This window comes from Bidens hawaiensis, unplaced genomic scaffold, assembly GCF_021521415.1.
Source record: "Bidens hawaiensis isolate Kalapana, Puna unplaced genomic scaffold, B.hawaiensis_p1.1 tig00009014_1, whole genome shotgun sequence".
Classification (NCBI taxonomy): Eukaryota; Viridiplantae; Streptophyta; class Magnoliopsida; order Asterales; family Asteraceae; genus Bidens; species Bidens hawaiensis.
Window position 1 is genome coordinate 320795 of NW_027491657.1, and position 72089 is coordinate 392883.

At 36.7% G+C, this 72089-nt stretch overlaps 3 protein-coding genes across 3 annotated transcripts; 2 read left to right on the forward strand and 1 right to left on the reverse strand.

The window, feature by feature from the left end:
• Window positions 1-40174: 40174 nt before the first annotated feature.
• On the forward strand, window positions 40175-43283 carry LOC143530733 (BTB/POZ domain-containing protein At1g63850-like). The gene is made up of 2 exons (XM_077026192.1): window positions 40175-41598; window positions 42894-43283. Exons 1-2 carry the CDS (start codon window positions 40378-40380, stop codon window positions 43176-43178), a joined length of 1506 nt encoding a protein of 501 aa, XP_076882307.1. The 5' UTR covers window positions 40175-40377; the 3' UTR covers window positions 43179-43283.
• A 1402-nt stretch (window positions 43284-44685) lies between these two features.
• On the reverse strand, window positions 44686-46500 carry LOC143530737 (proline-rich receptor-like protein kinase PERK4). The gene is made up of 7 exons (XM_077026196.1): window positions 46017-46500; window positions 45829-45915; window positions 45673-45743; window positions 45485-45561; window positions 45269-45410; window positions 45014-45175; window positions 44686-44874 (listed from the first exon to the last, which is right to left on the reverse strand). Exons 1-7 carry the CDS (start codon window positions 46498-46500, stop codon window positions 44686-44688), a joined length of 1212 nt encoding a protein of 403 aa, XP_076882311.1.
• Window positions 46501-49822: 3322 nt separating this feature from the next.
• LOC143530734 (ras-related protein Rab7-like) lies at window positions 49823-52143 on the forward strand. The gene is made up of 7 exons (XM_077026193.1): window positions 49823-49924; window positions 50559-50585; window positions 50964-51063; window positions 51231-51377; window positions 51508-51588; window positions 51671-51813; window positions 51897-52143. The coding sequence occupies exons 1-7, from the start codon at window positions 49872-49874 to the stop codon at window positions 51961-51963; spliced, it is 618 nt and encodes a 205-aa protein (XP_076882308.1). The 5' UTR covers window positions 49823-49871; the 3' UTR covers window positions 51964-52143.
• Window positions 52144-72089: the final 19946 nt, after the last annotated feature.

A 72089-nucleotide genomic window follows, 5' to 3' on the forward strand; every position in this document is an offset into this window, starting at 1 on the left:
TTTGAAGCCATTATCAGTCAGATGGTCGGCGAGCGTGCCATACCAAGCTCTTGGGGCTTGACGGAGACCATACAGGGCCTTGTTTAATCGGTAAACTCGGTCCGATAATCAGGATCTTCAAAACAAGGAGGCTATAAAACAAACACTTCCTCGTGTAGTTCACCATTGAGAAAAGCACTTTTAACATCCATTTGATAGACCATGATATTCTTATAAGCAGCATACGCCAGAAAGATTCGAATCGACTCTAATCTTGCAACAGGTGCATACACTTCAGTATAATCAACACCCTCTTGCTGATGAAAACCTTTCACCAATAATCGGGCCTTATTTCTTATGACCACACCTCGATCGTCTTTCTTGCACTTAAATACCCACTTAGTCAGAATAGCTTTCTTGACTCTAGCATGTTTGTCGATTAAATCCCAAACACCCAATCGTGCAAATTGCTGTAATTCTTCTTGCATAGCTTCTACCCAAGATGGATCTTCAAGTGCCTTACGAGCTATTGTCGGTTCTACTTGAGATAGAAAGCAAGTAAATTTTGCAAGATTTACAATTCCCGATGAATGTAAATTAGCATATGCACACATACATTATGCTCACTTGACGAAGCAACTTGATGACGTGTTTGTACTCCCACATCAAGTTCTCCAATGATGTTTTCCTGTGGATGGTATCCATGAATCCGAAGAGTGGGATTCTCAGGAACAACAACATTATCAAATAAGTTAGTGTAATGTTCACCAAGTTCAGGAGATGAAACATTATCACTGTCAAGTTCAATAACTGGTTCATCAGCGTGATTGTCATCGGATGAAGAAGTAGATACATTATCAACCTGATTATCATCACACTGATCTTAAGTTGGAGCAGAAATTGGAGCTTCAACATCATTAGAACTTGAAAATCTTGGAATAGCCAAATGATCTTCAAAATATGCTTGAACCAGATCTTCATCGATGTGCTCAGTTGAAGGAGTAAATGAATTAAATAAGCCATCGTAGTCAAACATCCAGTCGGGACCTTTCCCTTGAGGAGGAGTGGTGTACTTTTAACAGTCCACATGATACCATTCCTCAATACAACCAGAAGTGAAATTAAAAACTCGTTTCTTTGGAGACGCATATCCCAAGAAATAACCTTCAATAGCTTTTTCTTCAAATTTACTTGCATCCTTCTTCAGCATTGTACAAGGACACCCAAAAGGTTCCAAATACTTTAAGTTAGGCTTTCGATTGTTCAAAAGCTCATAGCTTGTCTGCTTGAGTCGTTTAACAGTTAAAACCCGATTAAGCGTATAGCAAGCTGTATTCACAGCCTCATTCCAGAATTGGACGGGAAGCTTAGAATTAGCAAGCATAGTTCTTGCAGCTTCAATCAAAGTTCTATTCTTACGTTCAGCAACATTGTTTTGTTGTGGTACATAAGGTGCACTGTATTCTCGATGAATTCGCTTCTGAATACAAAAGAAATCCAAGACAGTGTTTTTGAATTAAGTACCATTATCACCTCGAATTCTCCTCACCTTGTATTTGTATAGTGATTCGATCATAGTGATAAGGTTTTGAACCAAAACGGGCGTTTGATCTTTCGATCTCATAAATAAGACCCATGAGTATCTTGAATAATCATCAGTGACAACCAGACAATACCAATCCCCAGAAATACTTGCACGATTCACCGGACCAAACAAATCCATATGAAGTCGTTCAAGAGGAGTATTAATGGAATTCAATAACTTAGAAGGATGAGACTTTTTCTTCTACTTGCCAGTTTTGCATGCAATGCAGTGATCAGATAACTTAAAATTCTTCAACGAGACACCCTCAACTAAGTCATTAGCCATTAGATAATTCATCTTACGAACATGTATGTGACCTATTCTATGATGCCATAGATGGAATCCTTCTCAGTTGATTTGGAGACAAAACATGTTTCGATAGACGTTGATACTTTAGAACTCATGTTTAAGACATAAATATCATTTGATCGTGGAGATCGCATGACAACCATGTCCTCGAGTATCACATATCCCGGTTTTAAAATAAGACACTCTTTATCAGTAAATACAGTGGTGTACTTCTTATCGCAGATTTGCGACACACTCAATAAGTTATGATCCACCTTGTCACAGTAATTGACCTTTTCAAAAGTAATGTGACCATTTGTAACTTCACCTTCTTGTGTGATCATGCCCCCAGAATTCCCAGCAAACGCTACATAACCCCCTTGAATATTTCTTACGTTGGTCAATAGGTTGAGATTTCCAGTGATATGACGATAACATCCACTATCCATTATCCAGTTTTCACCAGACGCAGTCTTGGATGTACCCTACACACAAAGTAAAAGTGATTAGTTCAAAAAGGAAGCCCATGCCTCAGTCTTGGGCACCTTTTGAGTTTCTCTTTGATTATTAACTTGAACAGATTTCAACTGTTGTTCAGCAACTTGAGAATATGTTGCCGGCTTCCTAGACTTTCGTCTTAGATAAGCAGCTTGAACAATGTTTGAATTTGTGTTCTTACATATGGGCGCAGTTGGAACAATTTTGGTGTCACTTGGCCATGAGTTTCACTCACATGAATTACCTTTCGAGAATTCACATTTGAAAACATAATGTGTGTATCATCCTCACATGACACAGGTCGCTTCAAGATCTTCTTTATCACAAGAACCGGTTTTGAATGGTCCTTGACAAAAGGATGGAGATTTTGAGTTTTCTGTTGACCACAGTTTCTCACTACATGACCTTGTTGACCACACAAAAAGCAACTTCGCATGTCAACATGACCATGTTGTGGTCTGGCAGAAACATATGCAACCGAAGGTTGACAACTTTCATTTTCAGTGAATAGTTTGGCCAAATCATCAGAAGTGACAGACTTCTTTTTCATATAAAAATCAAGGTTAGAACAATTGGAAAAACTTTTCAATGTATCTGTTCCCGTTGATTTAACAAACTGAACCTTTTTAGCTTGTTTTAACAGTTGTTTTGCTTTAAATACTGGGTCTGATGAATGTGATGTTTTGGCACAAACATATTGACGTTCCAACTCTTTCAACTTGTCAGTTTCATTGTAAAAGACACTCTCAATTAGTTCCAGTTTAATGATACTAATCGGAATATCTTTTTCAGTGAACATTGTGTCCATACCCTTCAACTTAAAAACTCTAGTAGATAATGGCTTAGAACTAGGAGGATTAATGAAACGCATCAAGTCCTCATCAGAAATTTTTGTTTTTCTGACTTCTTTGCCCTTACAGGTTTAACTTGCACTTGTGCTGTCTTTGTCACATGCGGCTTGTGTGAACCATACACAGCTTCCTCAAATTCATGAGGCTCGCAAAGAATATGATTAGAACTCGGAATGTTCTTGTTCTTGTGTATAACCTCTGGTTTAAACACATCCTCAATAATTACTTTGTCAACATTCTCAACAAAGACTTTTTTGCTTTCAACATAAGGTTTTTGAGGAGCAAATTGGGTTTTAACAGTTTCAGTTTTAACAGGTTTAGCATTTTCAGAAATCACAGGTGCTTTCACAATTACCTCTACTTCTCGTTTAGCAAAAGGATTAATTTTATAGTCATTGTGAAAAGGTGGTGGAATTTCAACAAAATCGATCCCTTTCTTTGAATCTTTTTGTTTTCCAGACAACTTAATAATTTCATTCAACAGAAAAGACGAGTTTCGAAATTTACTCAATTTTTTCTTCAACTCAAGAACCTCATTCTCAAGCTCGGTTATCTTTGAACGATGTTTCAAGATTTCTTGAAACTTTTGGTTATTAATAGTCATTTTCACAGATAACTCAGCCTTGAGATCATGGTTACTTGTCGACAATGCTTCAATGTTCTCACAAGATCTCATTTGAGATTCAAGATATTGTCGATAAGTATCCTCTAGTGAAGCAATTTCTCGCACTAAATTATCATTATGATTCTTTAAAGATTCTAACTTTGGTTTGTTAGATTCACATTCAACACAAGTTACTTTAACAGATGAAGTAGCAGAGATAGAATAACTAACCTCATTGATCTTAGCCATGCAAGCAAACACAGTTGTAGGCTTGTTATAAGAGTCATCAGAATTGGGTCCAAAATCATTGTTAGAGGACAGCTCACTTCCACTAGCATCTTGAAAGTCTTTAGTCAGCCCAAACAAAGCCAAATTAGCTTGATTGTCATTACACAGTAGTCGTTGTGACCAATTATTTCCATCAGCTAACATTGCTTGTGAAGAATTTTGATTTTGACCACGAGGACCTGTATACTCCTTTTTTGGCTTGTCACATTCTTTTGCAAAATGCCCGAACTCTTGACAATTGTAACATTTAACTTTTAATTTGTCAAACAAACCCCAATTTCTTATTCAAAGCAGGAAGATCTTTGCCAGTCCTTTACATGAATCTTTTAACCTTACGAACAATCATAGCCATGTTCCACTTTAAATCCATAATCTCTAAATCATCTGGATCAATCTGATCATAATCCTCATCAGTTAGATCACTTGTGGCTATCTTACTACTCACCAAGTTTTCATATGAAGACATGAAAGCTGTTAGAAAAGCAAAATTCTGTTCAGCTTCTTTCATATTGACACTAGGTGGTGAAGCAAATGGATTAATAGTAGATGTATTTCCAGATCCAACAGAAACACCAGGTGATCCGGAATTACCAGCTGTGTAAAAGCATGCTCTAGGATCATTATAAACTATTGTTTCATTTTCACCTGCATGCTGTGTGAGAAAAGTAGTGATAGGGGAAATGGTAGAACTTAGAGGCATACTACCACCATAGAAAGCAGGATCTTGACTATCCTTGGAGGATTTCTGACACTTAAGGTCATATTCCCTTGCTTCAATCTTTTGCAAGAATTCAGTGGCAGTCAAGTCTTCATTCGCAAAATAGTTATTCTCTTTTAAAACCATTAAAAATGTTGAATAAGAACTTGGTAGTGCACTCTTAATCGTGTCAATCTTGTCAACCTCAGAAGTTTTCAATCCCATTTTATCCATCTCAACAATCAAGTGATTGAACCTAGTAGTCATCTCTTCTACTGTTTCTCCTTTTAACAAATTAAAGTTTCAAAATTAAAACTTAAGCATTACCTTCTTACTCTCAGTTGTATTTCCCATACTCCTCATACAAATATGTTGAAATAAGAAAGCACGGATCTTTATGCTACCCACTTGATGAAAGATGTGTTCGGGTAAAGCCATAGTAAGAGTAGAATAAGCTTTTGTTTCTCATTGGAACAATATATACCTTATCTAGGCAATATGAGCAGTCAGGATGAACAGAACCCAAATGGGCACGAAAACGGGGTTCCCATTTAACAAAATCGCTAAATTCCATCAACCTTGGACATTTTGAATGTGAACCTATTTCGGTATCCAGTTGCAACATTTGTTGCATTAACATGTTCTATGAAGCTAGTGCATACATACCAGCCATGGTTGATAAATGATAAATTTCAAACTCTATGGATTAGAATTTTCAATTAAAATTAACGAATGGTGAACAGTAAGGTTAACGAACTGTGAACAGCTGTAGCGAACTGTGAACAGTAATTAACGAATCATAACTTAACGAGGTAAAGAGTGATCAGGTAACGAATCAGAATTGAACCTAGCGAGTTGAACAACGAATCAGATGGTCAAACTAATGAATTAGCTAAACGAATCAGAAATGGTTTAAACGAATCCGATGATTAACGAATTAGACGGTCAACGAACCAGTCAATCAACGAATTAGCTTTAAGAATCACTTAAGATAAGCTTAGAGAATAAGAAAATTATCTTTAACGAATCACTAAGAAAATCTTAGTGAATTAGAGAACGAATTGCTACAGTTGATTAACGAATCAACTTATAACGAATGAAGTTGTTACAACAGTTTGTAACAAACTCTGACTACTATTTCCACGTGGCAAGAAGTTGTTAGACTAACATTTAACAAAGTGACACGTGTATCACGAATTAAAGTGCACGAATTAGAAATGTAACCAACTATGTAACGAACCAAGTAACGAATTGGCGAATACTGATAACGAATTAGTTTGAAGTTTAACGAATCTTCAAATATATATGAAGATCTTCAAATCTTCAACCTTCTTTTCCAGAAATGTGGAAAAGTATGAACACCAAAACCAACACTCAAATCTGTAATACACACTCGTCAATACACCAAATCGTTCAAGTTACCAATCAAATTACTCGGAAACAGATCTCGAAACCAATACAATCCATCTCGTAATCGATTAACATTAACTCATTTCCAGTTTGACCAAAAACATTCCCCTGTTTCAGCCAAATCCAAATCCAAACCTCAATCCACACAAACACAATCCAATACCAATTCCAAATCACAATAACTTTCCAATACCTTAACACTCACAAATTCAGTCCAATCAGGCCATAAATCTTCCAATTACACCTCAATTTGATCCAAAATCAAATTAAACAGAAATTTAACACAAAACTATTATTAATTCAATAATATCAATTAACAGCCAAATCAAGCGTAAACGAGCACCGAAAGCTCTGATACCACTTGTTTGAACTCGGGATCAATACTTAACAATAAACAGATCTCAGATCTGATATATACGATTAATCCTAAATACGGATCTAGCTCATTATCACGTTTGATTGTATGTTATATATATATATATATAAATTAGTTGTATGTATGTATGTATGTGATTAATAATATTATTATGAGGATGAAGCTTGAGAGAGAATTGGACAGCAGTTCGTTAAAGTTAAACTCAAAACTTAAATTATCAGTGACAGAGGTCATTATATATAGAAGATGGACCTATTTCGTTAACATTCCATAACTAACTAGGGTCCACTTCGTTACATACATTAATAAAGAAATAACTTAACGAATCACCCCATGATTCGTTAAACATCCTTAACGAAACAGGAGGGAAATAACTTAGATCTAGTTCGCTAAACATCCTTAGCGAACTAGACTATTACATTAACGAACTACAAGCTAAATTAATTTTTTATTTCATTAAACAAAAGACAAATACGTTAATGATAAATACAAAGACTCGAGACGCAAAACCGTGCACTAACAGAGTGTCCTATTTCTTCTCTCTGCAACACCATTCTGTTCAGGAGTTCTAGGAGCTGAGAATTGTTGAAGTATTCCTTTTTGTGCACAAAATTCTTCAATTACTGCATTCTTGAACTCAATACCATTGTCACTTCTCATCACTTTAACCCTTTTATCCAGTTGATTCTCAATCCTGGTTACACAGCCTTTGATCAACTCTGCAGTCTCATCTTTTGTACTTAGGAAATAAACCCAAGTATATCTTGAATAATCATCAATGATCACTAGACAATATCTTTTCTTTCCTATGCTTGGGACACTCACAGGACCAGAAAGATCCATGTGAAGCAATTCAAGCACTTGATCAATTGAGTTGATGAGCTTTGTCTTATGAGAAGACTTGTGCTACTTGCCTTTTTGGCATGAAATACAATTATCATACAATCTGAACTCTCTTGTAGATATGCCAATTACATGCTCTCCCTTCACAAGTTTGTTCATGTTCTTCAAATTCACATGACACAATTTCCTATGCCACAATTTTGACTCATTTTCAGTGGCTTTGGAAACAAAACATGTACCACCTCTTGAAACAGCTTCTTTCATGTTGAGCTCATATAAGTTGCCATTTCTTGGTGCCATCATCATGATCATATCAGGTGGGATCACAAATTTAGGTCTTAAGATGAAACAATGTGAGTCATCAAAACCAACTTTATAACCCTTATCACACATCTGTGATATGCTCAACAGGTTATATTGTAGTCCCTTAACATAGAACACATTGTCAAATGAGACTTTCCCATAAATTAAAATTCCCTTACCAACTATCTTTCCTCCATTCTCATCACTGCCAAATGCCACTGGACCTTCAAACTTCTCTTCATAATTGACAAGTGACCTCTTGTCACAAGTCATGTGCCTAGAACATCCACTATCCATGTACCATACTTCATTCAGTGGAGTCGACTGTTCCTGCACAAATTAAAGAAGTTGATTAGTTGAGTGATGAAGTGCAAGCTATCTCAACTTGAAAATCATCAGATTCATTTTTAGTAGCAGCATTGGGTGTGAATGTTATTGGTTCAGGATCTTCATGAGTCAACTCAAGATTATCTGAATTGTCTATTTCATATCCACACTCTCTTGGAGTTTTCACAAATGAAGTTGGACATGGGCAATCATCCAATACAGTAACACATTCTTGGACAGCATAATCAGTTGGTCTTGAACAAACTTTCACTTCGGAATTCTTCTCCTCCTTAACTTCAACCTTAGGTTTTCAAAGGAATCCTTGAGGTTCATAACCATGCTTTAACATAAACTTTTCATCACCTGTCAGTTCAGTTGGTTTCTTTCTTGAAAAGGCGCCTTTGTTTCTTGTCTTTTCACTGCTTGGTGATCCTTTGAATCATTAGACTTGTCTGATTTTTGTGTCTTGTGTGGGGTTAATTTTTAAAGGTTGAAAATTCTTCTTGACTGCCTTTTCAGATTTCATAGGAGATTTGCTTCTTTTGACTGATTCAGGCACATGTTTCACATCAGCTTTCTTTTCCTTCTTAGTCTCTACTGCAGCTTTCAAAATATCTTCACTCATGGTCTCCTTTCCACACACCTTTCCTTTTCCCAAGTACTCATCATATTTCTGTTTATAAAGCACAAATTCTTGTCCAAACTTTGTCTCATGGGAACATGAAAAGGCTTGAAGTTGAATCTTTCATTACAAGAATTTGTGTGGTGACCATATTCATCACATTTCTTGCACCAAACTTTTCCCTTATATCTTTCATGATCACTTCCTTTTTTGAACCTTTCTCTTGGTCTTGGTGTTTTTACACCAAGTGTCTTCTGAGTCTTTAGACCATCAAAGTCAATTGAGAAAGGAACAAACTCCTCAATCTTGATATCTTGTCTTTCAACTTTCCTTTTAACAAAGATAATTTTCTTCATAATCAAAGGTTCTTCATCTAGGCTTTGCTTATGCCTTGACTGCCTCTTTTCATATTCTTCTATAGTCTCAACTTCCCCAATATCAAACACTTCATGACTGGAGAAAACCGGGTAAACAGGGATAAAGTTTTCAAGATCAATTGTTTCAGCCACTCTTTTCTTGTTGTTGTAGCTTATCCTATCCAATACAGCCTTGCTTGGTGGCCTTACTGCATTGTAGCTCACCTTTTCTTCTCACATATGTCAAAAGACACATGTTTTCTCTTCATTCTTACATTTTGTTTCTTCATTTTTGGTGTTATTGGTGGGTACAATGGAAGCTTGTCTATGGATTCTGGTTTCTTCACTCTTCTGCCTCTTTTAGCAGCTCTAATTTCTTCATATGTGATCTGATCACTTAAGTCACTTAACTCATCTGCATTCAGATCATCAGAATCAAAATCATCTTCAGAGACTTTTATTCCTATTAATTTGTCCTCTCTTACTTCTTCCTTGACTATAAATTCTCCTTCTTCACTCACCTCAACATTTTTGTAAAGATCAACAAATTCCTTTTTGTCTTGGAAGACATTTCTGAATAGTTGTAGATATGCATCCCTCTTTTCTTTGTCAACTTTGGGCATAAACTTATTGTTGAATGGTGGTGGAACAGCTTTGTACTTGTCTTCCTCTTTAACTTGATTCAAGATACCACATATGTTTCCTTTGGAAACCAAGTTCTTCAGAAATTCATTTTTAATTTGCAGTTTTGTGTTCTGAACTTTCTCCTCAACAATCATCTTCTTCAATCCATCTATCTCAGTGATATATCTCTTTTGAGCTCTAAAACTAATCATACAATCATCTTCCAAACTCTTAATTTTCTCTTCGTTTATCAAATCACTTGCCTCATACCCATTAATGATACTTTGTTTCCTGAAACACTTACCCTCCAGCTTGCCTACTTTTATGGTTAAAGCATTGATAGTTTTATTTAAATCAACTGTAGGAGTAGAGTGTACCTGAGATGATGTTCCAACCTCATTTTCAGCAACAGCCATCAATGCAACATTTTCTCTTGAGATGTCCTCTTCATGGTTGCTCCAATCAAAATCACCATCGTGCTGTGCAGCCAAAGCTACATTTCCTTGATTTCTTGGTTGATTTTTATTGGTTCTGTTTGAATTGGTTGGAGCAGTTTGAAGGTTCTGGTTGTTGTTTCTTTGAAAATTAAGATTTTGGGGCACAACTTGTTGATTGTTCATTTGAGGTTGTTGAAAGTTGTTGAAGTTGGGATTATAGTTGTTGAAGTTGTTTGGATTGTTGTTGTTGAATCTTGGTTGATTTGGCTGGTATTGCTGCTGGTTTCTTGGCTGTTGATTCTGGTACTGGTTCATCTGAAAGTTTCTTGTCAGATTGCATTCTCTTGCAAAATTTCTAGGCTGTTGCCAATTGTAGCAAATTGCTTTTGACTTGTCAAACCCAATCCTTTCATTAGGACCAGAGACCAGAGACCTACCAGTTTTATTGTACAACCTTTTGCTTCTTAAGCCAACATGGCAGCTTGCCATTTCAAATCCATATCATCCAAATCATCTGCATCAATCTTCTCTAAGTCAACTTGGATGACACTGGTATGGATCAAGTTCTTTGCCACAAATGCATTGTATGATTCTGTGAACATTGAGAACAAAGCCTGTGTTTCACTTCCTTGACCTTTGCTTCCACCAATATAAGGTGTGTATCCACTTGCCATAGAGGCTGAGTCATTGTCTTCCAAGAGTTGGACATTGAACCTTGACTGGTTTCCTTGGTGACTTGTGCTACCTCCAACAAAAGCTTTAGGTGTATCAGCACCTTGTTCAACTGGTTACTCTATGATGGGAATCTGTTGTTTGTTTTTTTTTTGACAAGTTTCCCATAGGTGCAATGAGAGCATTGGACACCTGAAAACAAGGCTTTTTTTCTTTGATCATTTCGTTCTCAATCATCTCTATTTCTGCAGCTTGAAGGAAGCAAATTACATCATCCAATTTGAGTGTTTCAAAGTTGGGCTTTTGCAGGATGAATTTACTAGTTGTGTACCATTCATTGGGCATAGAGTTCAGCAACTTTGTGGTGAGATCAAACTCGGGCATCACATAGTCAGTTGTCCTCAGGTCATTCACAATGGCCAGAAATCTCTCTAGGATTGACTTTTATCTTTATCCATCCCTGTACTTGAATCTTTCTAGATGTTGCTTGAGTCTTTGTTTCTTGATGTTTTTCAGCTACGTGTTACCTTCATACATCTCAAGGATTGAATCATACATAGCCTTAGCTATAGTGTGATGTGCAACATTGGTTAAGATCTCCCAAGATAGTCCTAGCTTGATCATAGCTAAGGCCATGTCGTCCACTTTCCTCATCCTTTCACACACAGCAGCAGTTGCATTTGCACCATCAGTATCTTGAGGGCCATTCTTAATTGAATTCTACATGTCAACATCGTTATAGCACACGACAGCCTCGAATAATACTTTCCATTTGGTGAAATTCTCCTGTCCATACAGTCTAGGTATCTTATTAGTGGAAACTTCCTGCTCTTCAAAACCAGACATTTTTGGTATTTAAAAAGCAAAATCAGTTAATCAGTGAGAACAAAGTCAAAAATCAGATTTTGTAAATGATCAGATCTGAGACGAATCTTCAGATCTGATGTATCTGGTTCGATTGGAGCAAGATTAATTAGAAAAAATGCGAACTTTAATCAAAATAAGTAAAAGAAGACACCGGTAATCAGTAGATCTGGACGGAAATGAAGAACATAGCAGCTGACGTCACTCTTCAATGGAACAATGTTCTGCTTACGTCATTGTCCTTCTTCAGATCTTCAATTAGCATCAAGTTCTTTACTCGAATAGCAGCAATCAGTTCTGATACCACTTGTCTGGTCCCGTATGATCACTCACACTCTATAACTATGTCATAACTCACACAATAAATGTGTCGACAAGAGAGTTAATGACGTTTGCTATTTTGAGAAAGAAAACTGTTTGTTAACGGCGGAATCAGAACAAACAGTGTAGTTGCTAAAGGATTAATGAAAAGTAACTAACACACAAGAATCACTCAAAAGATTTCCATTCATATAGACGAATCATACAAACGTTAATCAATTTAGGGTTTCTGTAACGATTCCGACGAAACCAGGTATACCCTAACCGGTAGACGTTAGTTACGTCATATGTAATGTCGGGTACATGAGTTACCATGGTAATTATACGAGAATACATGGTTCATTGTATTGATTGTACGTGAATATATAATTCACCGTATTGAATATGCGATCAAACGATCGATAGTTATTGAAACCCGAATAAATCGAGGGTTCAATTATAGACGAGATATATGATATTTAGCGATGTTAAGAAGTCTTAAAGCTTCGGGATAAGTGGATTAAAGCACAGAAAAAGGATTTCGATTTAATAGTACGTCGGTACGTTAAACGAAACCTTTAATACCAAACCGAGCAAGAGACGATCGATCAAGCCGAAAAAGATGCGTACTAATTAATAATATGATGTTTTAAGTTAATAAATGTCATGGTTTAAGTTTTAAATCGGTTTTATATAAATTTCATTTTTAAGCCGAAAAACGACCGTTTTAGCCTCGTTTTAAGCCGAATTAAACGTTTAACCGAAAAACGAACTGAACCAGATTATCCAAAACATTATCCAGATTACGAGAATCTGAATATGTGGCTTAAAATGAAGATGTGGGTCCCACCCCACCCTCCAAAGGGGTCCGATCGGACCATCTCACCCCATTTCATTTCATTTTCTTTTTTTCACAAACTTAACTCAACAATCTTCATTTCTCTCAAGTTCTTGAGCCAAAACCCGAGACCCTAGCAAGGAGAAACCAAGGTAAAGATCGTATTATGTACGTGTTTATGTTCGTTTCTTGAGTTTTCTTGCAAGAAAATGAGGTTTCAATGATGAAAACCGATTCTTACATGATCAAGTGATGTATACGGGTTATACAAGGGATCTTGGTCCAAGAAATGAGTCAAACGAATCAAAAACGAATTTTTACGGTTAAATCCTTGTTTTTGGAATCATAACCGAAACCATGAAAGAAATGGCTTGATCGTGAGTGTAACTTGCTTGGTATTGTGGTATGTTGTTTGTAGGCTCTGTGTTTAGTGGTAGATAAGGCGGAAAGACGAGTTTGTAGCTTGTAGTGGCGGAAAACGAAAGGTATATTCGGTTTATGTCGGTGTATGTGTTTTTGGACAGATTGTTGGTCGTTTAGAGTTAGATCATGAAATTTTACAGGGATGTTCTACACATGAAAGTAAGAGTTCTGTGAATTTTTGGTAATTTTTGGATAAAGGATGAATATTTGGTGGATTTAATGCTCGGTTTTGGCCAAAAATGGTGAAAAATAGTTAAATATCATGAAAATTCTGGAAAATTGTAGATAATCTTTTCATATCATGTATAAGTCACACACAAAATTTGAGGTCCGTTGGAGAAGTCTAAGTAGGCTTTTCGGTTAAACGAGTTCTAGGGTTTTCTAGCTCGGTTTTAGTGAAAATGGCATGTAAAAGAATATTTTGGTTCTGGGAAAATTACAGAGGACTATGTGGATGGCAGGGGACATCCAGGAAAAATTTGGGATTTTTCTAAGGTCGTTTGGTATTTACGACATATTTAGTCTTTAAATGGTGTTTAAAAATAGATAAATAAATTTTAAATATAGAAACTAATTCTGGAAATATTTTTATAAAATTCCCCACTGTTAAAAAGTGATTTGTGAAAAATTTCAAGATCCGAGAGTAAACGGATAATTATTTGTGCTAATTATCAAACTTTTAAAGTTAAAACGCGTAAACCGGTGAAGTTCGCTTAAGCGAGCTGATTGGTGTATAAAAACCCTAAAAATGAACCATTTTCATATAATTGAGTTAAACAAGTAAAAATGAATCATCCGAAAATAATTCGGATGATTTGGGTATTTTTAACCGATTTAACAGTTTCCGGAACGCCAAATACGGAAACGGGTCCCGCGGCCAATCGGGGCGTCTAAACCGAGCTCAAATTTCACAACTTTACTTAAAGTATCAGTCAACGACTATTTTCGGGTCGTGTGTGACCAAACTCATTTTTGAAACATAAAAAAAAACGAATAACCGTGCTAGACACGCAAAACGAGAAAAACGACTAATAGTAATTGTGACCATGGAACTCTAAACGACATCACAATCTGAGTCCGGAGAAGTGTTTCTGGGTTAACATTGCCCTCGGAACAGGTACAGTACTGGGTTAACAGTGTCCCCAGATGTACCGATTGATAAGGTTAAAGATTATATAAACAATAATTGTATAATAACGATCGTAGGGATCATATTACAGATTGGACGTGTTAATTGATAATGATTGTTGTTACCTGCTTGCATGTGCTAAGGTGAGTTTCACGAGCCCCTTTTTCTGAATTGTTTTCAAATATTTTTCCGGGGCGGAAAGCATGTTACTATTGAAATGATTAAATACATACTGAATGCATGGATTTGCGTGTATTTATAAATATTTGATTGTACGGGAATCGTATGGAATGGGTACATTACTGGGTTAACTGTGTCCCCAGATGTCTTTGGAAGTGTTACTGGGTTAACTGTGTCCCCAGATGTCTGTGGAAGTGTTTCTGGGTTAACGTTGCCCCCAGAATGAGTACAGTACTGGGTTAACAGTGTCCCCAGATAATATTATATTATGATATGAATTTATCAAGGTTTACTTAAATTGTGGAACTCACCAACTATTCGTAGTTGACCCGTTTTCTCACATGCTTTTCAGGTACAACTAAGATAAGGTGATTGCTTACGTGCTAAGTGCTTGATGTGTGTAAGATTTGCGTGCAGGATGTTAGGATACATTATAACAAATAGAGTTATGTATCGTATGGTATGATGTGTGTATCACCTAGACGGTAATGAAATACGAGATAATGTAATTTTGAAGTATATTAATGCATTCAGTTTTCTTTATAAACAATGTGGTTGATATCAGAGGTGTCTGTCGCATCCCGTTTACGTTTCCGCTGCGGTTGCGGGGTGTTACAGAACTTGGTATCAGAGCCATTGGTTATAAAAGAATTAGGATGTCTTTAAAAGATACCTAAAATATAACCAGTAGCTCAAGTATAATAGGATCTGAATATCAACTAATAATATATAGTGACGAGAGCTGGATGAAATTTGATGGACAAGTGAGTTATTATGGTCCGGAACATAATAACAGACTTGTCCGCACGAGGGAATTCAGGGGAAGTCACGGGGTACATTAATAGGTAAAAATGGCAACATATGTGTAAAGTATATAATATTATTTATGTGTGCTAATGTGTATATATATATACGTGCATATCTTGTGGGTACATGTATTGAGAAATGGGACCCGGATAAGGAACCGGGGGATGAAATAATAAAAGTACCGAGGATGCTGAAATTTCTAAGAGCATCGGTTGATGATGAGTCTGACTTATCGGGTCATAGTTATGATAGTACCAAGTTAGATCTCCCGTTTGACATTAAGCAGAAATATCTAGTAACCGTCACTCCCAACCAAAATTGATAAGTTCCTTACCCTACCAACACCGGTACCGTATATCCTAACAACCCCCTGTGTTCACCCGCACCGCCGACCCTCACGTACGGATGGACCTGTACCTGAACCCATTCTTATTCCATTAAGGTAAAGGAGTAAATAAATAAAATAAAATAAAATAATATATTGAAATATATATATATGTATTGCTCACTCACAAACATATGAGACAGACCAACTTCAGATCCAGAATTACCGATTTTAGCAAACCTAGAACGCCTGAGGACATTGACTGAGCAAGTGTAGAGTTTCCCATAATAGTAATTAATAATATTTGAAGGCAACCCATATTGCGCAATTACCTTGAACCTTGCAACTCCCTATGTTATCCTTACATCCGTTAGATGTTTACACCCATGTATGCTCGAATAGAATGATTACCTATACACAAAGAAGTGTTGGAATCATTATAGCACAGTTGGTTGTTCGTTCGTAGGAGGTATACTGTGTATGCCGGATATACGAATAAACACGGATATTATAACTCCGTGGTATGTAATCGTTTGGTGCTCACGGTGAGCATGTATCGGTTATGCTGACATGCAGACGGATATTGAAATCAAGCATATTAAACATTGATCTTTGTTGAGAAGATCTCTATGTCAGTTGGTGACAAGGGTTATGAAACGTATTTAAAAGTTAACCGACGTCAGGTTAAGTCCATATGTTATTATACTTGTGGGACATATATACTAGATACTGGTATGTGTAATATGTATGATAATATTTGGTGTGTATGTGTACCTGCTGTTATGATTGAACTGGTAACGAGTTATACGGTGAGATTAGTATTGATTACTGCGTACGGGATGAGTACGGCAGAATGACATAAAAAGAGTAACTCCAATGATGGAGATTGATATGATTCAGTTGATTGCTCAAAGATGGCAGATGATGATACCGAATGTCGTATCATAGATCACTGCTAGTGTTGATGCAAATGTGATCGCAAGATTGTAGATCGAGCAATCACATGAATATGAATATTTCAATTCTTGGTGGTATTACTAAAAGTGATAATGTTCCACCGAATACTATTATGACTACATGTATTAGTTATAAACTAAACATGAATAGTAGTCGTAATGAATTAGATCCGGTATGAAGGATATGTCTGTTGATTGTGTTAAGGAAATTATTAATAGTTTACTGATGGTAAAGGGAGGAATAGATTAGTGAGTGGATAGAAAAGATCGAAATGGTTAAGGATATTGGTATGAGTCTAGAACATTGTGTAGTGAAATATGCTACAGATATGTTGGTAGATTATGTTGTATCGTGATGGAACACGATGGTACAAAATTATAGTTAGAAAATTGTTACTCAGATGTTATGGTCGGAATTTAAAATTCTTGGGCTAGAACACTTTTATTCGAGTAATTAAGTTCAGAGATTGGAAACTGAGCTATGAAAGGTAGAAATGTTGTGTGCTGATCACTTGGAACACGCTAATCGTTTGAAGGAATTGTCATGTCTGGTAACATGGCTAATTACTCCTGAAACTATGCGAAGTGAGCGCAATATTGGGGACTAACTCCATCGATAAAGAGTATAGTCAATCCTGTAAAATATACAACCTTTGAAAGGGTTGTGTCGCAAGCCAGCATTGATATATTTTACTCTATGGGAAGTGGACTGGAAGGACGTTAGGTGAGACGTCGAGTAATAAAGAAGAGAAATGATAAAGGTATAGTGCAAGATAGGCTTTGAATAAGTAGGTATGTCCTACAACCCAGAATTATACTAAGACTAGTTCTGGTGTGAAAACATGAACCACATGAAGGGTCCTTCCCTAACTGTGGAAAATATGGTTATCGGCAGGAAGAAGAATGTCGAGTGATAGTAGGCCACGGGTGTGGTAAAGATGGACGTAATGCCCCATTTGTAGAACCAATTGAAGCCATGTGAACCGGCAATCCCAACCCATTCATGTACAACCACTCCGAACCCAACAACTTCAATAACAATCCATCCGAAGAAATCAAATTATGCCAAACAGTTGTACTTGCTATGAATGTGGCAGTACAGAACGTTTCAAGAGAGATTGCCCAAAATTGAACCAAGGTGTCGTGGAAGATGAACCTCATGACAAGCATCAACCTCTGATCAAGCAAGGAGCCGTGCTTTTGTGAGTAATTCAAATAAAGCACGTCAAGATCCAAAAGTGGTATTAAGTACGTTGTAGTTTTAAATCAATTGGCTTCAGTGATATTTTTACGGTCGTTGATAGAAGTTAGTTCCTGCTAACCTCCTACCCTTTGGAAAGATACCGATTAGTGAAACTATAGAACCCTATACTGTAGAATCGCTAACGGTAAATCCCTAATGGTTAACTAAATTGTACGGAATTATCCTATTATTCTGAACGATTAACCTTTCCTTATTGACCTACGACCAGTAAAGCAAAGAAGTTTTGACGTAATAGTTAGCATGGATTGGCTAACTCAACATGAAGCAGAAATCAAATATGAAAAGAAGATGATTAGAAGCTCTCTTTCGGATGATGAAGCTATTAGATACAGAGAAAAGTGTACGATTTAAAAGAAAACATATAGAAGATACCCCGGTGGTACGCGAATTTCCACAAGTTTTCCCAGAAGAACTTCCTGGATTACCGCCAAACCGACCGGTCAAATGCAGAATCGATTTAATGTCTCAAGCTGGTCCTGTTGCTAAAGCACCCTACTGACTTACACCGTCCGAGATGCAAGAATTATCCAAGCAGTTACAAGAATTGTTGGGTAAAGGATTCATACGACCTAGTTAGTCACCATGGGGTGTACCAGTGTTATTTGGGAAATGAAGGAAGGAAGTGTTAGGATATGTATTGATTAGGGAGAACTGAATAAAGTGACGATCAAGAATAGGTATTCACTTCTTCGAAGTAAACGATCTGTCTAACCAACTGCAAGGGGCGATTTATTTTTAGAAAATTGGTCTTAGATATAGTTATCGCCAAATGAAAAATCCGAGAGGAGGACGTTGCAACAATAGCGTTTCGGACTCGCTACGGCCATTATGAATTCTTAGTTATGCCTTTCGGGCTAACAAATGCGCCGGCAGCATTCATGGAACTCATGAACCGAGTCGGTAAACTTTATTTTGACAAACTTGTCATAACATTCATTGATGATATTTTGATATATTCGCAACGTAAAAAGGAGCACGAACGACGGTTAAGGAAAATTGTGGAAGGGTTAAAGCAAGAGGAGTTGTACGCGAAGTTTTCGAAATGTGATTTTGAATAAAGAAGGCATAATCCCTTGGTCATGTTGTAGAACAACAAGGATTTCACATAGATCCAAATAAGATAGAAACCATTAAAATTGTGCCAAGCGCCGATTTTAAGTCTCCCCGATGGAGACGATGGTTTTGTCGCGTATTGTGACGCATCGCATAGAGGGTTAGGATGCGTGTTAATGCTGAATAATAAGGTTATAGACTATGCTTCCCGACAGTTAAAAATACACGAGAAAAATTACACTACTCATGACTTAGAACTGGGAGCGGTTATCTACGCACTTAAAATGTGGAGACATTGTCTCTACGATACGAAGTACACCATCTTCACCGATCATAAAAGTTTGCAGCACATATTCAATCAGAAAGAACGGAATATGAGGCAACGAAGATGGGTCGAGTTGTTAAACGATCATGACTGTGACATCCGTTATCACCCCGGCAAGGCTAACGTCGTAGCCGATGCCTTGAGTAGGAAAGATCGGGCTAAGCCATTGCGAGTGCGAGCACGGGGGTTGATAGTCCAGTCGAACTTTTCGGACCTGATTCGAGTCGCTCAACGTGAGGCGTTGAAAGAGGAACAGCGAAAAGGAGGAACTTTACGGCAATGAGAAGAATTTTGAACAGCGCGTGGACGAAATTCTCTACTTCAAAAATCGGGTTTGGATCCCGACCCTCCATGACCTTCGTGAATTAATCATTGACGAAGCGCATAGATCGAAATAATCCATACATCCGGGATCGGATTTGACTATTGATGATACGGATATCTGAAAGGATTTTTATTAATGGTCGAGTTTGGAGAAAGATATGGTGAATATTGAGTTATGCAAGAGATAAGGCTGCACACCGAAAACCCTAGGGAACGCCACAACGACAGAAAATTCGCCAATGATAGTGGGAATAAATTACAATGAATTCTTGCCCAAATTCCTGATGGTGAAATGGTATCTCGTCGTGGAGTGCCATTTTCAATTATCTCAGATCAAAATAGTCATCCTACTTCCATTATTGGAAGGCGGGGAAGGAAGCATCGAGAGCTTGAAGCTTTTTATGGGTGAAGTAATTATCACCAATTTGTTAAATTGAAAATGGGCGTCAATCAAGCCATAAGATTTGAATTGATTCGAGAAACAACCAATCGGATTTATAATATTTAAGACAAGTTGAAAGCAGCGCGTGATTGGCAAAGGGTTTATGCCAATGTTCAAAGGAAACCATTGTCCCAGAATAGAGGTGACAAGGCATTTTAAGGCATCACCTTAGAGAAAGGTGATATGAGGTTTGGCAAAACCGAAAATAGCTTCTTAATAAATTGGACCCCATGAGAACTATCTCCATGGTTGGTCATTTAGTTTATTGATTAAAGTACTCTAGGGGCTAAGTACTATACAGGATATTTTGCCATGTTACGGATTGAAAAGTGCCTAAGCGATGAGGCAACGAAAGTACTAGTAATAGAGGTACTCATAGAAGACATGCTTGATATCATAACTAATTCCGTAGAGATAGTAGACGGGAAAACTAAACAGTTTGTACTTACCAAGCTTTATTAATTAAGATTAAGTGGAATTCACAGCGAGGACCAGATTATACTTGGTAACGCGAGGGTGAATTCTGAAGGAAAAACCCCCCACCTTTCTCTCGAAGGGAGATAGAGGGCGTGTAAAATTTCGAGGACGAAATTTCTTAACCGGGGGAGAATGTAACGATTCCGACGAAATCAGGTATACCCTAACCGGTAGACGTTAGTTACGTCATATGTAATGTCGGGTACATGGTAATTATACGAGAATACATTGTTCATTGTATTGATTGTACGTGAATATATAATTCACCGTATTGAATATGCGATCAAACGATCGATAGTTATTGAAACCCGAATGAATCGAGGGTTCAATTATAGACGAGATATATGATATTTAGTGATGTTACGAAGTATTAAAGCTTGGGGATAAGTGGATTAAAGCACAGAAAAAGGATTTCGATTTAATAGTACGTCGGTACGTTAAACGAAACCTTTAATACCAAACCGAGCAAGAGACGATCGATCAAGCCGAAAAAGATGCGTACTAATTAATAATATGACGTTTTAAGTTAATAAATGTCAAGGTTTAAGTTTTAAATCGGTTTTATATAAATTTCATTTTTAAGCCGAAAAACGACCGTTTTAGCCTCGTTTTAAGCCGAATTAAACGTTTAACCGAAAAACGAACTAAACCAGATTATCCAAAACATTATCCAGATTACGAGAATCTGAATATGTGGCTTAAAATGAAGATGTGGGTCCCACCCCACCCTCCAAAGGGGTCCGATCGGACCATCTCACCCCATTTCATTTCATTTTCTTTTTTTCACAAACTTAACTCAACAATCTTCATTTCTCTCAAGTTCTTGAGCCAAAACCCGAGACCCTAGCAAGGAGAAACCAAGGTAAAGATCGTATTATGTACGTGTTTATGTTCGTTTCTTGAGTTTTCTTGCAAGAAAATGAGGTTTCAATGATGAAAACCGATTCTTACATGATCAAGTGATGTATACGGGTTATACAAGGGATCTTGGTCCAAGAAATGAGTTAAACGAATCAAAAACGAATTTTTACGGTTAAATCCTTGTTTTTGGGATCATAACCGAAACCATGAAAGAAATGGCTTGATCGTGAGTGTAACTTGCTTGGTATTATGGTATGTTGTTTGTAGGCTTTGTGTTTAGTGGTAGATAAGGCGGAAAGACGAGTTTGTAGCTTGTAGTGGCGGAAAACGAAAGGTATATTCGGTTTATGTCGGTGTTTGTGTTTTTGGACAGATTGTTGGTCGTTTAGAGTTAGATCATGAAATTTTACAGGGATGTTCTACACATGAAAATAAGAGTTCTGTGAATTTTTGGTAATTTTTGGATAAAGGATGAATATTTGGTGGATTTAATGCTCGGTTTTGGCCAAAAATGGTGAAAAATAGTTAAATATCATGAAAAATTCTAGAAAATTGTAGATAATCTTTTCATATCATGTATAAGTCACACACAAAATTTGAGATCCGTTGGAGAAGTCTAAGTAGGCTTTTCGGTTAAACGAGTTCTAGGGTTTTCTAGCTCGGTTTTAGTGAAAATGGCATGTAAAAGAAGATTTTGGTTCTGGGAAAATTACAGGGGACTATGTGGATGGCAGGGGACATCCAGGAAAAATTTGGGATTTTTCTAAGGTCGTTTGGTATTTACGACATATTTAGTGTTTAAATGATGTTTAAAAATAGATAAATAAATTTTAAATATAGAAACAAATTCTGGAAATATTTTTATAAAATTCCCCACTGTTAAAAAGTGATTTGTGAAAAATTTCAAGATCCGAGAGTAAACGGATAATTATTTTTGCTAATTATCAAACTTTTAAAGTTAAAACGCGTAAACCGGTGAAGTTCGCTTAAGCGAGCTGACTGGTGTATAAAAACCCTAAAAATGAACCATTTTCATATAATTGAGTTAAGCAAGTAAAAATGAATCATCCGAAAATAATTCGGATGATTTGGGTATTTTTAACCGATTTAACAGTTTCCGGAACGCCAAATACGGAAACGGGTCCCGCGGCCAATCGTGGCGTCTAAACCGAGCTCAAATTTCACAACTTTACTTAAACTATCAGTCAACGACTATTTTCGGGTCGTGTGTGACCAAACTCATTTTTGAAACATAAAAAAAAACGAATAACCGTGCTAGGCACGCAAAACGAGAAAAACGACTAATAGTAATTGTGACCATGGAACTCTAAACGACATCACAATCTGAGTCCGGAGAAGTGTTTCTGGGTTAACATTGCCCCCGGAACAGGTACAGTACTGGGTTAACAGTGTCCCCAGATGTACCGATTGATAAGGTTAAAGATTATATAAACAATAATTGTATAATAACGATCGTAGGGATCATATTACAGATTGGACGTGTTAATTGATAATGATTGTTGTTACCTGCTTGCATGTGCTAAGGTGAGTTTCACGAGCCCCTTTTTCTGAATTGTTTTCAAATATTTTCCCGGGGCGGAAAGCATGTTACTATTGAAATGATTAAATACATACTGAACGCATGGATTTGCGTGTATTTTTAAATATTTGATTGTACGGGAATCGTATGGAATGGGTACATTACTGGGTTAACTGTGTCCCCAGATGTCTTTGGAAGTGTTACTGGGTTAACTGTGTCCCCAGATGTCTTTGGAAGTGTTACTGGGTTAACTGTGTCCCCAGATGTCTGTGGAAGTGTTTCTGGGTTAACGTTGCCCCCAGAATGAGTACAGTACTGGGTTAACAGTGTCCCCAGATAATATTATATTATGATATGAATTTATCAAGGTTTACTCAAATTGTGAAAGTCACCAACTATTCGTAGTTGACCCGTTTTCTCACATGCTTTTCAGGTACAACTAAGATAAGGTGATTTCTTACGTGCTAAGTGCTTGATGTGTGTAAGATTTGCGTGCGGGATGTTAGGATACATTATAACAAATAGAGTTATGTATCGTATGGTATGATGTGTGTATCACCTAGACGGTAATGAAATACGAGATAATGTAATTTTGAAGTATATTAATGCATTCAGTTTTCTTTATAAACAATGTGGTTGATATCAGAGGTGTCTGTCGCATCCCGTTTACGTTTCCGCTGCGGTTGCGGGGTGTTACAGTTTCTTGATTGGAAAGTTATATCCGTACAATCCTAGGACAGCCGTCACACTCAGAAATATTCGCAAAGAGAAAATTGGCTAAATCCGTAGTAGGCGTGCTCTAAAATATTCCTTTTATAGGCCTGTCACTACCTGACAGCTGTCATTCTTTCTAGAAACCCTAAATAAATAATACATATTCAAATTACATATTCAGAACTATGCTAAGTGTAAAAACAGGTCTTCCGGGTAGACTTTTCATAAGTTGTTTTCACCGAGTAGGCTTTGTGCCTTTTGTCTTTTATGAGTAGACCTGGTAACCTTGAAGTGTGCTCGGGAACAGTTCTCCGGGTAGACTTTACTTAGAGTATTTTCCTAAGAAAAAAAATACTCACCTAGCAGACTTCAATCTTCTTGATCATATCAAACTTTGCCCCACATGACCTTACGAGCAATCATGTTCTTCAATGGTCCTTTCAACTCCTTGCTGGGAAAAGCTTATTTAGCAAAAACAAGGTGTGCTTGGTAACACTGTAGCATGCTTGAGTTGAACCCTGCCCGATGTTACTTGAGATATTTTATTACTCACATCAAGCCTGCTTGGACCACCATTTTATTGATGAATACCTTGCCCGATCTTCCAATCACTTGGCTTCATGAGCTTGGTCAGCCAAGAGCCTACTCCAAAGCAGACCTTGCTTGGCTATGAAGAACAATTTTGCTAAACATAGTGAACCCTGCTCGGGTATACACTAAAGAAGAATTCTAGAAGATAACCTTGCCCGATGAACAAAATACCTTGTTAGGGTAAGTAAACCTTGCCCGGGAATCCAAGTGTGCTTGGATTCCATACTTAGCGAATTCAGAGGAGGTTGAGAAGATTCCAATCTTCCTTATAGTTCTCTTAGGTTAAATCTTTAACTAAACATCGTCTGACATAGTTTTAACTATTTTCTACTTATTATTCCAGCAAGAACTTGTATTTGATAAGGTCCTGTATCAAGCTCCAAGAATCCACACAATAAATCCTAACCTGATTTCCATCAAGGTAAAAGCGTTAAAAAGATCATATTTTCCCGCTCCCTACCCTTATATTTCACAAAGTTTTGTTTTATGCTCCTTAATCCATCACAATAGCATTTCTCACAGAAACTTTGCACTTTGTTGAAGCTTATTATCATCAGAATAGTGCAGCTCCAGAAATAGGTATCAATATCTAACTTGTTCTTACGATTACTCATCATCTATTCATGATTTTTCACACAATATAGGCACGCCTGATATCACACACGCACAATACTTCAAAAAGGAATACTTGCTGAATATAAAGTCATTATAACATGTGCATAAAAGTATATATGTCAGAACATAAAAGTGTATATGACATAAACATATTTATACAACACTCAAACCATAAAACCGTCACTATGCACGTATATAAAGCAATAAATGTGAAAGCGTACAGTTTTTACACAAATTACTAAAACTAAATTAGTACAGTAAAATCAAAGTATTTTATGGATTCTAGGAAAAAGAATCACCTAGATTTAATTTACACGTCAACGACACGATAAAACCAAGTTAAACACATTTAAAACCGACAATCATAGCAATATAAAATTTTTAAAACAATTTACACAAACATGATATTTTTCCAGTAAATTATGCTCAAAAGATTTATAAAACATTTTACTAAGTTTTAAAATAGCACATATTCGCCAATTACGCGAGTATGCTCTAAAAGCGCGGTTTCGACCGAAACCGACAATGAGAAAGCATATTATTTACCATATAGTTTTTATAGGATACTCAAATCCAAAGAGTATTGTTAGTGCACGGTTTTGCGACTCGAGTCTTTGTATTTATCGTTTTGTATTTATCTGTAATTTAATATAAAAGTTAATTTATATTTAAGCTAGTTCGTTAGTGGAACAGGCTAGTTTGTTAAGGATGTTTAACGAACTAGCCCTTAAGTTAAGTCCCTCCTGATTCGTTAAGGATGTTTTAAGAATCAGGGGGTGTTTCGTTAAGTTATTTCGTTTAATGTAATGTAACGAAGCCGGTGTCTAGTTCGTTATGGAATGTTAACGAACTAGACCCGTCTTCTATATATAATGGTATGTCCACTGTTTAATTTAAGTTTTGAGAATTATATTATTGAGCATATGTCCAGATCTACTCTCTCTCTCAAGCTTCATCTTAATATATTCAATCTAATTATACATATATACAACTAATACTAATACATAACATATAATCAATAGCATCACGAACTAGATCCGCATAATTGGTTAAGTAATCCTAGATCTGAGATCGTTTTATAGGGTTCCACAAGTGGTATCAGAGTTGTGTTAGATTGCTCTTGATACGATTGTTAATTCGTTATTATAGGACTGTTAATTATTAATTTAGTATTATCGTGTTTCTGGTTTGATTTTTGATCAAATTCAGTGTGAATTTGGTTGGGTATGGATTGATTAGACTGGATTTGTGATTTGGTAAGGTATTTGGACAGATTTGTGGTTTGGAATTGGAATTTGGATTAGTTTGTGTGGTTTTTGTTGGATCTGGTTGTAGCCGAAAATAGAGGATTGTTTTGTTTCAAATTGGTTTCGAGTTAAAGGGTAATTGGTTCCGAGACGGGTTCAAACAGTAGTATCAGAGAAGACGGCTGCTCTCGATGCATCGATTAAGGTATGAATCCGGTCAATTCATGTTCTTCGTGTTCATCGGGTTTCGGTCAAATCTGGAGTAAATTAATGTGTTATTGGTGGATTTGTTGGTGAATTCGTGTTTATTGATGGAAGATGAAGCTTTCTGTGTAATTTGGTGTTAAGTTATGGTGTATTGAGTGATTCACCATGGAAGAGTATGTTACTTTTGATTCGGTTTATGATGATTTAGTGATTGTTAAGTTAATTGGATGATGGATTTGTGTTAATAATTGAAATCCGCATGTTTCTGTGGATTTTGGTGGTTAATTATGGTGAATTGAAGATTTCAACATTGAAGAGCATGTTACGGGTTGATTTAATTGGTGTTGAATCAATGATTGTTAAGTTAAACTGATTATGGATTCGGAATCGTGATGAAAATCCTAGTGTTCGTGTTGATTTTCATGGTTAGTTATGGTGATATGATGAATCCACCATTGATGAAGTTCAAAAAATCCAGATTCCAACCAGATCTACTTTTTCCGGCCACTGTAACTGAATTTTCCGGTGAAAATCGTTTTCTGGTGAACAGTTCAGATCCAACAACCTGATTCGTTAAGTACTGTAGCTGATTTGTTATGTTACTGTAGCTAATTCATCAAGGGAGTTTAACGAATCTACTGTAGCTAATTCGTTATGGGAATTTAACGAATTAAGTTAATTCGTTAAGGTAATTCGTTAAGGTAAACGTAACGAATTAAGGTAATTCGTGAAGCTAATTCGTTAAGTTAAAAGTAATGAATTAAGGCAATTCGCTAAGTTAATTGTATGACGAGTTAAGGTAATTCGTTAAGAAAGTTCGTTAAGTTAATGATAACGAAGTAAGGAAATTCGTTATGTGTATGACGAAGTGGAGTTCTTAACGAATTGAAGACCATTCGTGTAACTGTTATAACGAATGAGGTTTGTTTTCACGAATTAGAGATGGTACGTTATAACGAATTGATTAGATTCGTTAAGTGTATAACAAATGAGTGACTAGTTGACGAATGGTGGTTAAGTTAACGAATTGGAGAGCACGAACTAAGTTAACGAATTGGAGGTGTTATTTATAACGAATTGAGTTATTTGGCGGGAAAATTTTTCTTGCGCGAATTTTTTCCTGAATACTTCTCGTGATTGAGATTTCATTCTTGAAAATTTTGGCGATAATATTTATTTTTTGAAAATTTTCGATGACTTTTTGGCGGGAAAATCGGGAAAAAAAATTTAATCGAAATTTTTCTGGGATGTTCATAATATATTGGGTACTCTTCTTTCAACTTCTGGTAATATATTTTTCCGCCCGACTTTTTCCGAGTTTCAATTTGCCAAGGGGGAGCCCGCGAGTAATTTAAGGAGGAGTTTGTTTTGTGAACTTTGAAGATTATTCAAGACCTTCCTGAATTTGTCAAGAAAAGGGGGAGATAAAACTTTCATTTGAGATTATTTAGCATGTATCTTCCTACTTTTGCAAGGTTTCTTGAAAAATTACTGCAATTCGGGTGGTAATTCATGACTCCAAAGCTACGTTTAACTAAGTTCAAGACTGAAAGCGTTCTTCAATTGGTGATTGATTTGTTCAAGATTGAAACTTGACTATGTGGGATATGAGTGTCTATTCGTTTACTTCTTTTTGAGGAGTGTATGTTCGTTTACTTCTTTTTGAGGGACTTTGATCCTGACTATGTTGGTTACGAGTAAATGGCGGATTACTTCTTTTGAAGGTGACGATTCTCGAACGAGTTGATCTTATTGAAGAATATACGAGTCTTGTCATTGGATTGAAGAATTTGATCATTTGGGGTTTATTAATGGAGGTTGGAACTCTGAATCATATGCCCAAACATTAGTGCATCTTTGCGAATGAGATGTGGAAGAGCTTCAAAGAGTATATTTGGGATACACGTTATCAAGAGAGGGAAAACCGAAGTGAAAGATGTTGAATGATCGAGTTGTTCATGAAGATGTGTGACGAGGTTAAACATAAAGCTTTACCAATGCTGATGGAAAGATGATGAGTTGTTGCTGGTTGTTGAAAGATTGAACCATATCATACACCAATGGATGATCAGGATGATCTCCAAGAGTTGCTCACTTTGAGGGGGTGATCTAATATGAGAGGCTACAAGTTGTTGGTTTGCTGAAAAGATTTAAAGATTGTGTGTCTGCACAAGCCCGAAAATCATCAGCCAAGGGGGTGTCTGTTAGTGCACGTTTTTGTGATTGGTGATTTGCAGTTAAAGTATTCAAGATTAAAGTACTCGATAGCTACGGAAAAGGGGGTGTCTGTTGGTGTCCGTAGCACTCGAATAAGTTATAGATAGTCTAGGTTGTATATTTAATGTAAATGCCCCATTCGTTATGGATTGTATAGCGAATGAGGCCCATTCGTTAGTTAACTAGACTAGTTCATTAAGGTATAAGCCCATTCGTTATGAAAGCATAACGAATGAGGGCTAGTTTGTTAAGGTATTACCATTCGTTATGGAAGCATAACGAATGGAGTCTAATTCGTTATGAAGGTATAACAAATTAGGCTTAACTTAACGAATTGGAGCATATTGCCTATAAATAGGCTAGTCCATTCTCATTTGTAAGGTGATCACACATATGAGAGAGAGCTAGTGTACATAGAGAGAGATCTAAGTTATAGTAATTATGCTCTCCATAAGTTATTTCCATCCACCATAATGTATTCACTCTAAATTATCAATAAACCGTATTTAACGTATTTGTAATCGTATTGTGTAATCGATGTATCGACGCGGCTATATCTTGGAAGGTTCACTCACCCCTAGACCTAGTCGGCGAGACAGGTTTGTTGAACTAACCGGTGTTACCCAACCAGAGCAAATCAATATTCATGCTCCAATTGGTGTTAGGACTAAAGGAAGTGGGTTTCCAATTCGCTATAGGTCTTTACACGAGCATGCTATAAGTCAAAGTCAACTAGATAAGCCCCTAAGGACATGTAGAATATGCCACGAGCCTGGTCATGACTCCCGTAACCATCACAAGTACCATATCACCGAGAACACTTCAGAAGAAAGACCGAGCTCGTCACATAATGAAAATATGGAAGAATAGCCTACTTGTCTATTATTTTAATATTTCCTTTATTTTTTTCAAAACACTTTAATATGGTTTGATTGATTCATGTTTACTTTTTTCGCATTAGACACCGGTTAACTGTATCGATGATTGGATATTTATGGATACTTAAGGATTTTTGGTTGTGTGTTATTTTCATAATGGTTGGAGATTCTTTATGAATAGGTGGTTGTTTCTTATATACACTTTTTATTCATATAAGTTTTTTACACAGGTTCGATTGTCCTTACTATATCATATTTATTCAAATACATTTATGCTTTCTTGGTTGTGTATTATTTTCATAATGGTTGGAGATACATTATGAATATGTGGTTGTTTCTAATTTTCACTTTATATACCTATAATTTTGACATATGTTCGATTGTCCTTACTATATCATATCAAATACATTTATGCATTCATATGTAGCAACTCATATTTTTTTATCACTATCTTTTCATTGGGTATCTATGATAATAATTTCATTTATCTACAGTTTCAATTGCAACATCCATCTACTAACAAAACAAAACCAACGATGTGTTTTCTACAAACCACAAAGTTGTACAACCTAAGTGACAAATTATCCATCATTATTCATTAAAACATACTAATACTATATCCAACATTATCCATCAAAACATACAAAAACCGTTAAACCATCAACTCGTTCAACAAAACAAGTTTACAAAAACATATAAAAAGTCTATAACTATATGCATAATTATCCATCAAAACATACTAAGACTGTTAAACCATCAACACTTTCAACAAAACAAGTTTACCAAAACTAAAAAAACAAAACAATCAAAATATGTTCACTGAAAAACAAAACACTGACAACCTTATATCTCGTTATACCAAACTGATAATCAACATCAAGTGAGTTTCAATATGTCCAACATTCTCTTCGGTGCCATCTTTTGCATCTTTTCTTTCTCCACTGCTGGCCTTTGTTGATACTCCATCACATCGGTTACAATCACACCCTTCCACAAGTTGACTTCGCTAAGTAGAATCTTGGCTACGTATTTCCTTCTAAGATCGTCAAGCTCTTCCTTTTGTTTCGGTAACACCTGACCACGTTTTTCAACCTCTTCAGTGAGCCCACAGTCAATATGCCACTCTTTTGTGTTTCCACATTTAAAAGTCTCCACGTGTCTCATCACAAACACTTCACAGTCAACATAGTTGTATATAGCTCTCCATGGTATATCAACTCTTGTTATATTTGAGCTTCTCATCTTCGATGCACCGTGGTGTTCTACTAATGCCAAGTATCCCGCTAGCGTCTCCCTCTGAAACAAATTTGCATAATAATGTTATAATTCTAAAATTGGTTAGTACTGAAAAACATAAAAATCACATGCCATCTTTTCAGGCCACCCATTATATCTGCTCTTAAATGAATCATAAGAATATGACGCGTCTTAAGGTTGAAACACATCAAATAAAAGTGTCTGATGTATATTATCGGTATTAACATCAATTCCACCCCATGAATGTTTTTTAACTTTTTCATACTCAGCATCTTATCCATATTCTCACTGAAATGTGATATTCTTGTGGACACGTCTTTCTCGTAATGATCCGGGAGCTGTTTTATACATCAAAACTGTTTATGTAGTACAACTAACTAAAATCTAATTACAATATGTAAGTTGACTTACCAACATCACAGATCAACAATACAGCCTATGCATTGAGTTGTGTTTCGCTCGGATGGATTCCTCATGGTTTAACACGCTTGGTCACACCGACATCACTGATACATGCACCCATACATCAGGACGCCAAGTTTCCATAATGACATGTCTAATGCTAACGCTTTGGTTAGTGCTAAATACAACATCCCTACATTAACCCAAATCAACCAACCGATTTTAGGCAAAAAATATCAATATTTACCATACCAAACACATAATTAAGAGCAAATATTACTTACCAGTGATTCCTGTACGCGGCAAAAATACACTCGGCCACACCACTTTCCTCTTTCGTAATGGAAGATGTCAATTTCACCGCACGTTTTGCGAAAGGCGAGCAAAACACTTCAGATAGGAATCTATGTCGTCTTGCCCTTTCTTCATTTAACATTAAATTGTTACTTGGTGAATCCTAACTAACATGAACAACTTGTTTCCTCTTGCTTCATGTCTTTGGTGTTTCAACGACTTGAGTTTTATCTGTTGAGTCAATGTTAAATTGGGTCAAACTAAACCTCACCTTTTGTTTTTTTGGTGTTGCCATTTGTGGAGCAGATTCATATTCACCGACACTCTTTTCCACAAATTCTGACTCCCGAACAGTCGATAATGTTGTACACTTTTTAACATTCGAAGACCCGTCTTTATTATTCGCATACTCTTCCTTTTTACCAGTGTATTTAGCAAGATTCTTCTTCCAGTCTTTGTCCAGTTCTTTAATTAAAATTCTACCGGAACACGTGTCGTTTGCTTCTTCAAACTCACGCCATATATCGTCGTAAACATTATCAAAGTGTTGGATCAGGTCCGCAAGCCTCTCAGCCCTATCTTGTTACTCAATATAAAAAACATATTATCACATACCAAAAACTAGGAAATCACAAAACAAAACAAAAAACGATTTACAATTTCGTACCTCCTCGTCAGTTTGTGTCGCCATATTTAGAGATCCTCCACCTTCATAAGCTGCTACTTCAGTTTCTTCTGACTCTACCATAACACCCTTATGTTTTATATTCTCATCAGTATCATTCTCTTCTGCACACAATTTTCTCTTCACGTCCGTCTTTTCTTTTCTGATCACCATATCTTTTAAATATTCTTTGGTGAAATTTTTCACCACATTTCCTCCATCAACATCCATTTTGTGTTTCTTTCCCTCTTTGTCATCTTTGAGCACATTACCCACTCGTTTTCCTAACGTGACGCTACTACCCAAACGCTCCTTTTCCTTTATATCTTGCAACTTACTCAGGTCATCGTCGGTGAATATTTTTAACCGGTGTCAAAAGCTTACCATTTTCACAATATTTCCAAAGTGATCATTTGCATACGCAAGCTACATACCAAATATTAAAAACTTAATATTAATTAACAACAAAATTAATATTCATTAACAACATAAATTTTACTCATACACAAATTCAAGTTTACACAATATGAATAAAAAATACATACCGCAAGCAATGTCATTGACCCATTGTACTCTATGTTTTCTTTCCATTTTTTACGGGTTCTCCTCATCATTGCCACCATGTATTCACACCAATTCAAGTCCATAACAACATCAATATCTTTAATGGTTGGTATGAATCGCTGGTTGAATGTGTTATTACTAGTGATATCCCCCATACATGCCAAAACAACAAGAAAGTTAATTCTGAAATGCCTACCGCTATCTATTTGGTTTATCGCAAACTCCATAAATCTTAGTGGGCATACCTTTGCCTTTGGGTCCGTGAATTGACTCATCCACTTACTTACAACAACATCTTCTACCATTGGCCTCATCGTCTCAACTATCTCAACCTTCCCCCTAGGTATCCCTAAAAGTCTCTCTACTAGTTCTGGTGTTATTTTAATTTGTTTATCTCCCAAATTCAGAATGCTACTCTCATAGTCGTAGTTTTTTACCATCCAATGACCCAAACCCGTTGGTATATTCTCTGTAATGATTTTTAGAATACTACCAAACCCCATTTGTCTTACTTTTTTCTTCTGCTCATTTCTCATATTGTGATATACTCATGGAATAAGCTAGTTTTCACCCTAGGTCTTATCCTTTTCCCGCTATACTCGTGAAACACAAGCTTGGGGTTCATTTTACTATGCTTCATTCTCACAGGTGGATTTACAAAATCATCATCTTAGTCGCTCTTGTTAGCTGTGTTTGTTTAAACATCATGTCATTAAATCACATCGAATATAACATTCATGCTTTACCCTATACCTACTTATAAAACATAAGCCAACTTACTATTGAGAACTGGTTGCCTGACACGTGTCTTTGCATTTCCCGAACTTATCGCTACCAAATTATTTATTTTCATATTCATGTCTTTGTATACAAACAAACAAATACAATCAATACACACCTCGTTCATTAGATTTGAACAATCAACAACATATGTTCACGGTCGTTACCAATCAGGATATTAGTTTTCTTGACTTCTTTCCCAACCTCATCTCTCACAGTTGCGTTGTAGGCTATTCTTGGGCTTCTTCGAACTAAACACATCAACAACAGCAGTTAAATGTTAACAACACATAAGTCTTAATAAAAACTAACGCACAAACCAAACAACTCACTCAAACTATATAACACACAAACTCAAAACACCCACATTCAACATAAGTCTTATAAAAAAAACACAACATACTCAAAACACCCACATTCAACATACATTCCATCAAAACACCCACAATCAATAACACACTCTCAACTTAAGTTAAACAATAACAACACATAAGTCTTATCAAAAAACACAACATACTCAAAACCCCACATTCAACATACATTCCATCAAAACACCCACAACCAAGAATACACTAACACCACTAACACAAAAACAACAAGCAAACAATCTTTATAACAGAACTGAAGCTTTAGAACACACAAACAACATGCTTTAAATATATGGAAAAACATATTTATAACACAACAACCACACAATAAATAAACCGGATAATCGAATGTATGGAAAAAACACAACAAACACACTGACATTAACAAACTTAATAACTTAAAACATAGAACAATAAACAAACATAGCTGGGTGGTTAACGAGATGTTCATTAACACACTAAAACTACTACAACTGACAAAATACAAAACCAGAACCTCTTAAACCATTACACAAAAACACAACAAACACAAACTCAAATTAACAAACTTAAAACATTAAAAAATATAACAATACAAAAAAACAGAGCATAAGAAGAACAGAGATAACGCACCAAACCTTAGATTTTTGGGGGTTTACTTACATACAGCTTAAATCGATTCTTTCTTAAACATAGCTTCGTTGTTCATCGTTAATTTTTTCCTCTTCATCGGTGATTTCGTCTCCATTATCTATAATTTCAGACACCCAATCAGTCATTATATCGCCGGAATCTTAGAAAAACAAATGTAGTCTGACGTCGTTGAATATAGAGATGAAGAACACTACATTCAATTGAGAAAAACACAACATACCTGTCAGAATCTCTGAATGACGAACACACGACTACGTGTTCTTGTACCAAGATTACGGATGACTTATCGCCTTCTTGTAATATGATATTTAGTGAAAGAAAGTTATAATGATGTCAAGAGCTGATAATTCGTACATCCCATAGATATAGAGTTGATGGTTTGCATGTTACAATAATTAAATTTACCTCTTTACCCCTGAACAACTTTACACATTGAAATAAAATATAACACATAAAACTAAAAACACACTAGCAATCTCACCATCTGATTAACATATCCAACGCCCAATATTACTTCTTACATTTCTTAGATACACTTCATTTCTTATTCTAACCCCACCATATATATATATATATATATATATATAGGGTAAGGATTCTAAGAGAACCCTTTGAAAATTAAGAACTTTGAGAACTATTTTAATTCACAAAAAAATCTCTAAAAAATATTTAAAACAACTATAAAACAAAAAAAAATTAAAAAGTAAAAAAACCAAAAGTCTTATATTTCATTCCGGTTTCATCAAAAAAGAACTTCATATTATACACATGTGTATAATTTCATTTAATCTTTAGTTACGCAATGTACACATGTGTACATTATCATTTACCTTAAATTGTACATATACACAAGTGGTTTAAAATGGTTCTCAAAGTTCTTAATTTCAAAATAGTTCTCACATGATCCTGATTATATATATATATATATATATATATATTATATAACTGGAGATTAAATGATAATATACATATTTGTATAATTTAGCAAAAAACCTAGAGTTATTTTTTTATGAAATGGGGATACTATATAAACGTTTTGGTTTTTTTTACTTTTAAAAAATAAATATTTTCTTTATATTTTTTTAAATACTTTTAAATGGGTTTTTTTTTTTTGTCCAAATGGTTCTTGTTTTAGTCGAAAATTACCGAAGAAATAATTGAACAAATTCTTTAAGTGAAGTAAAGTGTTCTTCAAATAATAGGTAAGTAGATACGATAATTATAAAGGGGTGACACAACGATATAGCGAGGAAAAAACCTTAGATCCCGGTGAGGATACTCGGAAAACAACCTCGGGAGGGGAAAATTATCCCTTGCCTAAATTCATTGATAATGAAAAAGTGATTACAGCTCTAGAGCAAATCTTAATTGAAGCTTGTAGTTACATACCGTGTTCAGAGTGTGAGATGTATCTCCTATAGATCAATAATGCCTCCTTATATAGGAAAAAGAAATAATTGAGCTATAAATCCGGAATCCCTAGCCTTGTGACCGTTGGAGCCTTGTTGCACACTTTCTTCACGTGTTTATTTACTATAACCAGGCCCGGTTTTAGGGCTGTGCAAACCATGCAGAGGCACGAGGCCCAAAATGAAAAGGGCCCAAAAGTGAAGAAGCACCATCGAAGTTTTTTTAGACGGATCTAGCAGGCAGCCATTGGAGCCATTGGAGCTCTGTTCTTTTTGCTTTGTGACTGTGTTGGGGAGAAGAAGAAAGAATATAAAGAATTAGGTTTTGGTTGGTTTTTGTTACTAGGCCCCTATTATATCTACTATATTAAAATAAGTTACCAAAAGTAAAAAAGTTACATTCATATTAATATTATATTTACTGGCTTTTTCTGCAGCACCTTTTAAGGAAGTATATATTCAAGTTAAAGTACACTAATATTTTTGAAAGTTTTAAAATGATATAATTTTATAGATATTTTTTTTAAATGACTAACTAGGTAACGCTGGGTACTCCGTACGCGCCCCCCATTGGCTAAACCGATAAAGGTAAACATAAAACTTAAAAAGTTAGAATTAATTGTATTCGTATTGTGATTTTTTGATATATAATTGACGAGTTTATATTTTAAGGAGGAGGCCCAAAATTTTTCTTCGCACAAGGCCTAAACTTTTATTATCATTCTCGGAGACGGCCTTGACTATAACTCTGGTTCTTTAGGTAGACTTAGTCAATTAGCTGTTGTACAACAATTTGCATAGAGTAGCATGCAAGTATAATTAGTAAATAGAAGTAATCAACTCCGAGGAACCCACCTGATTAAAAGGATTTTAACTTGGTCATTACAACTAGCCGTTATGGACCTATTCCACGCGTTTTTATTTTGTTAATAACGAATCCTTTTAGTTAATTAAGTCACCTATGGTCACCTGCAAGAATATGTCAAAGTCATGATCCAAATAATCCGTTAGTGCTTAGAGATTAGGGATCACGAGTCATATAATCGACCCATAGCAGTTCACAAAGTTCTCAATTTTAAAAAGTTCTCTTAGGGTTCTCTCTCTCTCTCTCTCTCTCTCTCTCTCTCTATATATATATATATATATATATATATATATTTATATTGTAAGGCCCCGTTACCGGTGCTCTACTTTAGACGTTGGATTTACTCATAAACATAGTTCTAAATATCAGAGTTAAAAACTTCGCGGAAGATAAAAACTTTCATAAACATTACATAATAATTCATAACACGTCTTAAAACATTCTTGTTTTTCGAATTAAACATCAAATCATAAAAAAAAACTTGAGTCTCCAGACGCCAGCTTCTTTATTCAACTGCCATGTGTCCCGCTCAAGCTAGCTGCTTCATTCTACTCATCTGCGTGCATACTAAAAGTCAGCTACGCAGAGTTAGTTCTAGTTAATCATACATCATACAATACGTATACTTACCTTCAATCATGCATCCTAAGATACATAATAATTACTTTACTAATTTACTTTCATTACATAATCTCATATATACGTTCATAATTTAATACTTTCATACTATGTAAGTACTGTCCATTCTATCTCAGATATTATTATGTTCTGATCCCTCTTTCCTTTGTCTATCTCAGATATTATTAGGGTTTTGATCCATCTTTCCATTGTCTATCTCAGATATTATTAGGGTCTGATCCCTTTCTTGTCTATCTCAGATATTATTAGGCTCTGATCCCTGTTTACTTCTCTATCTCAGATATTATTAGGGTCTGATCCCTTTCTTCTCTATCTCAGATATTATCCCTTACTTCTTCATCTTCACACATACTGTCTTTACATACCCATAACGTACATATACTTTCTTTAATCATTCATACACATTCATATGTTGTACACATATCATATATATATATACATTCATCTTTCATATACATACCTCCCTTGTCAATACGTGCAATATCCGGAGATCGTTCACGTACCGACAAGCTTTCATTTGTAATTAAGATATACATAAATAACATACAAATCATACATGACATACACTTACCATTTAAGGTAAGTGTGCTAACTATCACATCGAGTATGCACACAGCCCCGAAACATAACAAGGAAATGGGGCTAGAAACTCACCTGAACTCGGTTGCGTTTACCGTTAATGGTAATCTCTTTCCTTAGTTGTGCACGGCTAACTATATAACAATTACGCGTATTAATTACTATCACTATCCATATCGTATCTTTAGTTTAATTATAATCCTCAACGAACGGGAGTCCGGGGGCAGCGCCCCTAGCAGCGGGGTTCTAGGGGCGGCAGCCCCTAGCGGGGTTTAGGGGCAGAGCCCCTGGCTGGGGTTAAGCTGACAGGTCAGCTTGGAAAAATTTTATTTTCGTTAACTGTATTAACACATTTTCCATTAGGATTTTAAATTATATATACTTCGCCCACTCATTTTCAATAACGAATTAAGCCTGATTCGTTAACTTACATGGTCTGACTCGTTAGCTTAGTTCGTTATCTTTCACGATCTGGTTAGTTAGCTGATTCATTATTCTGATTCGTTGTCTTAACGCAGCGAATTGTGAGTAGCGACTCAACTAATTCGTTATCTTAGTTCGTTAGCCTAATTCGTTATCTTGACATAACGAATTGGCGAACTGATTCGTTATCTTAGCATAACGAATGGGTGAACTAATTCGTTATTTTGACAGAATGAATGGGTGAACTAATTCGTTATCTGGACATAACGAATGGCGTCAATCTTATCCAAACTTTGACTCAGAGGTCAAAGTCAAAATCGCCAAGAACAGTCAATATCATATCTGCGATTAAACCCCAATATTGATGAAATAACACGAATTTGGTCTCATTGAGCTCGTAATACCAGTGCCAACAAACCCCAACCATCCAATCAGTCCGACATCGTGCCTAAATGGTGTTTTTGGTCCGATCTATACTTACGGCTCAACATACAATTAATAAACCCATGAAATGTTTAACGAATTTCAACAAGTATAGTTGCGTTTGATTTGTTTTTACCATAATCAAACAGATCCATGATTTCTAAACGAATCCGACCCTAAATGAACGAGTTCTCGTTATAAACGTACCTTAAACGAGTCAATCTACGAGTACGATCTAGTATTGGTGTTGGTTTGGTTCGTCACAACGTTCTAGCACCAACAAGCTCGGGCTTTCACCTTCGGATCTTGGCTCGGAATAAAGGATGGTGTTTGTGTGTGTTTTTCAAGGTGTAGGCTATGGTGTAGAGATGGATAAAATGGAAAAGGTTAGGGTTTAAGGGTATTTATATTCCCTTAACACATCCTAATTATGTCAGGTTTTGGGTTTTACAGTCAGATTTGGTTTAACCGCTATCTAAGGTCATGCGTAATTGGCGGGGTAAATGGGGCGATGAGGGGCGATCTTATGAAGTAACATCGCCCCCAGGCGATAAATGGGGCGATAAGGGGGTGGGGGCGATAGCTTTTCGTCGCCGACTTGGTTTGTTGTTTTATTATTATTATTATTATTATTATTATTATTATTATTATTATTATTATTATTATTATATGTGTGTGCGAAAAAATGGTTCGAATAAAAACAATTGTTTTATGAGAAGTGTGAGAAAACTTTAAAATAAAGTACACCATCTAAATAAGACACTATACCATGTAAATAGGAAACTATACAACGTTTAGAAACTAACAATCTCAACCGCTAGATCCTAGATCCGATGGTCTACATCTATTATTACGCTTCTCACAATAATATTATTTTTTACGTTAACCCTACCATATATATATATATGTATATATATAGCTACAACACCATTAAACAAAAACTCACTCTTTGATGACTGTGCATCAAATGTCGCAAGTCACCTCATTTTGTAGCACTTCCACTACACATCTTACTATACTATTAAAGCAAAACAAGATATCCACATGGCCTTCAACTAACATGTCCACATAGGCTTTCAAGTCATCCAGTTTTCATATATGAAACTGTCACATAATTCACTAACTAATCTTTTTTCTAAAATCATAATCTCACTGATTAATGTTTTTTAAAATCATAACCAACTATTTTCTTTCAAATGATTTAATAACCGATTTTAACCGTAATTAATTATTTATAACTGATTTTATGTTTCTTTTTTAGTATAAATATTATTTTAGCAATTCAATTATTTGTATATTTATACGCTCTCATTCACACAATTTATACATATTTTTCCTATATCTAGCGATTTTGCAGAAAAAAATGTAAAAAATTCTTACAATATCTATATATATATATATATGATGTTTGAAATATTTTTCATCTATGTATAACACGAGCCACTATCCTAGGAGCCCGATAGATTAAGAATTTCCATACCGGCTATCTAGATGTTTCCCTAATTTTCTATGATTTATGGAAAATAAGAAGTAATCTCATCCCTTATCCGCTTATATTAAAAATATTCACTGTGCTCGCCTCCATCAAACTTATCGTATAGACTTATCATCTCCGAACCATTACCCACCACGTGGACACCCTCCACATCCAACGGCCTACAATCCACAACCCCATCATCAAAAGCACATTCACCAATCTCGTTTTCACGGTTCATTTCACAACCAAATACCACCACCACAATGATCGGCGGTCCCACCGGAACCAAAAAACGCCACCGTGCCGGAAGCCACAGCCGCCTCTCGTCCACCGCCGCATTAATCGACACCTCTCGCCCAGACGGAACCCTAACGGAAGTCTCCCACAAACCGTTACTGTCATCTTCCTCCATCCGCCGATCCACTTCCCGTCATCATTCCCCGGTCCCACTCGCTCCAACTCTTTCCAACGGCTTCAACGATCCAACTACTGCTGACGTCATCCTACGCCTCTACCTCGATCAATCCTCACCGTTCGATTCGGATGATTCTGAAACGCAATTAGCCGTTGATTCATCCTCCGAGTTTCAGATCTACCTTCACTCGTCCGTACTCCGCCGGTCTAAATACTTCTCGGCTCTATTATCCGACCGGTGGAAGAAAGAATCCACCGGTGAAATCGATTATTACCGGTTCAATTTAGCGGCCCCGTCATCCGCCGGCTCGATTAATAATCATTTAACCGTTCTGCAACTGTTATATAGTAATGATAGTAATGAAATCAATACTGCTATAGACACTGTATCCACAGCCTTAGAATTGCTTCCGATTGCTTTAGAGTTATTATTCGAGGACTGTGTAACCGCGTGTGTGAAGTTTCTCGAAGCGGTCCCGTGGACCGAGGACGAAGAGCGGACGGTTTTGAGTTTAATTCCTTTGTTAAGTGATGAAGAGTCTTCAGAACTGTTAGCTAGGGTTTCGCCTCCGAAATCGGACTTATCAGAAGAAATGCTTCACGGATTGATACTAACCGCGATTCATAACCATCCAAACATGGCGTTTGCGAAGGCATTTGTTGCGAAGTTATTAAGGGATTTCTCGTCGAGGGGGTCAGCGAGGCGCGTGTTGGATAAGTCGTTTGAGACGAGTTTGAACATGGTGAAGGAGTCGTTGGATGAGTATTCGAGTCCGGACTTGCGTGGGGACCATAATGAGACGGAGGCGATTCAGAGGTTGAATTTGCATACGGCGATGACGAATGGGAGGCATTTGTTGTGGTTGATTGAGAGGATGATTGAGTTGAGGGCAGCGGATACGGCTGTGAAGGTGTGGAGTGAGCAGGCTTTGTTTACCGCGAATTTGCAGAGGGCGTTTAGGGATGATGCGTGGAGGAATATTGTTCCGGGGCTTCCTTCAGTTGTTATGAGGTGTACGTGTAAGCTTGCAAATGCGGTTGCTGCAGGGGTTATTTTGGCTTCTAGACAGGTTCGCTTATGCATTTCTAGTTTGCTTATGCCTTTATCTTTTGTTATGTCGTTGTGAAGTAGCATAGATGTTGTTAAGAACATATCCCTTAGGATAGATTTTTGTTTTGCCTATAGCCCGCATTCAGGAGGTCCTACTAATAGCTTTGATACGTGTGAGTTTTTTTTGGTTTCATGAATCTTCTTCTTGTCTTAGGGGGTATTTGGAGGAGCTTTTAAAATTGCTTTTTTGCTTTTTAAAATGCAAAAGCAACTTTTGTAAAGCTCCATTTTGAAGCTTTTAGAATTGCTTTACCAAACATCTTTTGCTTTTCAACAAACAAATAGCAAATAAGCAAGTTTTAGAAGCTCACCCAAACACCCCCTAAGGGTGTTTACATTGTTTATCTGTTACTATTATAAAGTTTCACTATTTTCTATTATTTTTTGTGTTAGTAGCTTACAAATACCATATTTATTTTAGTATTTTCTGTTTCTGCTGTTTAGACTAATTAAGTCGCATTTTATGTTTTTGTTTTAATAAGCATTTATATCTGGATTTGGTTTGAAGCCGCATCTCTCTAAAAGCTACCTCTTTATCCCTTGGGATATAGGTTTAGGTATGCTTTGCCTGCATCCCATGGTCTGTAGACCCTACTGATTTGCTGTGTGAGATTTTTTTTTTCTTGAATCATCTATTTGTTGTTCTCTCTATATGATATATATGTTACTATCATACAGTTCACCATTTTTCATGTTGTTGGTAGCTTACTAGTACCATGTTTTAGTATTTGTTTTTATGTTTTGTTTAGATTTCTCAAGTAGCTGTCTATGTTGTTATTTTACTATGCATTTATGTCTGGGTAGTGTTTGGAGCTGCGCTTCTTCCTGGAAGCAACTTCTCTATGCCTATATCCCACCTTCCATAGATCCTACTAATAGCTTTTGCTATGTGTGAGATTTCTTTTTGGTTTTCTGGATCTTCTTTTAGTCTTCATGTCTCTGTATGATTTATTTGTTACTGCTATACAATTTCACCATTTTCACCCTTTTTGTGTTATTGGTAGCTCATTAATACCATATATTCTAGTACTCTCTGTTATTCTGTTTAGATTCCTTGAGTAGCACCTCTATGTTTGTAACATACCTTTATGTTTGGATATGGTTTTGAGCGAGGTTTCTTTAGAATTAGCCTCCATTGTCTCCTAGCATAGAGATGTGGTCTGTCTGCTTTCCACCCTCCACAAACCCTGCCGATAGTTTTGACATGTGAGATTTTACTGGGTATGGTTATTTTTGTTGAATCTTCACGTGCAGGTTAGGATGAAATTGGTGAAAGATTGGCTGCCGGTGTTGATTGTGTGTAAAGACAACATGACACCAATGCTGACAAATCATAAATCACTGTATCTAGAACTGGAAGAAACATTCTTGAAAATCATATCAACATTACCCATGTCTGAAGCTCAAGAATTGTTGCAGCAATGTTTGAGCTTTTCAACTCGAAACGTGGAGGACTGTCCTCATTTGGTTGCAGCATTCACCACTTGGTTCCGCCGTGCAAACCGACAGTTACAAGGTGATCCCTGCCAACTTTCTTGAGTGTTACCGAGCTAATTTAGTAAAAGTTCTGTTGACGTTTAAGCTTGATTAACTCTGGTTCTGAAAGTTTGCATGTATATACAACTAGTTTGTTGGGAATGTAGTTTACCTTGAAGAACCTGTTGTCTTTGTAAATGCTTGAGTGGTTGGCCTGGATGGTTTTACTATATTTTCTTCTTATACATATGGTTCGTGATGGGTGGTTCTGGTTTAGTTTTGACTGAAAACTAGGTAATGGACCAGGTTTTATGTCTGGTGTTCGGTTCGTGTATTCTGAATCTGTTCCCAAAATCTGAGTTAAAAAAAGGTACTAAAATTGCAAGTTTTAGAAAAGTAAGGTAGTCATCTGCAATAAATTCAAAAACGGTACTACAGTTGCATAATTGAACGAGCCACATGTGCTAAAATGACACTTAACTCTTTTAATTATTTCAAATGTAGATTAGGTTGAATGGTATTTCAAATGTAGATTAGGTTGAATGGCATAAGGTGTTGTATTGCAAGTTTGGTCTTCTTAATAAGAAATTACACAAGGGACTGATTCCTTAAACTTTTTAATGACCAACCCAAATTCAACTATAGAACCCTAAGCTCTGTTAGCTTAGGAACAAAGAAAATAATTCAAAGAGAGAAGGTTTCAACAAATCCTAGCTAACCTTAATGGCTTGGGTGTAAGTGTGTAGCTGTGTTATAACCGTCGATCTATAATAGTCCCTCTAAAATAAAAATTGACTATGTAGTCCCTCAACTATCAATTAGGTCGTAACAGTCGTGCGCTATAGAGGCAGTTTTGAAACGAATGAAGCTGATGTGAGCTTGAAACGGTGGGCTGTGATAGGTCAGCATGAAAATCTGTTAACCATAAAAAGTGACAAGACCGAACGGAAAACATGGTTCAGATTTTTGTTTTCTTTTTGCTAACAGAGTTTTAAGGTTCAGTACTGACTACAATTATTACAAAACTGATTTAACCAAATCGAACTGCTATCTTATTTGAAAATATCAAACCGAACTGACACTAAAATGTTTGGCAACCTGCCAATATCGGCAAATCTTTTGGCTCGTTATGCAAGCTAGGAACATGTCTCATTTGACACTCTAATTTGCGGTACAAGTGATCTGTTGCCTCAAGGTATCGTACAGTACTGAAATATCTACGCAAGGTGTAAGATGACTCAAAATAAAGAAGATTGTATTCGAGGTTAGATCCTGTTTTAGTCATTTGAATCTTGAAATCGTAAGTACACCAATGGATGATTCATCACACAAAATGTTAAACTGGACTTGATCCCTAGGCATTCAAAAATTTTACAGATCCAAAATTTTCCAAGGCTCAAAGCAAACTGTTCTAGAAATCTAACAAATAGGCGACGCTCAAATTCATGCCAACTTTCACAAGATTCACGCACACCGCGTCATAAGTTGTTGCTGTAACAATGCTCAACATGGCACTCTTGTTTTAAGTTTTTTCATATTCCACCCTTTACGTTTTTAGTCATCAAGTGTTCTATTTAAACTTGCGCCCCTCGCTTGATCTGCTGCCACCTGACTCACCACTTGAAAATTCTTGGCTTGATGTCATTGCTTTGCCATACTTATGCAAATCAGTTTCTGAGCCCCCTGCACTTGACATGTTACCCACGGCTCCCGCGTTTAGATCATCCAATGTAGCTTCACCTTCCAATGCACGCACAACCTGTCGGCGTTGTGTTAGACAACTCTGATTTCTTTTTCATTAACATACCACTTTCTCATTTCTTTTATTTCAATCAGGTCAAATGAAAAACCAGCTAAAAGGAAACGTGACAAACAAGTTGGTTAAACAGGTAGCATACCTGACTCATTTTAGGCCGTCTTCTTGTAGAGTGTACAAGACATGCCGATGCACATACAATCATCCGATACATCTCCTCATGTTTATAGTTGTTCTCTAAACGTTTATCCACTAACTCTTCATAGCTTCCGCCCTCTACTGCTTCTGCTAGTATAGGCCTAGTCTGAACGACATTAATGAGAACAAGAACATGTGAATCGAAAATATAGACAAAAGAAAATGTGTCATCTAATATTGAAGTAATATAAATGCTTACCCAGTCAATTAAGCTATCATCATCATTATTTGACTCTGCGGGTCGTCTACCTGTAATCAATTCCAAGAGCACAACCCCAAAGGAAAAGACATCTGATTTCTCTGTAAGCTTCCCACTGGATGCATATTCAGGAGCCAGGTACCTTCATTTCACACACCTTATTGATCATTTGCTTTGTTAATCTTTAAGTAGTAACCCGATAATAGTGAAATGTACCCGAATGTTCCCATAACACGCGTTGACACGTGAGTGTTGTTGTCTGTTGAAAGCTTTGCTAGTCCAAAATCTGCTACCTAGTTCACGATGAGTATCCTTATTAATATGTATTCTTTATTTTTGGTATATTGATCCTTTTACATTTAGAGTGAGTTTTTTCCATAGTGCTATGTAAAACTCATTGGTACCTTAGCTTCATAGTGTTCATCAATCAGAATATTTGCTGCCTTAATATCTCTGTGGATGATACGAGGCTGACCTACTTGTCATAAGAGTTAATTAGTCCACCCTATATATACATGTATCTATACATATACAAATACAAAACTTAAAGATGGGCTTACAATCTTCATGAAGATATGCAAAACCTTTGGCTGCTCCCAGTGCGATGTTTAACCTTGTCGAGCCATTCATAGGCCGGGCATTTTTCCCTGTAAAATAAACCACAACTTATGAGTAACATATAAAGTAAAGTGGCTATATATACTAGAACCAAAATCTAGAAGAAATTAATGTGGTTCCATAATCATACCATAAAGGTGATAATCAAGGCTATGGTTGGGAATATATTCATAAACCAACAATCTTTTTCGTCCAGTGATACAATATCCGACAAGAGATACAAGGTGCCGGTGATGCACACGACTAATAATCTCGACCTCAGACTGAAACTCACGCTCCCCTTGACCACTCATAGATTTAAGGCTCTTAACAGCTATCTCTTTTCCATTCGGTAAAACTCCTTTGTGCACATACCCAAAGCCACCTTCCCCTAAAAGTAGAGAGTTATCAAACCCTCGGGTAGCTGCGGCCAACTCATCATAGGTAAAAGTGCTCTTAGTGAACCCGAGAGCCACAGTTGGGTGTGGAGGTGGCAAGGGGGCTTGGTATGGCCCAGAGAACATAGAGGAGTTGAACTCACCACTCATCATACCTGGTGGTGGCGGTGGTGGTGCCGCCACCCATGATTGTTCGGAACTTACTGGACCACTAGCCGGTGGTGGCACAGGCGGCATCTTTAGATGGACATCATTTGGTGGTTGAGATTGATTCGGACGATTTTCTTGTGCATAATAGGTGTTATCTGCAACAAATACATTACACCACCATTGTGATTCATCACTACTCTATAAATGCCAAATAAATGGGGTTTTTAGAGCCAGGGTATGTGGGAACTGGCTTTCTAAACCTATCATCAACTTTGCTATGAGTGCGATTTTACTGGATAAGCTTTGTATATGTTATGAAAAGTAAGATTTAGTGATGGAATAATATTTTACCTTTTATCTGGTCATTGTCTTTATAGTAATACATCTCTTCAGGTCGTTTTCTTTTCCTTTTCTTGAGGACAGCCATTACACATAATATCATGATAAAGAACATCAATCCGGCAGCAGCTCCTGCTCCTACCGTTATAAAAATGTCATTACCGGCTTCTTCAGGATGAGGACGTGAAGGGGGTATCTTATGTTGTCCGGGTGGAAGTGGGGGTGGGGGTGGTGGGGGAGGAGGTGGAGGTGGTGGTGGTGGTGGTGGCGGCGGTGGAGCCTTTTGATTTCCGTTGTTATTATTGTTATTGCTGTTGGCGTTATTGTTGTTATTATTTTTGTTGTTGTTGCCGTTATTGTTATTGTTATTGTTACCGTTGTTGTTGTTGCCGTTGTTGTTGTTGTTACCGTCGCTATTGTTGTTGTTGCCGTTATTGTTGTTGTATCCGTTGTTGTTGTTGTCGTTGTTATTGCTGTTACCGTTGTTGCCGTTGTTGTTGTTGTTGTTGTTGTTGTTGTTGTTGCTGTTGCTGTTGCTGTTGTTGCTGTTATTGTCGTTGTTGTTGTTTCCGTTGTTGTTGTTGTAGTTGTTGCTGCTGCTGCTGTTGTTGCCGTTGTTGTTGTCGTTGTTACCGTTGTTTTGATTGTCGTTATTGTTGTTGTCGCTGCTGTTATAATCATCATCTGAGGGCATTTTGAAATCAAGGTTGTTCTTTTAAATCTTAGTTTACCCTTAACAGCTCCCCTGAAACTTGAAGGCCGCAGTCTAGAAAACTACATATCATGATAAGGAAAAGAATGGAAGGGTATAAAGATTGATCAATCTTGGAAAACCCTTGCATAAATATGCAAAACTTTCTTGTGTATTGGACAGAAGTTGCAAATTTGCATGCAAATCTTTGATGTATTTGGTTGAAATAGACAGGTGTTCTTGACTTGCAGGGTTGGAGAAATAGACGAAAAAGAAATGGAGGAGAAGATTAGGGTATAAGTGCAGATTCTGAAAGGAGGCAGGGAGAAAAACATTTTGCATGGTTACCTGCTCAACAAAGAAAACATGAGATTTCTTTCTATCCCCATAAAACATCCTATAAATAAGTTCCCTAAATTTTTGTTTTTCTTTTCCTTTTTTAGTTTCTTTTTTTTCACATGATGTTTAGCATCAATATCGATTTATGACTCATGAACACTCACCTAGTGTTATCAATTCGGATTTTATATCATATCTTGCCGGAATTAAAATATATATCAAATGATATCTCTTTAACCGTATCCACCTTGTAGGCTTTCCGGTTTGCATTAGTCTTGAACATATTTTTAAATCGTGTACATATCACTTTCAGATCGAAGTATTTCAATCATAATATAGAAGTTTAATTAGATAAGTCAAAGAAAAACAAGAACGAGTATGAGATATTTTGTTATGAAAATGTTTATCAGAAAATGATCAAAAACTTATGTTTTATAGTTGGAGAACCATCTCAAAGTTTTATTGAAATGACACAATTTTTCATGTAAAAGCATATGGGTCCTTTTCCTTTGATGATTGATAGTTTATCTTTTCAAGATTGGCTCCATATGTTTCCTAACAAGTAGTATTAGAGTTTCGATTTAGCTTGGATGTGGAGCCGTGGAGGAAACAGGTGGTGTTACCCTAGCTAGTTGAGTCCTATTTAATGATAAAATATAAAGTTAGAAAAAAGGACACGGTTAGAACAAGTCGATCCATTTGCCTTGTATTGAAGCTCATTTGGATGTGTTGTTACGACACGACAAAAAGAAGGTTTGGTTAGATGGTTTCTTGCTGCCTAATACTCTAATAGCATGGTTTGAGGGGAGGATTGTTTGGTGCAAAACATATCCAATTTAACGTAGAAGTTGATGCCACATAGAAAGATAATAGGTTTTAGAATGAAGCCCTATGTTAACATATATAGTTAGCACCGGTTTAGCTAACCATATTAGCCCAATAAAAAACAAAAAAAAGCTTGGCATCCAAAGAATACTGATAAGGTAAATATGTCACATATATTTAGAAAACTTATTTTTACGTAGCATAATGCTTACGGTTTAGCTAACCATATTAGCCCAATAAAAAAGAAAAAAAGCTTGGCATCCAAAGAATATTGATAAGGTAAATATGTCACATATAGTTAGAAAACTTATTTTTACGTAGCATAATGCTTACGGTTTATCTAACCATATTATCCCAATAAAAAAGAAAAAAAAGCTTGGCATCCAAAGAATATTGATAAGGTAAATATGTCACATATATTGAGAAAACTTATTTTTACGTAGCATAATGTTTACGGTTTAGCTAACCATATTAGCCCAATAAAAAAGAAAAAAAAGCTTGGCATCCAAAGAATATTGATAAGGTAAATATGTCACATATATTTAGAAAACTTATTTTTACATAGCATAATGCTTACTGTTTAGCTAACCATATTAGCCCAATAAAAAAGAAAAAAAAGCTTGGCATCCAAAGAATATTGATAAGGTAAATATGTCATATATATTTAAAAAACTTATTTTTACGTAGCATAATGCTTACGTTTGTTGTATCAATAACGTAAATCAAACATGACCATTGAAAAACATATACTTTTGTTATAATCAATAAAAGTATCAGTTTTAAATTGTGTAACCTAAACATGATTATTTTAATCTTAATCTAAACTTGTCAAACGAGTTGACTGTTACTGTTAGTAATCAAGTGGTAAACATGTATTATTGAGTTAAGTGAGATTTAATAAATGACTTAGAAGGGTCGTTGGCATCATGAAACGTTGACTTGTTTGATTAAACATGTTAACATGTCGACCTACTGAATTAAACATGCCATTCCAAACACAACCATTTCCAAAACAAAACTATTTAAAATAGAAATAAAAGTAAATGGAAAAATAGACACATACTAGAAACGTATACGAATATCCAGCAACTGATAAAAATAAATATTTTCTTCTTATCTCCAAAAGTATGTATTTTCAAAAAGGAAAAGAAATAAGTAATTTGAAATCGATAAATCCTACGCCATACAAACATCCAATGGCGTTGTTGATTTTCCATTAGTTAAACACTGCAACTAACATCTCTCTAGATCGGATCCAATTTCGATGGCTTCTAGAAGACGAACTCTACTCAAGGTCATCATCCTCGGTGACAGCGGGTCAGTTGTTTGTTTTATTCCAACTCACCCATCCTTCTTACTCTTTCGATTCATCTGATTTTGCTTGCTGTGTTGATTCAATTGAATTCAGATGTAGTTTGAATATCGAATAGGTCAAATCGCTTTCACTAGCCTATACGTTGCCGTTTTTGGTTCAGAATTAAGATTGTGTTGAACTGTTAGCTCTCGTTTGTTAGGGTTTGTGCGATAATTGTTAGCTGTTACGTTTTGTTTGGTGATACACTTCGATATGAATTTAAGTTCACAAATTATTTGTGACAATTTAGGTTCTCGAGCTATGAATATTACAGGTTCTAGGGTTTTAGATCAGGTTTGTACAAGTCGTTGGGTGCTAGTTGGCAGCGGGGGTACTGACTAGGGATTAATTGCGGTTAATCGGATTGGGATTTTTATATGTAATTTCCAGTTATATATGTATATATACACACAATTCTTTTTATGTAATTTTTTGTGTAGTTTTCAGTATTATATGTATATGTATATATACGACCGATTAGCGATTATTTTTATCAACTTTTACAACCATGTCCCAATTACTGTGCTACTTTTTGATGAACTTATAATAAAATCATGATTGTGTTGTTGACTGATTTCTGATCCTTGGTTGATGCAGGGTGGGCAAGACATCGCTGATGAATCAGTATCCTTTGTGACTTTAATTGGTAATGCGTAAGATGCTAACTTGAAATTGGAACATAGAAAGTATTATTTGGTGTTTATTAGCAAAAACTCAGTTAAATATTTGAGATTGTGACCTTCAAAGTTATATTGTTACATTGTGCATGGAGTGTTTTATTGCATCAAAATGTTGTACAACTAGCAATTTAGGTAGGGGATGTTATATAAAGCTTATTTATAGAAAATTTTGGGTAGGGGATGTTAAAAACCTATGAGATGCATTAAATTATATTATATAACAACTTTGCGCCCCGTGTACGAAATCGGTGCGCTTCTCTCTTTTTTAACCTAAGTGCTGCATAGTGGATGGTTCTTTTTTGGCCTTTACATTTTCTTTTAGATATGTTAACAAGAAGTTTAGTCCTCAATACAAGGCAACGATAGGGGCCGATTTCTTGACAAAGGAAGTGCAGTCTGATGATAGGCTCTTCACTCTGCAGGTTAGTAGTTATGACACATCATGTAATTTAAATTCTATGATTTGGATCATTTCTTTATTTTAACCTTCTATAAAGCATGGTTTTCATTTAAGAACGTAATTCAGTTTTTTACAATTTTACAGAATGAATACTTTTTGTGACTTTGAATACGTATCTTTTCATCTCAGATCTGGGATACAGCCGGGCAAGAAAGATTTCAAAGCCTCGGTGTCGCTTTTTACCGAGGTGCAGATTGCTGTGTTCTTGTATATGATGTTAATGTCCAGAAATCCTTTGATAATCTCAACAACTGGAGGGAGGAGTTTCTTATTCAGGTATTTAAACATGAAAAATGATTGCTTTATATTGAAAGGCCAAATGCAATGATTCAAAAACTAAAATCAACTCAATTATGCACATTATATATCACTCATTATGAACTTATGATCTAATATTATCTTCCAGGCAAGCCCATCAGATCCTGAAAATTTCCCGTTTGTTGTTCTTGGTAACAAGGTTGATGTTGATGGTGGCAACAGTCGAGTGGTACACCTTTAAATAATAATAACAAATCTACACTTTTCATCATCAAGTTTACTCATTTGTCACGATAACACTTTTGTGATAGGTTTCTGAGAAAAAGGCGCGGGCTTGGTGTGCATCGAAAGGAAATATTCCATATTTTGAGACATCTGCAAAGGATGGAATAAATGTTGAAGAAGCTTTTGAAGTCATTGCCAAAAATGCCTTGAAGACTGAAGAAGAAGAACTGTAAGTCTAAATTCAACTCTTCAAATATTTTTGAAAATGATCAAACTTTAATACTAACGTGTTGGTGTCTTTCTTCTATGAAGATATCTGCCTGATACGATTGATGTAGGAAACGCGAGTCAAGCAAGGGCCTCGGGATGTGACTGCTAGAAAGAAGTTTCTTTATTAGTGGTTTGTTTTGATGTTTAGTTTGTAAATTTGGTTCATGAAACTAGTTTTATGAATGGATTGGTTTTAATGAGTGGTCATATTTCTACTTGTTCTACGTTGAGAAGATTGGGTAGTATAACTAATAGAATGAAATGTTGGTAAATTTCTCTGAAAAGATTGTTTTCAATAAAGTTGTTCCATTTATTGTGTCAAAAGTTCCTAGCATGGGCCTGATGTGCATCATATTTTGTGTATGTTTTTAAACCTTTTTTTTTGAGATACTGGATTATAATATCAATATTTTAGTCTATTGGCCGATATTAATTTCAACTTAAGAAATATCCTATGTTAATCCCAACTTTCGTCATTTTAACTTTCACTTTGCCTTTTGCTAATGAATAATAAACTAGTTAGTTTTTGCCTTTTTGGTCAATGTGTCATTTATTTAAGTTGATTGGGAGGGGGGGGGGGTAATCTTTTGTTTATTATAAACGAAGTTTATTTTTCTCTTCAACTAGGGGTGCCAACGAGCCAAGATGAGCTCAAGCTTGACTTGCTTCTATCTTATTTCTAAAGCTCGAGCTTGACTCATGAGTGGTTTTTCAGACTCGAGGTCAGCCCGTTTACTATTTACTAATCAATTTTTATATATTTATAATTTTATATATATATATATATATATATATATATATCTTTTGTTTATTATAAACGAAGTTTATTTTTCTCTCCAACTAGGGGTGCCAACGAGCCAAGATGAGCTCAAGCTTGACTTGCTTCTATCTTATTTCTAAAGCTTGAGCTTGGCTCATGAGTGGTTTTTCAGACTCGAGGTCAGCCCGTTTACTATTTACTAATCAATTTTTATATATTTATAATTTTATATATATATATATATATATATATATATCTTTTGTTTATTATAAACGAAGTTTATTTTTCTCTCCAACTAGGGGTGCCAACGAGCCAAGATGAGCTCAAGCTTGACTTGCTTCTATCTTATTTCTAAAGCTCGAGCTTGGTTCATGAGTGGTTTTTCAGACTCGAGGTCAGCCCGCTTACTATTTACTAATCAATTTTTATATATTTATAATTTTCTATATATATATATATATTTGTTACTATATATATTAATTAATAATAATAATAATAATAATATAAATTTTCAATATTTTGTGTATGTTTTAAACTTTTTTTTTATTGGATTTTAATATTCAAACTTTGGTCTAGCCACATTCTAACTTAAGAAATATCTTATGTTAATCCTAACTTTATCTTATTGGCTTCCATTTGACCTTTTGCTAATGAATAATAAACCAGTTAGTTTTTGGGAAATATGTCATTTTTATAAGTTGATGGGGGTAAAACCTTTTGTTTATTATAAACCAAGTTTATTTCTCTCCAACTAGGGGTGTTAATGAGCCGAGTTGAGCTCAAGCTCGACTTGCTTCTGTCTTTACTTTTAGAGCTCGAGCTTGGCTCATGAGTGGTTTTTCAGACTCAAGGTCAGCCTATTACCATTTATTAATCAATTTTAATATATTTATAATTAAAAATATATATAAAAATAATATTATATAATATGTATTATTTATTTCTTTTTTCGTTACTATATATTAATTAACAATAACAATAATAATATAAGTTTTCAAACTCTTCTTTATAAACCTAAAATCTGCACGGCAGCAACCGTGATGGCAGCGGAGTTGATGATGACGGTAGTGGTAGTGGTAGAGGTGACGGTGGTGGGGGCGGCGGCGGTGGAGGTGGCGGATGTGACGGTGGCTGTGGCAATGGAGGTGACGGTGGCGGCGGCGGCGGCGGTGGCTGAAGGTGGCAGAGGTGACGGTGATGGGTTTTGAAGTTTATTTATTCCACTCAAGTTGGAGAAATGACATTTTTTGGCTCTAAAACTAACCAGGTTAGTCCCCGTTAGGAAAAGGTCCGGTGAAGACCAATATAATGAAGGTTAGAATTAACCAAGTGAATTTCTTAAGTATGATAAATGCCGACTAATATGCCAAAATTTAGATGATTAAAATTCAATATTCATTTTTTTTAACTTTAATTTTTTTTATTATTTTTTACCCTCTCCTATAATTATTATATGAATATAAATATATAAATAATTTATGTGTGATTGATGAAATCATAGTGTATGTTGAAATTGGAGCTTTTTCCTTAGATTTAAGAAATTATGGCTATATTTACTGATAACCTTATGATAATTCCACCATCACATATCGGAAAACTTTCCTAATTTAACTTAAAACCCTTAGGCATTTTAGTCTTTTCAAATTATGGTTGTTAAACCTTATGTGGTCCGCTATGGACGGCCATGGGCCGCGGAAGGCGCAACACCGTGTCAAGGGGCGCGAAGAAGGGGGCGGTGAGGGGTGGGTGTGGCTTTGGATCGATCGACGCCTTTGGGTTTAATGGTGGGCCATATATTTTTTTCTCTCTCCCTCCCTCTCATACACACACATACATATATATGTAAATATATATTGGGGAACCCAATGGCTTTAAACCACAACGAACGTCGTGGAGAAGGGCTTCAAAGCCTTATTTCTTATGTGGCGATGACATGGTGATGCTTTAAAACCCCTCCATAGTGAACGGTCTTATAGTCCATATTTCTCTCCATCTTTAATGTTCCAAAAGGTAAAATTGGGAAATTGGAAGTATATCAACGGATATCTACTACTATGGAAGTGTTTGAAATAATGAACCGGTTTGAATAAGTTAACGAGGCCGACCGAGTTATAGCCCGTAAGAGTTACACCTTAGACAACGAACATAAAATCCACTTATAGAGATTAACTAGTATACACGAACCATTAACGAAATGGATTATGATTATATAATTATCTTGTATAATTATATATATATATATATATATATAATATACTATAAATGAAAACATAAAAGTCCTGCGTGTCGCGATGTGGTGGCTCCCCCTTTTTTTGGAGTCATCAGATTTGTTTGATTTTTAAATAGAGGCTTCTCATGCATTTGACCTGAATTCACGGGTATGAGTCTTACCAAACCCAGATATTCCTTAAACGAGTTATAACATCTCATTAAATTAAAAATTATTCTCACCAAATTATTGATGTGAAAATCTTATAAAATTGGATATACTAAAAATTATTATATGATTTTTTAAAAAAAATATTATTTATAATAAAGAAACAATTTTATAGTAAAAAATAAGCGGGTCTTGCATCTTACCAAACCCAAATAACTTTTAAACCGGGTTATAACATCTTAGTTATTTGTAAAACCTTTTTATTATCGAACTCTAAGTATATTATAAATTTCATTACAATAAATAAATTAAACCAAAAAAAATATATAAATATTAAAAACGAGTAATGTAAAACAGACCCCCGTAATATAGGGGGATAAAAACTAATATATATATATATATATATATATAGGGATGGTTCAGGAGAGAAGTCAATTTAGTGCGACAAGTGCGAGAAGCGATTTCTAGCCCTTGATTATGTCTAATTTATGGTCATTAATTAAAATGACAATATTATAAATTTTTAGCACTTTATTTTAGTTGACTTAGCACTAAGGGTATTGTTGTATTTTGATTATAGAATTAAATAAGAAAACATTACTAAGTTTTAGCTATTATCTTTAATGAGATTTAATACTTGGCTTTTTTTGAATTTTGTTTGTTATTATCTGCGAGAAGTGATTTCACTTGTTTTTTTAGCCTTCAATATTTCAAAATCATATATTATACGGTTATTACAAGCACATCAATAAATATATTTAGAATTAATAACAAAACTATGCTATAACTTTTTAGTTGTGTAGGCTGCTAATAGTTTATGTAGGTGTATCTAAATATAGTTATTAAAATACATATTGGTAGTGTATGTTGTTAAAAGTTTGTGTAGATATATCTAAATATAGTTCTCCAAATACATATTGGTAGTGTAGGTTGTTAAAAGTTTGTGTAGGTATATGTTAATTTGGTTATCTAAATACATATAAATTATGTAGAATGTTAAAAAGTTGTGTAGGTACATGTTGGTTGTGTAGTGATGTGTTATTTAATGATTGTGTATTAATGATTTATGTGTAGGTTGTTTTATGTTAAATGTAGGTGAATGTCTAATGGTGATTGTTTGTAATTACATTGTACTTCGCCAATCTTGTAATCGAGTATACTGTGAAATACATATATATTTCTTGATAGTTTAATCACAATATTATTAATAAAAATCAAACAAATATTGAACATTAAAATATAATCTTGCGTTTCTATTCTTGATTACTTCTAATTAAATGATGACATGCTACATATTTTGAAATGGAGATTCGTATTTTATTTTAACAGAAATAACAAAAACAATATATTAGATCTTGATTTTGGTGAAGGTTGTGTCAATTTGTATATACATATTTATATTTATTTTTTTGTCAGCATGTTATTTATAATTGATTAGTAGTAGTTACCAAAAATAAACAACTCACGTTTTACTAATATACCCTCGTTTTTAAATAATCAAAAAGTAAAAAGAAAATAATGTGATTGGTTAAAGTCTCTTCTCACACTTCTCGCAATAAAGTCATTTCTCTCTTGAACTTAAACATATATATATATATATATATATAAGGCGGTTTGTTATTTATAAAAGGATCGCTTTTAAACGTGTGCTGAAGAGTTTGGACTTTGCCGGCACAGAAGAAGTTAAGAGATTAATATTATGATCTAGGTTAAGAGTTAACCTAAATATAATATATATAAAAAATACTACACGCCTCTCTTTCTCGTGCAGCACAACAAGAAGAAAATAAAAAGGCAACAAGCCTTTTGGGAATTACCCAACAGCCACAAACCAATCTTCGTAGGACCAAGCCGGCACCGCGTTAGCCGCTGCTGTGCTAGTCCGCCGTAATCTAGCATTCGCCGCCCCTATTGCCATACATCACCTGATTGCCGTCGTTGCTGCTCGTACGCCACCGTCGCCGCTCGTTATTCGGTTTGTGTACTAGTTTTGATTCATTGAACCTCGGTGTCTCAACCGGTTATTCATTAACCAAGGCAAAATTAAATATTGTCGGTCTTGAATTATATTTAATTTGGCTGTTTAGACTCGTACTCGTATTGTTTGTAACCGGATCCTTTAAGATTCCATAAAGTGATAATTACTCGTTTTGTTTATTCCGTTGCGTTGATTATATATTAATGGGATTAATAATTATGAAACTTTAATTAAAATCGGGTTTAATTTTTATACCGTTGACTTGTCACCACTAGAACCCAACAGTGGTATCAGATACTTGGTTACAACATACGAGTCGAATCCGGTATTTTAACCGGTCTACATCACAAACTTCAAGGGTTGTTGAAGTTTTTGATCTAGGTAAAATTTTAGGGCAATTTTGGTTTGATCAAAATTTTATTTATTATATTTGACCAAAATATTGCCCGTTTTATTATTTGTTGAATATGTAAATCTGGTCCAACATTGTTTGTTTGTTGAATGATTTTTGGGTTTTGGCCATATTGATGGTTCAATAGTTGTATTTATTTTTCGGTTTTATTTTATGGTTCTTGGTCACTTTGATGGCTCAAAATTTTAATAGATATGGTTTAGTTTTTCATTGTACTAGTGAATTTTGTAATGAAGAAGACACGAAGAAAACCGAGGACGAGCTCGTGGAGTTCTTGAAGTCGGTGGGAGTTACCAAAGATGACGGGATGCACCAAGAGTTCATCCTTGTGGTTGTTTGTGTTGTGACCCCTTGACCCGATTGATCTTGCTAATAGGCTTTAGCAAAATCAATCACTAATCTTGGGCTATTTAAGATTTACATATTCTTTTTTTGCTATTGTGGTTGCTTGTTTTTATTTTTTTTAATAATAGGTTATAATACAACCAACCTAATACCAAATTATTAACCAATTATGTTTTTGCAAATAAAACTTTATTTAATTTTCAAAAACTAATAACTTAATAGATTTATGTATTAACTTAAACTTGGTTAGAGATATCATGGAATACTTAGTTTTAATAGGTTATCTAAAGCTAAGTTGTCCCGATTCATCAAGTTGTCACAAGCATGAAACTTTTGAAAAGTTCAAAGAGTTTCAAAACAAGGTAGAAAACCAACTCAAAAAAACTATTAAAATGCTTCGATCAGATCGAGGTGGAGAGTATCTCAGCTCAGAGTTCATCAATCATCTAAAAGAGCGTGAAATTATTTCATAGCTCACTCCACCCGACACACCCCAACATAATGGCGTGAGCGAGAGGAGAAATCGAACCTTGCTAAACATGGTATGATCGATGATGTGTAGAACTAACTTGCCTCACTCCTTTTGGAGCTTTGCCCTTATGACCGCCACCCGCATTGTTAATTTGACTCCAACTAAAAAGGTAAGCAAAACCCTATATGAGAAATGGCATGGGTCTAAACCCAATTTGTCTTTCCTTAGAGTATGGGGATATGATACATATGTCACAAGTAATTCTGATGAAAAACTCGATCCCTGCAGCATAAAATTTGTTTTCGTCGGGTATTATAACCAAAGCAGATATTATTTCTTCCACCCTAATACAAATTTGATTTCTATCAAAAGGAAGGGCTAATTCCTCGAGAAAGAAATTCTCGATCGAGGAACTGGAAATAATATTGTCGATCTTGAGAAAATTACAAGAACCACAAACAACCGCCGAGGAAGTTGGAGCGTCTGATCAACAAGATGTTGTTGCTGATACATCAGACATAAACACGAACGTTCGCAGAAGAGTAGGAATCGCGTACCAAGTTCTAAATACCTATGGCATCTAGATGGACTCGCAATCCTGTTAGTAGCCGGGTCAAATAACGAACATACTAACTACAAATATGCTGTCATAGATACGGAATTTGAGAAATGGCAAGAAGCCATGAACGCCGAGATGCAATTTATGCATGACAATCAAGTCTGGAACTTGGTTGAGCTACCCCGGAAGGTCGGGCAGTAGGGAGAAAGTGGATTTTCAAAAGAAAAGTCGACATGCATGGAAATGTACAAACCTATAAAGCATGGCTACTCGCCAAAAGATTTACTCAAACTCAGGGTATTGACAATGATGAAACCTTCTCGCCCATTGCTATGACTAAGTAAATAAGGATATTACTTGCAATAGCCACATATTATGACTGCGAGATATGGAAAATGGATGTCAAAGCTATTTTTCTTAATAGACACCTTTCTGAAGATGTCTATATGGTTCAACCTAAAGGTTTTGTCGATCCTAAATATCCGAATAGTGTGTGTAAACTGAATAAGTTCATTTATGGACTCAAACAACCATTTCGCAGTTGGAATCTTCATTTTGATGAGAAAATCAAAGAGTTTGGTTTTATCAAAAATGAAGATGAGCCTTGTGCTTACAAAAATGCTATTGGGAGCACTATATCATTCCCCATCCTGTATGTGGATGATATACTGTCATACCCTCGAAATCCACTAACGGAGTTTTACCGTCAGAGGGTGTGAACTAACAGGATCGGAATCATTAGTTATATCAAACACCAAAATTAAAGTTTTCAAAACAACCAAGACATACAAGTCTTAAGTAAAAATGCGGAAGCGTAAATTGTGGAGCAAATAGTTGCGCCACACAGGACGACTTAAAACACAGTTATCGTGATAAATTTAAAGAAAGGTTAAAGCAATAGAGTTCAGAGTATGCATGTCCTATACCGCTCGCTCGCCTCGGCTACATGAGATAAACATACTAAAAGTGTCAAAACAGGGTTGGTGAGTTCACATGTTTAAGTAAATTTAAGCGTTGCGTTTTAGCGTTACCAGATAGTGTTAAGTCAATTATATATCAATAGGTAGCTAACTATCAAGCATGTATTACTAAGTGTTCGACACCGAAGCTGACCGTTTATACGATTGCCTTGCCACCATGTCAACCACGATCATGGTAATGTGTTAGCCAAAATTACACCCACTCGACCTACAGTCGAGTTTAGAGTCGGGTGGGGTTTGTCAAACCCAGTAGTACTACTCAAAGGTGACTCGCTATTATTCAATATTAACCGGTTCGATGTTCAGAAGGACTTAGTTGGTTTGTTTGCCACTTAGCCTTACAAGTGATATATATATATATATATAGACTAACAAAATCTAAAGCGTTGGAGTATGTTATCTCCCTCTAATAAAAGTGTTAAAGAGTAAAAGGGGTCGTGAAACTCACTGTTTGAGAAGTTATCAAAAATCCGAGAAAAGCGTGCGTCATAGAAATCCTCACTAGTGATCTAAAAACAAAAATGAGATTTCTAAGTGTTTGAACTATGAGTGAGTCTCTAGATTCGACACATAAAAATTATGCTTGAGATGTGTTCATTTGTGAAACAAGTGCGACTCTCGACAAACACGTTGGTGATAAGTTACATATGTGAACAAGTATAGTATTAAGTGTTACTATGGTACATTACCAATAAATTATCTCCCACAAGGGAAAATATGTCAAACACATAGCAAACATCGATCAATTAATCACTTTTCGTGTTAGCTCTTGGAATACAGCAGCTAAGTTACCGAGACAGATTTTAACACGTCAAGATTTCTCTATTTTATAAATCATAACATGTAAATAAAATCACCAAAAATCATCACAGAAGAACACGTGAGTTAGGTTTCTAAAAATATTTTTATTATATTTTTACTACATACGTTTTTCTCACAATGATCAAAATAACACAGTAAGCACACAACAGTCATTATCATGCGCAACAAAACTTTATTTACTATTCCTATTACATGGTTAATCTAATTAATGCAAGACTAATTGGTTCAGATTCCTCACTCAAATTATTAAGTTACAGAAGTGGAATCAACTCAATTGGTCTTGTCGTTTGTGAGATATACTAATTACAAAACAGCCTACAAGCAGGCTTCCCGAAACAGACTCGCACAACATATTTGTAAATTAATAAAAACAAACTTTCCCGAGTCCAAAAATTACAAACTCAGACTCTTTAGAAACTAGACTCGACCTACTACATTATAGAATCATTAATGACTTCAAAACACATCATTAATATCAAGGTACAGTCATTTTAACATGCAGTTATGAATCTGTCCAGCATCAGTTTTCATCAAAAACTCAACAAACTATTAACCTATGAACTAACTATCATGAATCAACCCTAACAAATCAATAATCAACATATTTAGCATTTAGGGTTTATGATCATCATGTTTAATCATGCGAATAATTGATAAAATAGATTAGATAGGGTGTTTAATCTACCTAGCTTGCAACCTTGGATCTTCAAACAACTTGTAAACACCTTGTATGTATGTGTGTGTGTTCGGTCGATCAAGAGAGGGGGGGGGGGGTTTAGTTAAGGTTGTTTATATATTAATTATTATAATATAAGTTATACATCACACCCTAGACTTCTAGATTAGTTTAATTCTAGCATAAGTTATTTCTTTTTCGTTCATGACATGAGGTTATACATGTAAGCACCAAATTACACATAAATTTAACACATAATTATATCAAGTACTTGTTTATAATATTTATTTTTTGTTCACCAACGGTTTGAATCGACTCGTGTTTGTTTCGGTGAAACTCCGAAAGACTACTTGTGTAATGATTGTCATGTGTCATTTAACCCTAGTTAAATGTAATGAGATATGCATTAACTGGAATGACATAGTTCGTGTGATCTTGAGTTTGAATTAATGGAGTTTGGATTAACAGAGTTAACCTGAAATTGACGAGTGTCACATCATTCCCATGTTGAAAGAATTTTCGTCCCGAAAATTTTTGTCATGTCGCGATGGCTGTCTGAAAAAGGAAAAAAAATTCAGTTTATCACATCACCCCCCTGTAGAAAGAAATTTCGTTCCGAAATTAATTCATTCCTCCGGTGTTGCTTGACGGTTAGTCGGCTTTCGCGGTTTTCGGTGCTTGGTCAACCCTTCGAAAAGGTGAGGATACTTTTTCACCATTTGATCCTCGCGTTCCCACGTGAACTCTGGTCCACGTCTTGAGTTCCAATGAACTTTAACAATAGGAATCTTGCTGTGTTTGAGTGCTTTGGTTTCCCAATCCAAAACTTCGACTGGTTCCTCGATGAAGCGTAACTGTTCATCAACTTGCAACTCTCCCAAAGGGACTGCTAGTGTGGCGTCAGAAAGGCATTTCTTCAAGTTGGATACATGAAAGACATTATGTACGCCACTGAGTACTGTTGTTAAATTCAATCGGTACGCTACCGGGCCAATACGTTCAGTTATTCGAAATGGACCAATGTATCGTGGATTTAGTTTGTTTCGTTTCCCAAAATGAACTACACCTTTCCAAGGTGAGACTTTTAGTAAAACCTTGTCATCCACTCGGAATTCCAGAGGTTTTCGGCGCTTGTCGGCGTAACTCTCTTGGCGATCCCGTGCTGCCGCCATGCGATTCCGAATTTGGAAAATCTTTTCTGAGGTTTCAAGTACTAATTCGGGACCAGTGATTTGGCTGTCACCCGCTTTTACCCAACAAAGAGGCGATCGACACTTTCATCCGTACAACGCTTCAAACGGCGCTGCTTTAATACTGGCGTGGTAGCTATTATTATACGAAAACTCTACCAGGGGCAGGTGGGGTTCCCAACTCTTTCCTAAATCCAATACGCATGCATGCAACATGTCTTCCAAAGTTTGAATGGTGCGTTCACTTTGCCCATCCGTTTGAAGATTGTATGCTGTACTCATATCGAGGTAGGTGCCTAGTGCGCTCTGTAGTGACTTCCAAAAGTTTGAAGTGAAACGGGAATCTCGATCAGATATGATTGAGACACGCACTCCATGTCTAGGCACTACTTCTTTCATGTAGACACGAGTCAGTCTTTCCATTTTGTCAAATTCCTTGATCGCTAGGAAATACGCAGACTTAGTCAACCGGTCAATGATCACCCAGATGGTATCGTATCGCGTCGGTGTTTTGGGTAAGCCTGTGATGAAGTCCGTGGAAATGTGTTCCCATTTCTATGTTGGAATTTCCGGTTGCTGTAACAGACCAGATGGTTTCTGATATTCCACCTTCACTCTTGCACATGTTAAACATTTGCTCACGTGGGTGGCAATGTCGGCTTTCATGTTCGGCCACCAGTAAAGTACCTTCAGGTCATGGTACATTTTGTCTGAGCCAGGGTGAATGGAATATCGGGACTTGTGTGCCTCGTCCATCACCATATTCCTCAAGTCTCCGTATCGAGGGACCCAAATCCGGTTTTCGAAATATCGGACACCGTCCGATTTGGTTTCAAGCTGCTTCTCCATGCCCCGCATGAGTTCTGATTGGAGGTTTTCGTCTTTCAAAGCTTCGAGTTGAGCATCACGAATCTGATTAGGTAAGTTGGCATGAATCGTGAGTTGTAATGCTCGCTCCCGTCTGGGCTTAAGAGTTTCCTTTCTGCTGAGAGCATCGGCACCACATTGGCCTTGCCAAGGTGGTACTTGAAGGCACAATCATAATACTTAAGTAGCTCGACCCAACGACGCTGTCGCATGTTCAACTCCTTTGATCGTAGATATGTTGAAGACTCTTGTGGTCGGTGTAAATGGTGAATTTGGTACCGTACAAGTAATGTCTCCATATCTTATGGGCAAACACCACAGCTCCGAGTTCCAATTCATGGGTCGTATAGTTCTTCTCGTGTACGCGTAGTTGTCGAGAGGCATTAGCACGCAGCCAAGACCCTGAATTGAAGCATCACAATGTACTTCAAAATTTTCCGTTCCCTCGAGGAAGGTTAGGATAGGCGCGCTACAGAGTTTTGTTTTCAAAAGTTGGAATTCCGACTCCTGCGCGTCACCCCAAATGTACTTAGTACCCTTGTGTGTCAGTGCGGTGAGGGGTTGAGCAATCTTTAAAAATCCCTCGATGAAACGTCGGTAGTAGCCAGCCAGTCCTAGGAATTGTCGCACCTCAGTCGGAGTCTTAGGTGCTTCCCAGTTTTTTATGGCCTCTACCTTGCCTGGATCGACATGGATAACATTCTCATTGATCACAAGTCCTAAGAAGTGAACCTCGCGAAGCCAAAATTCGCATTTCGAGAGCTTGGCGTACAGTTGTTCCTTCTTTAGCAATTCCAGGATTAACCTCAGATGTTCTTCATGGTCAGTATTATTCTTGGAGTAGACAAGGATATCGTCAATGAAAACAATAACAAACTTGTTGAGGTACGCCTTGCATACTCTGTTCATGAGGTCTATAAATACGGCTGGTCTAGTGGTTAAGCAAAAAGGCATAACCAAAAACTCATAGTGACCGTACCGAATTTTGAATGCCGTCTTTGAAATGCCTTCTTTGCGCACTCTTAATTGATGGTAACCAGATCTCAGATCGATCTTCGAGTAGTAACTTGAATCTTGAAGCTGGTCGAAAATATCATCAATTCAGGGTAGTGGATAACGGTTCTTGACTGTCACCTTGTTCAGCTCCCGGTAGTCGATGCATATGCGGAAAGTCCCGTCATTCTTTCGAACAAATAGGACAGGGTCTCCCCATGGTAATGAGCTGGGTCGGATGAACCTTTATCCAACAAGTCCTGTAACTGAGTGGAAAACTCCTGAAGCTTCGCAGGTGCGAGCCGATACGGGGCTCGTACTACGGGTGCCGCACCGGGGGCTAAGTCGATTTGGAACTCGACTTGTCGAATGGGTGGGAGCCCTGGTAAGTCTTCTGGGAAGACTTCGGGAAACTCTCGCATAATCGGTATGTCTTTGATTCGCTTCTCCTCCTCAGGTTTCTCGATAACATGAGCTAAAATCGCCAGATGACCCTTTCATAAATATTTCTGCGCCTTCAATAGGGTGATGATGCTAGTGGTCATGCCATTCTTCTCGCCCTGTATCGAGATGATTTCGCCAGAAGGAGTATTGATATGAACTATCTTATCATGGCATATAATCTCAGCTCTATTATCGGATAGCCAGTCCATGCCAACAACAACGTCGAAACTACCAAGTGTAAAGGGTATGAGGTCGATATCGAAAGTATGACCCGACAGTTTCAACTTACATGCCGCTAGTACATGTGTTGTTTCTATAGACTTACCGTCAGCTAATTCGACAGGAAAATTAGCATCTAACGGGGTTGTATTTAAGTCTAAGAGTTCACTAAAGGCTTTCGACACAAAACTCCTATCAGCTCCAGTGTCAAACAATATAGAAGCAAAACAGTCGTTTGTAGGAAACTTACCGGTAACCATGTTCGGATCGTTGCGGGCCTGACCTGATACAATGACAAAGGCTCTACCCTTAGTACCGCCTCCGTTGTTGTTGTTGCCTCCGTTACCCTCATTTTGTTTTAGCTTAGGACAATCTTTCCTGAAATGACCCTCCTGACCACACTCAAAGCACCTTTTCGTTGTTGCAGGCTGTTTAGGGGCGCCCTTACCCGTGAGTTCTCCTCTACAGTCCTTGGCCTGATGACCCAATTTACTGCATCGTAGGCACTTGATATGGTCGCATGGGCCAACATGGTGATAGTTACACTTGTTACACTTAGGGTACTTTCCAACATAGTTACTCGAACCCTGTCCGCCACCGTTGCTGTTGTTGGAACTCTGATTGTTGAAGTTCTGAGCGAAGTCGGGTTTACGGTGTTGTTGTTGTTGTGGGTGGTTCGATGATTAGGACCTTGTGTTGTCAAACTTCTTCTTTCCATTCTCGGAGTTGCTGTTGTTGTTGTTGTTGTTGTCGTTGCTCGAGTTGTCAAGGGTTTTAGAGGTGGAACCTCTAGCTGGTAACGCACCTTGGGCCACTTCTTGATTCGTCAGCTTGTGGGTTATTCGGATCGCTTGTTGAATAGTGGTCGGTTTGGAAGACATCACCATACCCTGAATCTGGGGTACAAAACCATCGATATACATCTCAATCCTCTTACTGGACGGATCTACCATCTGTGGGCACATCATCACCAGTTCGTGAGAACAGGTGGTGTAGGCTTCAATTCCAGAGCCCACCATCTTCAAAGCCTAAAATTCTGACTCCAGCTTGGAGATCTCCTCTCTAGGAAAATACTCCTCTCGCATCATATTCTTGAATTCTTCCCAATTCATAGCATTCGCCAACTCCAATCCGAGTATTTGCACATTTGAATTCCACCAGGTGAGGGCTGAATCTTGTAGTGTTTCAGCAGCAAACTTGACCCTGCTGGCTGGTGGGCAGTTGCACATCTCAAAGGCTGACTCAGCCTTCTCGGCCCAATGCAGGAAACCTATGGCTCCCTCAATGCTCTTAAACGAATTGGGTTTACAGTCTAGGTAATTCTTGAAAGTACAGACTGCTGGACCTCCGGCTTGATTTTGAACATGGGCAGCCAGAGCTGCCGCTGCGTGGTTGTTTAGTAAGGCTTGGAAAACTGCTGCGGTCATGTTGATGTTACCGCGACCACGTCTAGCATTTCTTCTGGCCATTTCCTTAAAATCACAGCATATAATGTTAGACATGAACACACGGTTTCATATACAATACACCACACACTTCTGAGTGTGCATCCTCCTCAGCCGACTCTTCCTCTGGGTCTTCCTCAAGATCTTCCTCAGGTTCTTCTGCGTTCGGAGCAATTTGCGCCTCTAGTGTGTCGCAACGAGCTAGAGCTACTGCTGCATGGTCTCTTTCATTCCAAACTTCTTCCGGCAAGTCTATCATCTATGATTGCATCTTGGTCACTAGCTTCATTAACTGAACATGAGCATCCTGAACTTCCTTCATGGCTTCAGTCAGGTAGGAAATTCTCTTCCTAGCCTCAGCTCCTTCGCCTATCAATCCAGTAACATTCGCTCTCGTCGAGTGCATAATGTCAACTTCATGCTCTAAACCGGAGGCGAGAGCTGTGAAAGCACGCTCCATTGGTTGGGTTAGAGGTGGTAATGTGTTGAAGGACATAGGACAGCCCGGGAGAGGTAGTGGGGGAACTTGCTCAGGGTAAACAATCCGTTCGATCTAAATTGGGTACCAATCCCAGTTACCGTTGCACTCGAAAACGTCTCCAGATGGGTGGTGCTTTTTCGGTGCAAGGGCTGCTAGTGTTGGGACTACTCGAGGTGGTGATGTGTTGGGAAGCTGCGGTTCCTTTCCAGGGGCGTGGGACACCGAGTCGGATGATGATGATGGCGTTGACATCCCTACAGGATAAGTCGGGTATTGGTTACGCGCGTATGAGTGAGTGAGGAAAAAGAAATAAAGAAAGTGAACAGTCAAATATATCATATTTATATATACTTATATGCAGTGCGTAGATCATAACTAATGGGACGTTGTGGTTATAGTCTAGTATGAATGCAATTCTAGTTCGCTATAACCAATAGATCTGATACCAATATGTCAAACCCTCGAAATCTACTAACGGAGTTTTACCATTAGAGGGTGTGAACTAATAGGATCGGAATCATTCGTTATATCAAACACCAAAATTAAAGTTTTCATCAAAAACTCAACAAACTATTAACCTATGAACTAACAATCATGCATACAACCCTAACAAATCAATAATCAACATATTTAGCATTTAGGGTTTATGATCATAATGTTTAATCATGCGAATAATTGATAAAAAAGATTAGATAGGGTGTTTAATCTACCTAGCTAGCAACCTTGGATCTTCAAACAACTTGTAACACCTTGTATGTGTGTGTGTTCGGTCGATCAAGAGAGGGGGGGGGGGGCTGCCGTCGCAAGTGGGAGGGAGAGTGGGGAACGAGTTATGGTTTTAGTTAAGGTTGTTTATATATTAAGTATTATAATGTAAGTTACACATCACACCCTAGACTTCTAGTTTAGTTTAATTCTAGCATAAGCTATTTCTTTTTCGTTCATGATATGAGTTTGTACATGTAAGCACCAAATTACACATAAACGTAACACATAATTATATCAGGTACTTGTTTATAATATTTATTTTTTGTTCACCAACGGTTTGAATCGAATCGTGTGTGTTTCGGTGAAACTCCGAAAGACTACTTGTGTAATGATTGTCATGTGTCATTTAACCCTAGTTAAATGTAATGAGATATGCATTAACTGGAGACATAGTTCGTGTGATCTTGAGTTTGAATTAATGGAGTTTGGATTAATAGAGTTAACCTGAAATTGACGAGTGTCACATATACTGATCATTGGAAACAACATTCTTATGCTTAAGGAAGTTAAGCACTGGTTAGGATCTTGTTTCGCAATGAAAGATCTTTGTGAAGCTGCTTAAATTCTGGGAAGTAGAGCTACCGAGTTAGGTCTAAGTGGCTTCCAGGGCTAAGTCAAAGTACATACATAGAAAAAGTCATGGCACGCTTCTCAATGGATAACCCTAAAAAGTAAGTGCTCATTGCTAAATGAACCCTGTTGAACAAATTGCAATCTCCGACAATGAACATTGAAACTAAGCACATGTAAGAAATTCCATATGATTCAGAGATTGGTTCTATCATGAACGCTATGCTATGCACTAGACCTGACGTCTCGTATGCTTTAAGAATGACTAGCCATTTTCAGCAAAGTCTTGGCATCGCCCATTGGACTGCAATAAAGGACATTCTAAGGTATCTGAAAAGTACCAAGGATATGTTCTTAGTGTTTGGAGGAGTGGAAGAAGAGCTCACTGTAAGTGTTACACTAATGTTAGCTTCCAGACTGACCGAGATGATTCTCGCTCAGAATCAGGGTTTGTATTCACTCTCAATAGAGAAGTTATTTACTAGAAAAACTCCAAGCAGAGTGTGGTGGCGGATTCCACCACTGAATCTGAATACATAGCTGCATCAGATGCTGTTAAGGAGACTGCTTGGATGAAGAAGTTCATCACTGGCCTTGATGTGGTTTTGAGTATTCATAAACCAATCAAGGTGTTATATGATAAGACAGGTGCTATTGCTCAGGCCAAAAAGCCCATATCTCATCACAGAGCCAAGCACATTCTAAGGAAGTTTCAGCTTATACGGGAAATACTGGAACGATGAGACTTCATAATAAGCAAAGTAGACACATATCAAAACCTAGCAGACCCGTTCACTAAGCCGGTGACTGTGACAAACATGACCGACACAGATATGCTATTGGTCTTAGATTAGCTAGTTATTTGTTTTTATTTAGTATTTGGATGTATGAACATATAAACAGTTCTACTTTTGAGTTCACTTTTGATGTAATGGTTAAATTCGAACGTTGAATATTTAATTGTGGTAATTTTTAATATGTATAATCCATGAATATTGTATTCTAAGTTATCCGTAGTTGGTCATACTGATGGGTGGTCCATTGGACAACACTTAAGTGATTTAAGACCGTTAATAATCATGCATTTAATCAGCTTATCTTGTGAAATTAGATAACTACTATTTTGCGGTTATTTGCAGATTAAAGGAGGTGCCGGAGTCAGTATGGTGTATAACAAAGAAACCAAAGGAACTGAAGACTCGAGAGAAGTCAAAACATGAGAAAACATGAAGATTGGAGATGAAGTCCACCGTGACCCACTGTCTGGACCGTGAATTGAAGAAAGTGGTAGAGGCCACCCAACCGTGGCAACTCTGCCACCGTGGAGGCCACCGTGACCCACTGTGTAAACCGTGCGCCACGGTTCACTATTTCAAGAATAACACTGTGACCCACGGTGTGAACTGTGGGCCACGGTCCGGCAGTTGTAACTCCCGGTTTGCAATATTTTATAGTCGTTTTTGGCTGGTCTTTTTATCTATCTTCCATTGTAGAACCCTAAGGACGAATTTTGGGAGTGCAAGAACAATATTTTGGTAATTGTAATCATTAGTTTATGTTGGTGATTCATTCATATAACTTATTTGATGTGATGATGAATCAAACGATGCTTGGCTGATCCTCTTTATGTTCTCACCCAAATTGTAAGGTTTCAATTGACTATTTGTGAATCGTTTATGTTATTTATGGGATAGTAATTTGATCATATGATTGTATTGCTGTGGTGATTGTTAGTTTGTTTTGTAATTGTTAATATAGTATAAATTCGTGTTCTTGACTATCCGTTCTTGGTGCCATAGGTAATAGAGATTTATCAGAAGAGAATTAGCGTTAACTATATTAAACTGGTTATCGAGTGACAACCTTGCATTTTTATAATCCAAGTACTTAGTTCTCTTTTATCACTTTCAAACACACTTTCACGAACTATGTCTAAGTAGTTCATCCTAAAAGTAAACGTTAGCATTATCAATATTGATAACCTGAAATCGGGGGAGAGCATTATTTCTCATATTGTTTTAAAACTCGTTTATGTGTTTAAGTGGTTTTTGTTAATCAAAACCAAATAATCAAATCTTTGAATTTATTTTCTACAATTAGATTAATATAGATAAATTACATAGCTACTCAGTAACACATTTTCCACAAACTCCCTATGTTTGATACCCGCTTATCGCTATCTAATTAGTTATAATCGGTTTATTTTTGAATGAGTCTTTGACCTCACGTCAAATTTTGGCGCCCTTGCCGGGGAGTAGTGCACAACGTGTGTTAGTTTTTGTAGTTATTGTTTGTTATTTTCGGATTTACGCTGGTTGTGTTAGTGTGCAGGTACCTACAGGTGTATGCATACTAGAAGATCTGACAGGTCATCACCACTAGTTATCGACCCTGAGATTGATCGAAAACTTTGAAGAAACCGAGTCCTACTTAGGGAGAACAAGCTTCTTGGATCTCAAACTACATTGAACAACACCATGGAATCACCAGTTCCCACCTCAGGTCAACCATTACCATCCACACCTCCAATAGTTTCACCTCTACCTATCACTACTACCATACCTACCGCATCAAGCGAATTGAACCAAACTCACACAACTGAACCCATAGCTGCTCATTACACCTACTCAACATCATCCACATTGCCATCTATTTCCAACCTTTTTCCTACATTTGGTGCATCATCATCTCAACAAAACCAACAACCAACATTTCAACAATCACAATCAAGCTACCAATATCAACCCCCACCTTTCATGCAACATTCAAGAACACAAGTTGACGGATACGGATATGGGTTTGACAGTGAGTTTGAGGGGTATGAGTGGAAGGTTACTACGTGGAAGGTGATGGAAGCAAAAGGGTAAATCCGGGAAATTTTTGTTATGGTTAATGGAAACAACCGAACGTTGCAAGAGATAAATAGACAACTGCCATCGGTTGGTCAACAACAAGCTCCACAACAACCGGTTGTTGCTCAACAAGTTCTACCGCCACCGATTATTCATCAACCACAAGCTCCACAAAAAGGGCAACCACAAGAGCAACAACAAGATCAACAGTTTCAACAACAAATGCCCCAACCACAGTTTCAACAATTTGTACCTCCAAGGCCCGTTTATAGGCAAATGGGTCAACCAAGAGTAACAATTGGGGTACCAAGAAGACATGCAAGAGAGATGGTAAGGGATATTGAAGCTTATTTTCGACCGATAATTACTAATAACCAATCTCCGGTGGTCATTCCTCATAATCAACAAGGGATGACAATTGAAGTGAGAACCAATTCCCTCCAAAGTTTACCAAAGTATAAGGGTCTAGTAACGGAGGAACCATACTTTCATTTGGAGGCATATGACTCTATTTGCAACATGTCCATACATTGTTGCCTCTGTTTCTTTGATCAATGTTCCGGAATCGCACCCGTGGCTAAATAATTAACATAATGGGAATACCACGATGCAATTGGGATGGCGAGCAACTGTTCATCTGGAAACTTTTCATTTATCTCCATCGGATCATCAACACCTTCAAGTGGATTCCGAGACAAGTGATCCGCCACTACATTCTCAAAACCCTTCTTGTCCCGGATTTCAAGATCAAATTCTTGCAATAATAACACCCATCGAATCAAACGCGGTTTTGCGTCTTTCTTTTCCATCAAATATCGGACCGCGCTATGATCCGAGTACATCAAAACTTTACTTCCCAAAATATACGACCGAAATTTTACCAAGGCATACACCACCGCAAGTAACTCTTTTTCGGTAGTGGTGTACTTCAATTGCGCCTCGGATAAAGTTTCCCTGGCATAATATATCACCACCGGCTTTTTATCCACTCTTTGACCCAATACCGCTCCAACCATGCTATCGCT

What these genes read in the sequence shown, in the direction of transcription:
- LOC143530733 (XM_077026192.1), top strand. Translation starts at nt 40,378, where the DNA reads ATGATCGGCGGTCCCACCGGAACCAAAAAACGCCACCGTGCCGGAAGC. An exon ending in TTATTTTGGCTTCTAGACAG is followed by an intron (nt 41,599 to 42,893) that starts GTTCGCTTATGC and finishes CTTCACGTGCAG; the next exon opens with GTTAGGATGAAATTGGTGAA.
- LOC143530737 (XM_077026196.1), bottom strand. Translation starts at nt 46,500, where the DNA reads ATGCCGCCTGTGCCACCACCGGCTAGTGGTCCAGTAAGTTCCGAACAA. An exon ending in TGCATATCTTCATGAAGATT is followed by an intron (nt 45,744 to 45,828) that starts GTAAGCCCATCT and finishes TATGACAAGTAG; the next exon opens with GTCAGCCTCGTATCATCCAC. An exon ending in ATGAACACTATGAAGCTAAG is followed by an intron (nt 45,562 to 45,672) that starts GTACCAATGAGT and finishes ATCGTGAACTAG; the next exon opens with GTAGCAGATTTTGGACTAGC.
- LOC143530734 (XM_077026193.1), top strand. Translation starts at nt 49,872, where the DNA reads ATGGCTTCTAGAAGACGAACTCTACTCAAGGTCATCATCCTCGGTGAC. An exon ending in ATCATCCTCGGTGACAGCGG is followed by an intron (nt 49,925 to 50,558) that starts GTCAGTTGTTTG and finishes TGGTTGATGCAG; the next exon opens with GGTGGGCAAGACATCGCTGA. An exon ending in AAGACTGAAGAAGAAGAACT is followed by an intron (nt 51,814 to 51,896) that starts GTAAGTCTAAAT and finishes TCTTCTATGAAG; the next exon opens with ATATCTGCCTGATACGATTG.